Below are 68,851 nucleotides of genomic sequence, written 5' to 3'. Positions count from 1 at the left end.
CGGTGGGGTGGGTCTCTCAGTCTACCAAACTGACGTGGTCCCCACAGTCCCGTCCGTACTCACGCTGGGACCTGGGCACCTGATCCCTGCCCCCACGTCTAAGTCCATAGTGTCTCCTGACCCCTTTGATCCTGGGGCAGTCTCCTCCTCCGACCAGCCTGGATCTGCAGGTGGCCAGCTAGCTCCAGGATGGATGCCACCCAATCTGATGACAGCTCTTCAGGCCATGGTGCCATGCCAGGACGTGGGCCAGGAAGCCCAGAGCAGGGCATGCCAGGCCACGCTTGCCCCGAGAGGCTCGGAACTGACTTTGGCTCAGTCCTTCCTTTCCAGGTGCCCAGTTTCCTCCCACAGGGATCTGGAATGGCTGGTGCCCTGTGGGACCTGCACACAGACAGGCGCCCCCTGACAACGCCTGTGTGTCCTCCTGCAGGGACAAGAAGAGTGGGGGGTTTATGAGAATCCGTGTGTGGGTTGGGGTGTACCGGGCTCCCCAGTAGTGTAAAAAAGAACTGGGGGGGAGGCAGGGTGGACCCCTGCAGCCTCAGTGCAGTCAAATGGGGAGAGCGGGTGGCCCCTCCCAGGCAGGTGGAGAGGACTGGCCGGCTTTCTGGCAGAGCGTTGAGGTGACCCAGTGGGCGGTGCAGAGGTAAGGTCCAGGTGTCCTCAGATAAAGAGCAACAGGTAACACCAGATTGCTGACTTGGACTTTCTGGCTGGCCTCTGCATCTAGAAATAGCCCTCAGGTGGGGTGGCTGTGCCTTGTCACCAGAGAGGCAGAGGCAGCCAGCCTACTGTGTGCTGGCCCACAGCCTGCGAGCCAGGCAGGGATCGCTGAAGCTCGGGGACTTCCGAAGCCAGGCCAGGACCGGCCGCGTGTTCTCGAGACTTCAGAGCCCGGGATCGCTGCTCGAGAAGGAAGGACTCACTTCTTAAAGACGCGAGAGAAAGCCAGACACACAGGAGGAGAGGGTTCTCCTCGGGAGGCTGGACCCCCATAAAGCACTGAGAATGGGGGAAGACAGCTGGGAGGCACAGCACCCACAGACGTGGGCGAGGGAGGGGACATCAAGACGGGGAAGAGAAGCCGGGCCCAGTGGCCCACGCCTGTAAATCCCAGCGGCTGGGGAGGCTGGGGAGGCTGAGGCAGGAGAATGGTGAGTTCAAAGCCAGCCTCTGCAACTTAGCAAGGCCCTAAGCTACTGAGAGACCCGGTGTCTAAGTAAAATATGAAAAGGGCTGGGGGTGAGGTCGGTAGGTAAGCGCCCCGGGTTCAGTCCCTGCTACAAACAAATAAATAAATAAGACTGAGTGGAGAGAAGCGGGAGGACCGGTGGCCAGCTGGGCAAGGTGCAGGGGGAGGCACCAGGGCCTGTCTCAGGTGGCTGGCCTGGGAGGTGCAGGCTCTTGTGGCCTCACAGGTGAAAAGGCCCCCGACCCTGCCCACTTTTTTTTTTTTTTTCAAAAGAAACTAACTTTATTTTTAGAACCACACACGCCAAACAAAACAGCCTCTCAGGAAAAACCCTCAGAGCCTCAACTGCCACCACCGGCTTTCCACAAGCCTCTCTCTCCCACACAAGCTTCTTTTCACCTCCCACAATCCTCCTGCTCTTGAGGCCGATTGGCTGGGTCACGCAGGCGGAGCCAAAAAAGTCCCCCAATGAGCAGCTCCGTGGTCTTAAAGGGCAGGGAAACAGTCCAATGAGCATCACCGCAGAGGAGCCAATCAGCTAGATGTTGCTGGGGCCGAGGAGCCAATCAGCTAGATGTTGCTGGGGCCGCTGTGAGCCAATCATCAGCCGGCAGCTGGAAGTTTGCTGGGGCCCCTTCGACTGTGGCTCTCAACAGCCCACACTCCTCGCTGCTCCCTGCGTGGCCTGCTCTGCCTGCTCTCTGGGCCATCCGGCCACACTGGCTTGACCAGCACCCTGGTCAGTGTGAGTACTGGCATCTCCTGCCTGGGCACTGTGCCACTTGGCAGCCCAGGCTTCCAGGGAGGACTGTTGACAGAGAGGTCAGCAGGAACCCCAGGCCACCCTCATCCACAGTGCATACCCCAAGGGACAAAACTCCAAAGTGACCTTCTCTTCCTCCTGCCTCATGGGGTCGGCCGCCCAGCCCCTGAGCATGGACTTGCAGGGGTCTCAGCCCCCCTTGCCACCCCCATCTTCAGAGCCAGGAAGCTCTTCTTGTCCCTGCAGGAGGACACACAGGCGTTGTCAGGGGGCGCCTGTCTGTGTGCAGGTCCCACAGGGCACCAGCCGTTCCAGATCCCTGTGGGAGGAAACTGGGCACCTGGAAAGGAAGGACTGAGCCAAGGTCAGTTCCGAGTCTCTCGGGGCAAGCGTGGCCGGGCATGCCCTGCTCTGGGCTTCCTGGCCCACGTCCTGGCATGGCACCATGGCCTGAAGAGCTGTCATCAGATTGGGTGGCATCCATCCTGGAGCTAGCTGGCCACCTGCAGATCCAGGCTGGTTGGAGGAGGAGACTGCCCCAGGATCAAAGGGGTCAGGAGACACTATGGACTTAGACGTGGGGGCAGGGATCGGGTGCCCAGGTCCCAGCGTGAGTACGGACGGGACTGTGGGGACCACGCCAGTTTGGTAGACTGAGAGACCCACCCCACCGGTCACAGGGAGCTGACTGGGCCCTGGGACTCCAGCTGCCCTGCCTCCACCGACAGGGCGGAGCTCGGTGCTGGAGCACTTGCCGAGCACGCATTCGGCCCTGGTTCCACCCCAGCACCACACACACACACACACACACACACACACACACACCAGGCACACCTCCTGGCGTGCCCTCAGTAGCACCAGCCGTTGTAACTATTGCTAGTCAAACTAATCGTACTGGTGTCACACTGCTAATCCCAGCCACTCGGGTGGAGGCAGGAAGACTGCAAGTTCAAAGCCAGCTTCAGCCACTTAGCAAGACCCTCAGCAACTTAGCAAAACCCTGTTTCAAAATAAAAACTGAAAAGGACTGGAGATATAGCTCAGTTGGTAAAGTACCCCTGGGTTCAAAACATTTAAAAATTTTTTAAATAAAAAAATCAAACATTTTGAAAAAAAAAATGTTAACCTGTATTTCCGTTGGAGTTTCCATTTGGGATTATAAATTGATGTGTCTCAAGCACCAGCCTATGGCTTCTGGGAGGCAGGGATCACAAACCATTCGTCTCTGTATTCCCCGCTCACTGTGGCAAACAGCGTTACTGACAGCAGCAATGATAATCGGGATGCCACCAGTCACCACTGCTTGGAGATCTGCTCTGGGCCAGACACTGCCCCATGCCACCCCTGGAGACCTTCAGTTAGTTGTCATGGTGGCCTCCAGGGAGAGGCCTCATCTGCCTCGTTGGGCCCTGCCCAGTGTCAGTACCCGTGCCCCCCACTCTCCTGCAGGGACTCAGCAAGGCTCTGAGGGACAATGGCTGTGGGGCCCGTGTTTCAGGCCATAGGCAAACAGAGAGGAGTTCAGGACGGGAGGGGCCCGGTGGACAGAGCGGGGCTGCACCCTGTCCTGCGAGCTTGAGGGTCCATGGCAGGGCTTGGATGCTCGAGCCTCCCTCATTCTAACCCCTTAATTTTCAGGAAGCCATAGTTTGAGAGCGAACTTGCCTTTTATGAGGAAGACCCTCAAAACCAGGAGCACGGGGCTGGGGGTGCAGCTCAGAGGTAGAGAGCGTGCCCCACATGCCCAGGCCCTGAGTTCTGTCCCCGAGAGGACAGAGCACAGTGAAACTAAGTGTGCCCAGGTGGCCAGCTCAGGGCCAGGAGGGCCTCTCAGGCAGGCACTGGTCTCTCGGCCCTCTGTACGGGGATCAGCTGTGACGTCAGAGGTGGAGTCCTATTCCAGGGTCCGTCCTAGCTGTCGCTGGGACAACAGGACATGAGAGTCCATCTAGCTGCACAGCCTCCTGCCCATGGAGCCCGGGTGCGGGTGAGCGCTGGTGAGCACAGGTGGTACCAGGTGGCTCCTTCTGGGGACACCACTGTTGGTGCACACACCCTACACCCACTGGGCTCTCTCTGGGTCCCTAGCTTGGCCAGGGGACTGATGGGGGCTGGGGACGTGCCTGGGAGAAATCTGGGGCCCGGAGGACTCTGGTTACCACTTGACCACAGTCCTGGGCAGCAGGCTGAGCCGTCTGCATTCTCTCCACATGTTCAGGATGGGGGTTAGCAGACCTGCTGGGCGGGATCACCAGGCTCCATCTCCTCCTGATGGGGAGAGTATCAGGAAGGGAGGGGTGCCCTGTGGCTTTGTAAGCCCCTTCTCCTGCATTCTCTCCCCAGGGTGACACGGATATGCCGTGATACACCTATGTCCCCACCCAGCCCCTGACCTCAGCCCCTCCTTAGGAACAAGATGAAGAGGCTGCCAGTGGGACTCAGGTCCCTTGATCTGCTGGCACCTCTCACAAAGACAGAGTCTACCCCAGCCGTGGGCTGAGCTGCACCTAGAGACCTTCCAAGATCAGCCTATTTCAAAATAGTGCTGGCGTGAGCTTGGTAGGTGCCTCTAAGGAACCCCTTGAAAGACAGTGACCAGTGACCTCACCCAGACAGTCCCTTGTGCCCAGTGTGGACCCTCCACCCATGGCCATTCTATACCACCCCCCAATTCTCTGGCTGGAAAAGATGGGGTGCCCACTCTCACCAAAACCAGAATGCTCCCCAATACTGGACTGTGACCAGTGTGGCATCCTGTGGTGGTCCCCGGGCTCAGCCTCCCAAACTCAGCTTCGCTGCTCTGTTAAAAGAAGCTGAATCAGGTCCCCAGAACTTGCCACTCGTCCTGCAAACACTGGGGCACCCGCCTCAGGCCCGCCCCTGAGCAGCTGCTCTCGGCCTCTTGGAGGGGAATGGACCCTGAGTCGGGGACCCCTTGGCTCTGCTCCCTTTGGCCTCAAGAAAACCTCGAGTCAGGTTAGCTGGTCCTGCCAGGGGAGCAGCGGTGCCCCCCGAGCCCTCATCCGCTGCAGGGCTCCCTGCAGCCGCCTCCCTTGTTGAGAGCCACAGCCGAAGGGGCCCCAGCAAACTTCCAGCTGCCAGCAAACTTCCAGCTGCCGGCTGATGATTGGCTCACAGCGGCCCCAGCAACATCTAGCTGATTGGCTCCTCTGCAGTGATGCTCATTGGGCTGTTTCCCTGCCCTTTCAGACCACGGAGCTGCTCATTGGGGGACTTTTTTGGCTCCGCCCACGTGACCCAGCCAATCGGCCTCAAGAGCAGGAGGATTGTGGGAGGTGGAGAGAAGCTTGTGTGGGAGAGAGAGGCTTGTGGAAAGCCGGTGGTGGCAGTTGAGGCTCTGAGGGTTTTTCCTGAGAGGCTGTTTTGTTTGGCATGTGTGGTTCTAAAAATAAAGTTAGTTTCTTTTGACAAGTGGCTCCTGATTGTGCCCAGCAAGACTGCGGCACTCCCTCATGCTCATCAGCAGTGCCCTGCCCCAGCCTTGGCCTCCATCTCCCTGTGCCTAGGGATGCTTCCCCACCAGGAGGCTGGCTGACCCCTAGTGTGTGCCCCTCCTCCCTGCCCGCCCACTCCGTGACTCACCCACCACTCACCACCTGCACCTGTCCCTGCTGTTGCCAGCATGCTTGGGTGACCTCATCCCTGCTCCTTGCCCTCAGCTCTGCCCGCTTCTTGTCCTCATTCATGGAGACTTCAGCATCCAAATGCCGGCCTCTCCCCTGTGACCTCCTGAAGATGACCTTGTCCTTCACCACACCCCCACCCCGTGCCCCTTCATCTTCATCTGGCCACCACCAAGAACTGCTCCCAGGGTCCCAAATACAATCCTCCCATCCCAGAACCCCTACCTGTTTCTCTGCAAGTTAGAAAGAGCTTCCCCCTACCCTCTTAGGTTCAATGTTCAGGGGCCTGAAAATTAACTGCTCTCGGCAGGAGAAAAGATTCTACCCCAGGAGAAAAGACAAGGCCTATTTATATCTGCACAGGGGAGTTAGTCCATAATTAACACCCAGAGGGAAAGGTTTATATACCAACTTAACAAAAAAGAGTTGGGGCAATAGGAAAATAAAATGAAAGGGAGGCGGAGGGAGGAAGTTTTGGGCCTCAATGGGTAAGGCTGTATGAACTCTGGAAGTTCAGATAAAATTTCAAAGTTTTCACTTTAAAATAATCTCTATTCTAAAATTATAATCCCTCCACTGGAGAGGCCCCAGCCCCTCTGGCACCCCAAACCACTGATTCCACTGCGACTGGAATCAACCCCTCAGATCTTCTATGCTCAGGAGCCAGTATTGGGGCAGTGAGTGCTGGGAGGAAGGAACCAGGTGCCTTTGAGCTTGGCCCTGAAGAGGAGGGAGGGCTTAGGGAGGGGAGGATGCAGGGAGGCCTTGGTGTTGGTGCCTGCATAGCCTCTGGGGCATTCCCACCCCCGCCCCAAGGGTGCTGCAAGAGCCTCTGGTTCTGTGGGTCTGAGGAAAGCTTCAGCAGCTAACAGGGGGGGCGGTTCCCTTCAGCCAGAGGATTGGTGGACTGGCGGGGTGGGGGAGGAGTGCAGGACTATTTCAGGGGAGCCTGCTATAGTTCCCCTCTTTTCTTTGTTTATTCCTCTGTCTTGAGGGACTTGGAAGATGACCAGCTGAGCTCTGGGTTAGAGGAACGACACTGTTGAGCGCCACTTGGTTCCTGGCTTGGTGGCAAGCCAGCGGCCAGATGCTTAGACCTAAAAGTAGAAGAACTATGTACACAGAGGGCAGCTGTCTCTGCTGGGAGCTCTGCCTTCCGCGGGGAGGTAGCGGTGGAGGCTTCTGCCCCAGATGATCATGCATGAGAAGACGTCCCTCACAACCACCCGGCCTTATTTTCCTTTTGGTAGAGATGACGTAAATGAGTCCATTTTCATTCGGACAACCCCCCTTCTGTGTCTGCCTCCTTTTTTCTAAGGACATTGCTAATCAACCACACTGTGGTTTGGTTTCTGATTGTCCCTTGCTGCCGGGAAGGACCTGTCCCAGCTGTTGGTCTGATTGGGTCCCCTGTGGAAGGGGAAGTGACAGAAGACTAGGAGCCAGTGTCAAGCCCTTTTAGCCACACTGAGTGACATGGAAGTTAGGAGGAGTGGGCTTGGGCAGGGCTGACCTGGAGTCCACTGTGGGTTACCCTCTCTGACCTGTGAGTGACATCTAGCGTCTCACAAACACTGGGCCAGGTTAGTTTGTTAGAAGTTGTGCTTCTGCAGAATGTTACCAGACATGAGTTATAAAATCTTACAAGGAAAAAGAAAGCAAAACCCACAGGAGCAAAACAAATTTGCTTTGTGTAGCAAATGGAGAAATGCTATTTCAAATGGAGAAATACTATTTTCTTATAATAACACAATGTACCTTTGACATCTGTACAGCCTCTACCAACACCCATAATTTTTATCAACTTGATTATGCATAAAATCTTTTACATCTTCCATTTCCTTCCACCTCCCCTTTAAAATTTCTAAAATATATTTTGTATGACTTGCACAAAACCTTTCTTAATGATGAACCCAGCCTAATTCCATCTTAAGATTGGGAGCCATCTGGTCAAAAAGTTATAAAAAGTTCATTTCTGTTTTCTGTAAGATACTGGGGTTTTATTTGGCCTGGCCATATTTTGATGTTTTAAACTTGCTTGGGATTCCTGCCCGTGCCTTAGACTCACCCAGGCTGGCTCTCCCTGACCAGATAACGACCCTCTCTAAAACCTTAGTGGCGCCTCATAAATCCTGGCTCCCCCCCAGACCAGATAATGACTCTCTCTGAAACCTCAGCGGTGCCTCATAAATTCTGATGTTGGGATCTGAATTTATTCCCTACCTTGAAATGTTAAGCCATGTGGTTCATTAACCTGCTCTCTGCCTTTGTATTATGCTTGTCAGAACCCTGTTGGCTGTAAGTTCCCAGACACTCTAACTTTGTAACTTTCTGTGCTATAAAACCTTTTTCCTGGAGAGCCGGGCTGCTGATCTCTAGCCTGGGTTTGGGACAGATAGCCGCTGCCCAGCTCTCTTTGTGTACACAATGCAAGCTTGCTTTAATTTGATTTAAAATGGGTGTCGGTGGCCTTTTCTCTGCCTCGTGGTTCAACCCTTAGTTCTGTGCTGTATTCTTTCCTATTTGGAATCACAGTTGCCTTTAGGAAAAAATTTTCCTTTGTGGACAGATTTCGAATGGGCTTAATTTTTGTCCGCTTTGGGGAGCCACTTTGTTACTGGAGATGGCGTTGCGTTCTTAGCACTTGTGTTCTTGCAAGAGAAATTTTCAAGCAATACATGAGGCACAGTAAAGCAGAGCAAAGTTTATAAGAGGAGAAAGAAGCGGGGCAGCACCCTCGAGGGAGAGAGTGGGTCATATCAGAAAGGAGATCGACAAATCCCTTTTTTGTGTCCCAGATTTTACGGGGCTTAATGGGCAGTTTTTGGAGAATCCCGCCCAAGCACCACTCTTAGCTTTTGATTGACAGTTGGACTGTCAGGTTTTGAAATCTTTACTGTGTATGTTTCTACCCATAAGTATCTAAATGAGACCCAGGGGAGGGGGGCATATAATAACAATAAGATCAAAATAACAATAAGATCAAAAAAGCGAAATTCAGTCATCTTGGCCTGCGCCTGGCTGATTTGATTTGGAACTCGTCAACAGACCAGTCTGGGTAATCTATCTTCCTCTTCTTTAAGGAGGAGCCTCGGGCAAACATTCCTTGGCCCTGAGAATAATACTTGGTTTGTTCCAGTTTATTATCTTCAGTCCCAGTGGGGCCAGGAGGACTGGTGTGAGCTGTTTCTTTTAAAAACATGCTGAGAGTCAGCAGTCAGTAGAACTAACCCCTTGTTTTCCACCTTCCCAGGCTCATACCTACTGAAAGAATTCCCCACGCAAAGACACTTCGCCGGGAGAATTCCAATTTTATTGCAAAAAGCTGTGTGCTTATATAGAACTAAGGGGGAGATGGTAGGGCTTAGATAAATGGCAGGCAACCCGTTTATTGGCAAGTTCTTTCAGATATCAGCTCCGGAGCCCAGGAATTAGTTCTCATTGGGGCTAAGGTTCCCCGCCAGCAAGATTTGAAATTGGCGCCGGTGGGAGAGTTCACACGGGCGGGAACTTTTCGCGCCACTGCAGAAAAGAAGAAAGTAGGAAGAAGAGGTGCTTAGGTGCCATGTTGGGGTTTTTTCTCTGGGGTATGGCTGCCGTTTATACTTTTCCCAACACCTGCTATTACCTCTGAGCCCTAACAGGAGTAGGGTAAAAGGCGGCTTCTAGACAAACCCTAGCTACAGTCTCTGCATTTGAAACTGCTCCCCGCCTTCCTGAGCACGACTGTGGAGAGCAGGCTGTGCCCTGGTTTCTAGGCTGTGCCAAGCCCTGATTCACTCTGCTTTGCAAAGCCACCGTCTGCCATCAGTGACTCCAGTTTGAAAGGTGCTGAGGTTAAATGGCTCTCCCCTGTTTGTACAAGTCAACAGCCACCATCTGCCTGGTACAGTGTCAGGCACAAGCTGGTGACTTTACCAATGGCGTCATCAACCGTGGGCATCTGTGAAGCTACTGAATTACTCAGAAGCACAGGGATGCACTGGCATAGCAAACGCATGCCCAAAAAGCCAGGCCACCAAAGGAAGCAACCCCCTCTCTCGAGGCCCTTAAAAGGAGGAGCACCCCAGGGCTGGACACAGGAGCACACTGACTCTGTCACCTGGTCACTCATCACGAGCCTTGCCCAGGAAAATCACCACGGTGACAAACCTGAATCTCTGTCCTCTGGCTTCTCCTGCCGGTGACAACCACTCCAGCCTGACACTGAAACTGCCATCCATCGGACTCTGGCCTAGCATAAGTGCTGCTCTTGGACAGCTCCAAGCAAGTGTCCGGGACAACTTCTTTGCTTGCAGGGACTTTGGATTCCTGTGTGTTCTCTGCCTGTGCTCAGTTCAGCCTTCTGAGCTCCTGGGGCCATGACGTGGGACAGATGAGGCTGGATAGCCGAGGAATCTTCAGGAAGCAGTTTATTTAAACTGCAGTGGTCCAGAGGGTCTAATGCCTATAACTCTCTGGACTCGGGCCTGGAGATCGTTTGAGATTCATACCCAGTGTGTGTGTGTGTGTGGGGTGCCTAACAGTGGGTGGTTACAGGACAGGTACACTTTGTCCCATATTCTTAGGCTAGACTGAGGTTTCACAAGGTTTTAACAGGAAAGCAGGGACAGTAACTTTTGTACAGCAAACTCTTGAGACAGAGCCTTTTGTCGGCAAACCTGGCCTTTACAAGACAGAGGAAGCTTCAGACCACATTGAGCGTCTGCAGAACTCCTGGGAAGTCCTGCTGACATTATTTTTGAAGTCTTGCTAACACGAAGCTTAATTATGGTGGGGGTCCCTGGAGAAGCTTATATGTTACGATCATGGTGGGGGTCTCTTTGGTGACTGCAGGCTAATCCTTTCTTAGTTGTTCTGTAACACGCACACACACGAGCACACACACACACACACACACACACAAACTTGTGTGAAGTTCGACTTGACTGTTGCAGGTATCAGTAGGTAAGACTGGGATAAAGAACCTGTGATCACCCTGCTTGTGACTACTGAGTGGCCCCCAGGGGTTCACGAACTGCCACTGCTGAAAGGGTGTGGCCTTGAACTCATTGTATCCAGCATAGTCCAACGTGTGGAAGGGCACCAACGTGCAGGCGAAGGGTTTCCTGGCTCCGCTTGACAGTGACGACACATGGGAACACCAATCCAGCAGAAAGGCTGAGAGCTCTTGGCTTCCTTCCTTTGAAGAAAAAGAAACAAAATGCTTCCAGGTTTTTAAGTTCTCAATGTTTGGGTCAATCGGATTCTCCTCATTGCCTCTCCAAAAATACATTTAAATTCTCCTCTGAGAGCAAAGAATAACACAATCCTCTGTCTATAACATACAAAATATAAAATGACATAAATAAAGCTCTGTGTGTACACCTGCAATCCCAGCGACTCTGGAGGCTGAGGCAGGAGGATCAAAAGTTGGAGGACAACCTATTGGCTATTCAACTCCCCAACGATGGAGATAGAAAATTTGCACTCTGCACCCCAATTTGATGCAGCCAGTAGGTCACCCAAATACCTCCCACCACCAAAGGCCTGTTAGGCTGATGCCGTGAGTGGAGAAGAAGAGAGAACCCCTAACCAAGGTGGAGACTCACTGGTCGCTGCTCGGACTTCACTGCAGTCCTGGCTGGAGGTGGGTGCACTCTGAGCAGCTCCGTCACCACAGCACAGTGATCCGGGTTCTTCCCGGAGTTGGTCGTGGAGTGACCTGACCAGGACAATGACCCTGGCACAGAAGCAGAAGCACAGCCAGGTCATTAGCGGAAGGCAAAGGCAAGGTGAGATATTCCCCAGAGAGGGCGGCGCCTGGGACAGGGGCTGAAGGGCGCCAAAATGCCTCTGCGCTTTCCTTAGGATGGGCGGTGGGAATTTGGGGTGGCAAGTAGCCACGCCCCTTTGGGCCTGGGGCACCTGAGGCCGCTGTCCCTGGGGAGGGGAGCTCGGGCGCCGGCGCTGTGGTAAGGCTGAGGACATGAACCAGTACAGCATTGGGCCACCTTGTCCTCTGTGGCCTAGTGCCGCTGGTGGGAGGTCTTACAACGGCACCTGACCCTTGCAGTAGCTTGTGGGTGCAGGTGTGACTTTGGGAACAGGACCGGGACCATGTATCTATGGAGCAGAGACGAGCCCCTTTGGTGGGTGCCGGGGAGACTCGTGTTGCCCCCCGTGGCTCTGAGTCGCCGCCCACCCTCTGACGATGGATTTCTCCCGAAGCCCACTCACACCCGGGGAAGCGGGCTATATCCTTCTGGTGGGATGACGGGTATTAAGGCCTCTGAGCCGATTGCCGGCCGGGGGTCTTTCCCTGCTTCTCCCACCGCTGCGCATCTGTAGCTAACAGCGGGGACCCAGAGGGTCCCTGGGGCTCCTTTCTCCTGGAGGGGTTTGCTGGATTCCTCGACTCAGATGTCCGGGCTGCTGGCACCAGGAGGGCCAGTGCTGGGCGGTGTGTTGGAGGGACCATCAGGGTCGCTGAAGAAGGAGGAGGGCTCCTGGGAGGGGGAAGGCCGTGGGGCTGCAGGCACCCTGTCTCCCGGAGCCTCTGGGGCATTCCCACCTCCTAGTTGCTAAGGGGGTGTTGCAAAGCCCGCTGGGTTCTGCGGGTCTCAAGAAGCCTCAGGCGCTAACATCTGAGGGGCTTCCCTTAAGCCGAAGGATTTGGGGGGCTGGCAGGTGGGGGAGGGAGTGCAGGCCAATCTCTGGGGGCCCATGCAGGCCCCCGTCTCCCCTTCCTCTGACTCTCCAGTTAGTCCGTCCTTTCTGACAACAGGTGGAATTTGCGGGAGAAGATAACACCATCCCGGGGGCTCACCTTCGTGTGACCCTGATCTGATGGGACTGGCAGCGCTGGAGGATGGCACTGTGACCCTTGGAGGATGAAGTGCCCCTCCCTCCTTTCACCCTCTGTACCTTCCTTAATCCCCAGCACCTGCTTTACGGAGAAAACAGATGGGATCCCCTCCTGTCTATAGCCACCTGGTCACACCACGTCTCTGCCTGTCTCCATCACAGTGGGTGTCACTTCCTGGCCTCCTCGTGGCAGGTCGGATGAGCCCTGAGCAGCTTGCTCCTGCCGCCTTGTCCCCATCCCTGTCTACACTCTGGCTCTGGTGACACCCCTTCTCCTTTGTGCGGTCCATTTCTCCATCCTCCATGGTCAGTGTCCACCTGTCAGACCTCGCTCCTTTGGCCCTGCCTCTCCTCTTCATAACAGAGAGGGTGGATGGTAAATGGTTCCCTGTGGGATGGAAATAGAGGACAGAGGTGGTGACAAAGTCTGGCCTGGTGTGTGACAGACTCAGGTCTTCCTGCCCTCAACCTGAGTGTGCGTCTCTCCTCGCCACGGGAAGACTGCTGCAGGTCGTGCCCCTCCTGGCGGGTCAGGTCAGGGGGGCGAGGGGACCTTGAAGAGAACCTGTGCCTTCATGGACAGAGGTCAGAGGGGCCTGGACCCTGCAGCAGGTCGAAGCACCAGTTCTGGGGTATCATGTTCTGAGCCCCAAGAGACCCACCAAAAGCCCAAACGGAGTCGCTCCCGCTGAAGTCCACCTGCTGGAGCTAGGGGCTGCTTCCCTGAAGACTGTTCCTCTGACCTGGAAAGTCAGGAAAAGAGAGAGAGCCACCAAGTGTCCCCAACAGGCCAGTTCCAGTTGACAGGAGCAGGAACTTCCTCCTGCCTTAAGCTTTTCTCAAGAAAGTGGCCTGAAACCACCTGATATTAAGCTTCAGTTGTTTTTCTGTTGCTCTGCCCCCTCCACCCCTGAACAGGTAACTTGATCTGACGGATCCCCTCCCTTCTCTGTGGGTGGGGGGATGGAGCCCAGGCAAGGCTGAACCCCGAGCAACACCAGCCCGCTTTGGTTTTGTCAGCTCTCTTCCACCCTCTTTCTGTCTACAAACCCAACCTCTTCTGCTGGATTCGTAGCACACTGATTGCTCTGCTCTAGAACTGAAAATAAAGCCAATGAAAATTGCCAAACTGGGTAGCTGTAACGCGGTCCTTTGACGGTGGCAGAGAGACATCAGTGATTCCTGTTAGTGACGAAGCCATAGGCTCCGTTGGTGCTGCTGAAGGGTGCTCCCTATACTTTCATTTGGGTACTGGGATCGAACCCAGGGATTCCTCTGCAGCTTTTTATCTTGAGACAAGATCTGCCTAAGTTGCTGAGGCTGCCTTTGAACTTGCAATCCTCCTGCCTCGGCCTCCCGAGTCCCTGGGGTTGCAGGTGTGAGCCCCTGGGTCTGGCTTGTTCCCTACACTCGAGTTTGAAGGAGATGTTAAATTTCAATCAGAGGCAGTGAAAAATGAAGGTGTGATGCTTTCCCGCCCAAGGTTATGGGCTTGCTGAGTTCCACCCCTGGCTTTTGGATCCAGGTCTTCCTAAGTGTGAACAAGACGTGTTCCTCCCCTGCGGAAATCTCCCACCCCTCCCCTGCAACCAGGAAGAGATCTGGGCCCTTGCCCGTCTGTCCCAAGCCCCGGGTCCCTCTTCCAGTCCTTTCCTGCAGGCTCCCTCCATCTTACAGCCCCAGGAGCTTTGTCCATACTTATCCTGCCCCTGTGCTGACCCCCTAGCCTCTAGGGGCGGTCACCTAGACTGCTGCCCCTTTAAATGACTGTTAATACTCCTCAAAGGTGTTTTGCTTCCCAAAAGGATTGCCAGAGAAAATTGCAAGGAACCAGCCAAGGAATCTCTGAGTCACTCTGACTGATCTTTCTGACAACCTCAGTAAACCTGCTCATTACGGTACAAGATCCCCACAGAGGACAACCTGCCCACCGTTTTCCTGAACTTGTGATGCACGCCCTCAAACTGAGCATGCTCAGGAACATGCCGGCCCTGCAGGGATGAGGAACATGGACAGGTTCCCACTGGAAGCCCTGGCGGTCTCTGCTGGGAGACTCTGCTTTCAGAATGGTTTCCAGGGCTTGCTCACGTCCTGTAAGAAACCTCGTCACTCTTATCTCCTGCTTGTCCTCAGCAAAGGACAAACCCTACAGCCCTACTGTGTGGTCACTGGCTGTAAGCATCTACCTCCTATCTCCTCCCCTAGGCTGTGGGCATCTTGAGGGAGGGCCCTCTCTGGCGGCCACGCCCAGCACCCAGTGACCACCACTGGCAGACACCATGGGAGGCCCACCCCTATCCCCGCAGCCCTCTCTGTCCCCTGCCCAAGGAAGGTTCCCTGCACAGGTTCCTGCCACTCCCAGCTCAGCCCACTCCCAGCAGGTCCTGAGAGCAGGAGGGGTGCTTCTGGCCGGTGGGACTTGGTGGGCCATAGCAGGTTGCGTTGGCCAGAGGGCCGCAGTGAGCCAGAGTCCCATGTCCCCTGTCATAGCCTACACATACAACTTTCCTCTTTTCCACATCTCATTTTTCTTATTGCCTCCTGGGCTCATCTTGTACCACATCCATATTTCAGGGTCACCTTCTGAAGGTGCCCGGGCTCAGACCACGGTTGGAGACACTAAAGAACTATTGAAATGAAGTCTTAGGTCAAATATGGGTGCATGAGTTCAACCAAGGCTCTGGGAGACTGGGGATCTCTGAATCAGAAGAATCTCTGATGCAGGCCAGAAGGAGGACCAGGTCAGGGGACAAGCGCCCCCAAACTATGAGCAGCAAAGCTAGGTAGTGTGAGAAATCGAACGTCTGGTGGGCTGTTTCAGAATTCAGCACTTAGCCTTAAATGTAAAATCAGGATGTCAGAAGGGCGGAGGGAGGGGAGGACAAAATGAAAGTCAAAAGAAGTTAACACAGAGGGTGACGGAGTCACAGCCCTTGTCAAGCAAGAGGCGAGGGAGAAGGACCAATGGCAAGAAGGATCAATATGGGGAAGCCTTCAACCCAAGAGGCCTTTCCACCACCAGAGAGTAGAGGAGGCTCAACAACCCTGTAGGAAGGAGAAAGTGCAACCTAGGAAGACCCTGCCCCCATGGCGCTCAGCCCACGAGCAGCCAGGGAGGGACCTTGCGCTCTAGGGAGTAAAATGCCCATGCCCGTGGTGTTGGCTCTGGGTGAGCCTGCTCCCCGGACACCCACTCAGTGAAAGCCTTACTTTCTCTGTACCTTTGGTCTTTTAGTCCGTTCTTTGGATTTGGTCACAGGAGCATGTTTCTCGCAGTAGCATTTTTAAAATGCCACGTCAGGGGCTGAGATTGTGACTGAGGCTGGGGCTCAGTGGTCCCGTGCCTGCCTAGCATGTATGAGGCCCTGGGTTCCATCCTCAGCACCACATTAAAGAAAGAAAGAAAGAAAGACCTTGGCGGTTGGAACTCAGTTCGAGGGCCTTGGACTCTACATGGAGAGGAAGGAGGAATGGGGCCGGAAGAGAGCAGGCGTGCGGGAGTGGCGGGCGCTCCTTCAGTCCTGTTGCCCAAACCTCTGTCCTGGACACCAGCCCAGTAATGAGGACATGGTTTTTGAAAGAGAAGTTGTATTGCTTTGCTAGCAAACAGGTAACACAGGGACTTCTGTCTCAGAGGCCGTGATTCTGCCCGTCCAGGGGAACAGGGAGCTTTTAAAGAGGTGATTGATTCAAAGGTGGCCCAGACAGGGCTCATGATTCACATGCTAATCCTTAGATTTCTTGGATCTTCTGGTGCCGTCTCCTAAATCTGAATTACTTGGTTCCCGTGGTGGTACGTGCTCAAGACAGATAACTCTGCCTAGAGTGTGGAAGAAGTGTGATCCTGTTTTCCCTGAGATCAGGGAGGAAGAGGAGAAAAAACATGTCCCCTTTAAAAATAGGGCTATATTTGGTGCTGGGGTGGTGGCCCAGCGGCAGAGCGCTCACCTCACACGTGTGAAGCCCTGGGTTTGATCCTCAGCACCACATAAAAAAATAAATAAATAAAATGAAGGTATTGTGTCCAACTAAAAAGTAAATAGTTTTTAAAAATAGGGCTATATTCAAAGCCTATCTACCTCCTATCTCCTCCCCTAGGCTGTGGACATCTTGAGGGAGGGCCCTCTCTGGGGGCCACGCCCAGCACCCAGTGACCACCACTGGCAGGCGCCATGGGAGGCCCACCCATATCCCCGCAGCCCTCTCTGTCCCCTGCCCAAGGAAGGTTCCCTGCACAGGTTCCTGCCGCTGCATTTGAACTTACTGAATCGGGAGTCACCTGGGTGAAAGGTGCAGGGTTCTTGCACAGAGTCAGGGCACCTGGGCAGCAGGAAGCAGCGTTTCATTAGCGCTGGCCGAGAGCGCGCGGGTGATGTCTTCCTGTGCTCGCCCTTCCCTGCGAGCTTCTTGGTCTTCTGTCCGTGGATTTGGGTCAAGTGTCCTGTACTTCACAGTCGTAACAGGGTTGTGGAGTCGTGCAGGTTGACAGCAGAGTTGGGCCTGTGCCCTGAGTGTGCCACCCCACCTTTTCCTTGTGCTCCTGTAATTGACGGCGCGTGTCCCTTTCTCTGTTCCAGGAGAGCCCTTATCACGACATAGACACATGGGCTTGTTGGACTGCATCAGGGACACTAGGCACATGAACTTACCAAATTCACCAAACCAGCGAATGACTCGACCATCCCAGTCAGGATGTGTGAGAGGAGTTACCACTAAACTGCAGAATGGGACACTGACCTGTCACCTGGTCACAGGCCGCCTGGCATACTCGCTATAGCCTCTGCCCACGAGGTCGCCAGGCTCCCAGCTGCCCACTCTGCTGCTCATCTCAGTCCCTGACCACAGCACGTCAAGGCTGTCCTCAGGGCCTCTCACGTTGACACCCACACCAGGGTCCTCAGCTCTGCGCTGACCTGACCCCCACAGTGACCCTACATCTGAACTGACTCCTTGAATGACCTCCTTCAATCCTTGGCTTCTTCACCATTTGCTGTGTGACATGTGATCATTACGATTGGATGGGACAGAGGCCTGGCCATCACCGTGGTCAGGACTCTAGGTGAAACCAGGAGTCCTCAGTGAAGTCAGGCGGATGGGACACAGCTGTGAGGCCACCAGAGTCCACAGTGTGGAAAGACAAACTGCCAGTCCCTGTTACTGGCACAGCTGCTCGTGACACAGGGGAACGAGGGGGTGGTGTGACCACTCACGTGCAAAACAAAAGGACAATGGAGATGCCCGGCTTAGTGGACCCTGCTGACTGGACGACAATCCCCCTGCAGCCCAAGGGGCTCTTCCTCCCACAGAACTGAGTACCATAGCTGAGTACCACGTGCTTTTACAGCTGATAAAACAAGAAAAGCAAATCACTGTTCTTGACTGATTCCTATGTGATTTTTTGTGTGATTGAGTGACCCTACAATGACAGACTCCCTCCAACCCCCTTATTTGAGCTTTTTTCTCAGAAATTTTACCTTATAAAAATTAAAATATGAGGGCTGAGGTGGTGGTGGCTCAGTGGTAGAGCGTTTGCCTGGCATATGTGAGGCACTGGGTTCGAACCTCAGCACTGCATGTGAATAAATGAATAAAAGTCCACCAACAACTAAAAAAAATTAAATATGAAAGGAATTGATGTTTAACCCTGCCTTATTCTAGTAATGAGGGATGTTCGTATATGGAGAATATTTATGATGATAACTCAATCCAGAGGAAAAAATAGTTAAGCACATAGGGCCTTATGATCATGGAAAAAACTTAAATTTCCTATTTATTTCTGTGGCAAATAAAGATGGAATGGATAAAAGGCTTTGGAGAAGAATAAGATATATATTTACATGGGTATAAATTTTATAATAGAAGTGCTTATTTAACACACTGATTTCCTCTGTGATCCAGGCACATCACAGCCTTCCTGTACTTGGAAACCTTAGACAGCACTTCAGTACTATGCTTGGGGGCTACTTTGAACAGCAAATTCACCTCTCCCCCCCCCAAAAAAAAAAGCCCCATGTGAAAAACATAACACTACATTAAACATGAAAAGGACATGTGTTTGTAGTAGAGAGCCCAAAAGGCCCCACGTTCGGCAACATCCGGCCATTTGAATGTTTATGCTGCTCTGTGCGTGTCCACTAATGTCTACAAGTGAGCCAAGCCTGAGGCAAATTTGCAAATACAGAATCCACACATCATAAGGGCCAACAGAGTGCTTGCTTCCATCCCCCACAGGTCTCTTGTTCTGTGTTTTCTTGTTTCTGGGCCAGTGGCATGACCATCTCCTGCCCAATAGAGGGACAATAGCAAGGATTTACAGGGCACAGGGTCAGTCAGGTAGATCTTCCCCTGACATTTGCAGAGCTGAGAACAAGAGACTTAGGCTTAACCAACTGTCCCAGCTTGTCTAGGACTGAAAATTTTTCCTGATGCAGGACTTTCCAGGAAAGCCCCAGACAAATCAGGGTGAGTTGATCACCCTCCAAATAATGTGAAAAATACTGCAAAGTTTTATATATATATACATAACAAGCACACTAAATTCTATTCAAAGGTGGTGCCTACTTTAGGCTGGCTCTCCCTGTGATAAAGGCAAATGAGAAAGAGTCACAGGGATGTTAAGAACCCCAGTGGGCACCATCTGCGACTTTCTTCCGGACTCGAAAGAAAAGGAACTGGAAAGGTGGTCCCCTCTGCAGAGCGCTGGACGTGTTGGAGTTTTGGACCACTCCGGAGTTGGGCGCGCCCCGGCTCCGCCCCCGGCCGGGCTGGAGGGAGGGGCGGGCGTCCTGCCCGCCCATTGGGTCTGCCGCGGGCTCATTTGCATGGTCCGAGGGGGCAGGACTGGAGGATGACGTCACGCAGGGAATGCCTAGGGGGTTGCACCCGCTCCGGGCTGGGAGCGCCGGCAGGTGCAGAGTGGAGTGGCCGCGGCCTCCTCCCGACCCGCACCCAGATCCTGCCCCGCACTGTGCCCCGCCGCCGCCATGTACGACCCCGAGCGCGGCTGGAGCCTGTCCTTCGGGGGCAGCGGCTTCCTGGGCTTGTACTACGTTGGGGTGACCCGCTGCCTGAGCGAGCGCGCCCCGTATCTCCTCCACAACGCGCGCAAGATCTTCGGCTCCTCGGCCGGGGCGCTGCACGCCGCCACCTTCCTGTCCGGGATCCCGCTGGGTGCGTCCGGGGCGCCGCCCGCACTCCGCGCTGGGAGGGAGCGTCTGCTAGGCTCGGATGCCGGCATCCCCAGGGGCCCTCGGAGGAGCCGGGAAGGGTCACTGGACACTGCGAGTGCATCTTGTAGGTCCCCTACCCAGACCGATTGCCTCCTTCGCAGCGTCCTTTGGAGTATTGCAGTGTCGCTGGAGGTTGAGGGAGCTGTCACTGGACCCGGGAAGGGGGAGCACCCCAGAGAGGCTTTTCGGGCCAGCGCGGAGGTTCCAAGAGACGTCCGCACCTTCGCACATGAGGCCCTGTGTGGCGCCCGGGCTTGAAGGGAGCTCCCCGCCCTGGGACTGAGAGTGAAGTATTTCGGAGGAGAGGGAGGGACCTGGGGTGTGGGTGAGGCTGGTCCCTGAGGTCTGAGTGGCCTAGGGGCTGATTGGCCCTGGATGTGACCGAGTACAGATTTTGACTCCCAAGGTGGGCGTGGATTGGAGGGACTGGAGACATCCGGACCTCTGCCCAGCTCTCAGGGGCAACCTTTGGGTGGACTCCGAGGCAGACCAGCTGGTTTGGAGTCCTGATCACCCCAGGGGCAGAGGGTGGAATAGGAAAGTTGTGAACTCTCCCTCCTTCTCCAGTGTTTGGGACCCTTCCTGGAGGAGTTGGAATGGATTCTTGGATATTCCCCGTCCCATCCTCTTTCCAACCCCCCACCTCACCCCAGCTCACTGTCACTGTCAATGAAATCCCAGACATTTGGATTTTGGCCTGCTGAAACATTTATCCACGTGGTTGCTGTGGGAAGGGAGGAGCTGGGTTTGTTTCTCCCCAGCCCAAACTGCTGGGACTTGGCATCCTTCCCAGGACCCACATGCCATCGCTCAGGGGTTTTGAGCCAATAGGCAGGGTGTGGGGCAAGTGGAAGCATGGAACTGATGGTACCCAAAAGTGCCCAGGACAATAATGCCCCTTATCAGTTTATCTGGGCTCTTTAACAATTTACTCTTTGGGGAGTGACTTGGCTCATTGGGGGAAGCCCATGCTGGTAAGCAAAGCTGTGCCATTGGGCAGGATTAGTGAGCAGACCCTGTGCTGACCGGGATTTGGGGATTAGAGAGAGGCTGCCCTGGCTGTCCACCTGCTGGCTGTCTCCCTTGTGAGGGAGAGGGGAGCAAAGGGCAGACAGTTTGGCCTCTAGGAGGATTAGACTGGCCATGTGACCATCTGCACACCTTGGGCTTTAGCAGTGATAAGAGCCAGCTCTTGTATTCTGGGGTGATCTCTGTGCCTCTGCTTGGACAGATGTTTGATTGGGACAAGGTTTGTTTGATTAATTGTTCATTGGCACTGGGGATTGAACCCAGGGATACTCTACCACTGAGCTTCATCCCTAGCCCTATTTATTTATTTATTTATTTATTTTTATTTTGGGACAGGGTCTCCCTAAACTGTCCAGCCAGGCCTCCAACTTGTGATCATCCTGCCGTAACCTCCTGTGTAGCTAGAATTACATGCATGTGCCACCATACCCGGCTTTGGACGAAGTTTAAATGCACTGACCCAGGGGGCCTGAATGATACTAACTCCTTTACAGAGGGGGTTCCTAAGTAGGCAGAGGATAGCACAGCCTGGGGCTATGGCTGCCAGGGCACATGGAGGCGCAGGGGCCATCAAGTTCTGCAAAGTGGATCTCAGTTTTTGTCAGGAGCTACTCCCTGGGGACTCTGTTTCCTGTTCTAATCCCCTGTCCTACAGGAGGAAGCTGCTGAGAAGCTTTTCCCAGACCTGTCGCTTGGCACAGGTCCTCAGAGCGTCTGAGTGGAGGCTGGGTTTGGCAGGAGAGAGAGACAGACTGCCAGCAGTGTGCGAATTCACGGCGCTGGCCAGGTCAGGAGAGGGGGTGGGTTGTGAGTCTGTGAGTTGAGGTCAGGGTTGGATCAGAACAGGCTGCCTGTCCTTGGGCAGCCCTGAATTTATGGCTGGCCAGGTCTGAGGCTGGATGAGATGGTCCTTGTACAGAACTGGGGGGGCCAGACCAGATAGAGCATGACCGTGCTCTACATCCGCATACGGTTTCTGGCTTTAGAAACTTAAGGTTGAGACTAATTATTCATTAGTGGTCTCTTCTGAGTGGAACATCTTGCCGATCATATTTTACCTAATCTCTGTCTCTAAAAGTTGGATAGATTTTGTCCTACATGGGGAAGGTGGTGTGACATTTGGGCAGGTGGTAAAGCACCTTGCTGAGGTCACTCCACTAGCAAGACCTGGAAGCGGGATTCCAACTTGTGTGTAAGGCTACATTCTTTCTCCTGCTTCCTCCAAAGTGGAGATCATCTGCGCGGAGGCTGAGATGCTGCTGTGTTCTGGCTCGGGCTTTGTGGGCATTGCGTTGGGGTGCTGTCAGACCCACAGGCTGCTGCAAGGGGGAGGCTTTTCCTGTGGCTGAAGCAGTACTGTCCAGTAGAAATGCACCATAAACCCCGTGAACCGTTTCATGTTTCCTGGTGGCCATGTTGACCAAAGTCAAAGACTCAGAGAAATGTCACTGAGTCCACTAAGCTCAACATATTATCATTTTCACATCTAGTCAGTATAAATCAATAAATCAATTCCTACTAAGCCTTTGAAATCCAGAGTATATTTTACGGGTCTTGATTCGGACTAGCCACGTTCAAGGGCTGAGTGGCCACATGGGGCTACCGTATGTGTAGGGTTGCAGCTTCTTTGTGAATGGTTTCTGAGTGGCAGACAGTCCTCTGGTCTTGACAAAAAGTCCCTATCTCCAGGGTGGTAATCTTTTTCTATGCATTTGTCTCCTGTCCCCAGACCGGGTCCTGCAGATCGTCTTGGACTTCATCTGGAAGGCCAGGAGACGGAATCTTGGTGTCCTGCACCCGTCCTTCAACATAGGCAAGTGCCTCCGAGATGGCCTGCAGGAGCACCTCCCAGACAACGTCCACCAGCTCATCTCGGGCAAGATCAGCATATCGCTCACCAGGGTGTCTGATGGGAAGAACGTGCTGGTGTCTGACTTCCAGTCCAAAGCTGAAGTGGTGGACGTGAGTGCTTTGCTTATCTGGGTGTCCTCACGTGAGAAAGCAACACCCAGGGCTGTTGTGGGCCCTGCACAGGGCGACATACATTCTGTGCACACTGGGTGATTTGGTCTGCCCTGGCCGCATGGCCACACCGTCTAGGAACCTCTCCTGGCTCTGTTCCAGAGCTCCGCTGGCTCTCTGCAGATTTTATAATGAGGAGGGCTTCTCAGGCCAAGCCCCCCAAGGTGGGAGTGGCTTCTTTGTCTCCACTCTCAGGGTCTAGCATAGACTAGATAATTTGCAATGAGACATTTGCTGATGTCTTTCCTAAGAGTTCCTTGAGGGAATGGCAGGGCGGTACAAGGGCACCCCCTGGCACGTACAGTCAGCACCCTGGCAGGCAAGTTCCTTCCGTTTCACTTTGCTTCTGGAAGCTTTATCTAAACAACCAGCACCTGCCAGTTCCTTCACGTATCCATCCTTGTCCCCCACTCTCCCCTGACCAGTGTGGCCTCCATCTCACGCTGCAGCCCCAGGGTCTCCTGGAAGCTTGTCAGAACTACAGAATCTCGGGCCCTACCTGTGACCTGCTGCGGAATTACCTGGGGGCACAGAGCTGTGGTCCCACCAGCTTCCTGGGGACTCTCATGTGCATCAGCATTTGGGAAGCACTGTTCTAGCCACCCAGTCCACTACTGTGTCCCACCAGTGATGACCCAGTGTGGCTGTCCTGGAGGTCAAGCCCGGGAGGGTAAAGTGGGCAGCGTGGTTGAGAAGTGAGCCTTGGAGCATGTGATGGCCAATTGTTCATCCCCCGTGTAGTAAGGCACCTACTCTGTGCAGAGAGCATTCAAGCTTGGCGCCATGTTTGGAGAAGGCTGGAGAGGCCGGGCTCTCACTCTTGTCTCTGCAGGCCCTGCTCTGTTCCTCCTTCATCCCCTTCTACTGTGGCCTGATCCCTCCTGCCTTCCGAGGAGTGGTAAGTGTGTGTGGGCGGCAGAGAGGGCTGCAACCTGGAGACCTCCTTTGAAATGCTCACTGCTCCCGGTGCCCCCGGACCGCGTCACCATGCGGGTCCCCGTGCCTCTCAGTCTTGCAGACAGAATCCTTAGCAGCACCAGCTTCCAGGCTGCTGGGCAGCAAAACCTCCTCCATGTGTAATTAATGACCTTGCTGTGGGTAAGGTACACTGCAGGCTCACCTAACCCGCTCGTGAGCAGCGCAGGTAGGTTCCCACTGGCCTAGTTAAGGCGTCAGAGGCTTAAGAATCTACTACTCCTAGGGTAGAGCTTTGTTCTCCCGAGAAGGCAGAACTGTCGCGTTTTCTAGCAGCAGCAACAAAAATCTGTACGTCTGGTCTGACACCCGTCTCTGCTCTGTTGTGTTTGCTCTTTTGTGAAGCACAGGAGAAAGTTGGGGCTGTGGAATGCTCCCTTTTAGGGTCATTTTTAAACTCATGAGGAAGTAGCAGAATGATAAGACCCTGCCAGCCCCTCAGGCAGAGTGAGCTGGAGGTGGTGGTGGATCAACCCTCCTGAGGCGGGAGGTGCATGGCCACTGCGTCAGGGCTCTGCTGTCCCCCACCACAGGCTTGTCTCCATTCACTGCAAGGCAACTCTTGTCCCCACAGGTCAGTACCCAGGACAGGTGTCCACAGGGTCACTTGGGGACCTGGCCATTGAGTGACCAAAGCACATTTTGGATTCTGATGTTGGCCCCTTGTCCTGTTAGTGGCTTCAATATGTATCTCATCTTCTCAGAACTAAGCAGGGGGCCCCTGGGGCGCTGTGGTGGTGACCCCAGATTCCCCAGTGCCCATTTCTGGCTTTTCCCCCTGGCAGGAAAAGCAGCCCAGAGCCCCCTTGGTGCATGCTTCCAGGTGGTGCCCCAGAGCCCTGCTCATCCCCCCACCTCAGGAGTTCCGTGCCAGACACATGTCCATCCTGATCTGCAGATGAAATAACTGAAGCCCCGGCTACAGTGTGGTCACTCCAGGCTCTGTGTGGCAGACACCTGGAATCAAGTTCTCACTCTCCCTCAGCATAGCTGTGACACTTTGGACGTATTTCCGAACCGCTCTGAGACTGACATTGCAAAACGGGGTTCTTCACGCGGCATCAGGGTAGATGGAGAAGAGCTTGAGGTCAATAGTGCAGGTCCAGCTTAGACCAGAGCCTGCCAGGGGTGTGGCCAAGGTGGGCTATTTTATCATCATTGTCATCGTTCTCCTGCCCCGGGCCAGAGGCCGCACCTAGAGATTGTCCTGTCACTAGATCAGCTGGACACAGTGACCACCCAGTCAGCATGCTCAGGGGAGTCCTGCCAGAAACAGGGACAGACCTTCCTGAGAGTCAGCCAGAGCATTGCCCTGGCAGAGCGCTAAGCACCTGGAGAGGTTCCACATAGCAGAGGAATGTCCTTGAAGGAAAGATGGTCGCCCCTCGCAGCCTTCACCAAAGGTTCACATGCTAGGTCCATGCCCCTTCATGCCCACGAGGCTCCCGATGCCCGGTTCCATCTGCCACTAAAGCTGTGCAGCTGCACTGGGTGTGGGGCTGCTCAGTAGTACTGTACTCAAGGATGGAAGGAAGGAGGGACAGAGGGAAGGAAAGAGGGAAGGAAGGAAGGAGGGAAGGAAGGGGGAGGGAAGAAGGAGGGAAGGAAGGAAGGAGGGAAGGAAAGAGGGAGGGAAGGAGGGAAGGAAGGAAGGAGGGATGGAGGGAAGGAGGGAGGAAGGAGGGAGGGAAGGAGGGAGGAAGGAGGGAGGGAAAGAAGGCCGGGCAAACATATCTACAGTTGTGAACAAGTTGCAGGCTCACATCGGGTCAGTTTTGGACTCGAGGTGACAGTGTCCTGCTGGCCAAGGTGTGACCAGCACTTCGATGCTTCGCTGGACCTGTTTTGGGCTGAGCTCTGCTCCCAGGGCTGGCTGGGAAGTCTTCTCTCTGTGGGCCCCGGTGGCTCTGCTGTGGTGGCTGTGACTGGGGATCATCCCAGACACTGATGCAGCTGTTCAAATGGTTGGAAAACCTCCCTATCTGTCTTAGCTATGGGCAATAAGGGTTTATGTCACACTGTGTCCCCAGTGCACAGAGCATCTCTAGTTTATGTGGCCCCTTTGTGTGTGTTCTTTGGAAACACCTGTGGGGATCCCTCCAGCCTTGGCCAGCACAACAGGGTCTGGACCCCACCCTCCGCCCGCCTCGTTGCCAGGTGCCATCAAGCAGTACACACACCCTGTACGACAGTATATAGCCACCCCGAGAACCAGTGTAGAGCCTGGCCTTCCTACAAGGACCACAGAGGCGCCCAGTGAGCATGGTCAAGAGTGGCTCTCGAAGCCCGTCTCCTGCTCTGTCCACCTGCAGTGGCTCCCAGAACCCCCCTCCCCCAGTATCCTGAAGACACAGTAAAGGTAGCCGGAGCTGCAGACGGCTTCAGTCCCTTTCTCCTTCCTTAAAAGCGTTACATAGATGGCGGATTCAGTGACAACCTACCCCTTGCGGATGTCAAGACCACCATCACTGTGTGCCCCTTCTACGGGGAATTTGACATCTGCCCTAAAATCAAGTCCACAAACTTCCTTCACGTGAACATCACCAACTTCAGCTTCCACCTCAGCATGAGGAACTTCTACCTCCTGTCCAGATCGCTTTTCCCCCCAGACTTCAAGGTGAGTGGTGCTCGGGTGCTGGTCTTCTCTACGATGGGGCGGCCGGCACCCTGGCAGAGCGAGAAGTGTGAAATAGACAGTAAGAAATAAGACAAAGCCAAGACTGGATTTGAAAGTGGGCTCCTGACGGGTCTTTCAGCCCTGATGGGAACCGGAACTGAGCAATTTTGAAAGGCCCAATTCTTTATTTAGGGGAAGTACATCAAAGTCAGGGGTAAGGTTTCAGTGTGGGAGGGGTCCTGCTCAGGTGCCTGTTTCTCAGTGTGGCAGGGGCTCTTTGGCCCTCCGGTTGGGAGCTAAGACGGCACCAGCGGGATCTGGGCTTTCTTGAACGGGGGAGCTTCACCAGGCGTTCCCAGAGAAGCAGCTTCTCTGTCTTAATGGCTTGAACAAACCCATAATTCCTGTGGCCTACGACATCTTTCCCCTTCTTTTTAAATTCAAATGATGGTCAGTTACTTGGGGTTCTTGGATCTTGGACCTGAGGATACGGCAACCTATTAGCACGACACAAAAAAGAATTAGTAGCACACATATCATCCCAACGATGAACCAGGTAGAGTGTTTCACATGTTTCCAGGGTTAAAGCCGTTTAATTTATGAAGTATTGTTCAGCTGGACACGCAGGGTCTGTGAGCCCGATCTTGTTTTTCTGCATACCATGGTGTGACCATGTGTCTCCACAGGTTCAAGCTATTATCATGGCTATGCCAAATGCCCCTCAGATGATTTTTAACCTTTCCCCCATCCCATTGGGAAGTGTGATATTTGGCTGTAGAAACACAGACACACTTAGAGTCAGCCTGGCATTTAAGCTTTTGTTCAAATTTGAGGGTAGAAAGCTGCTTACTGATATTTATGACAGTAGCTTTCAAAACACTGAATTTAGTCTCAATCTTTTCATCAATATTCACCTCATTGTATGGGCTTTGGAATTGTTTGGAGCCAAATTATTAAGAAAACGAGCTTTAGTTGGATTACATTTCTTAAAGTTACATGACATTTATCACCTTTTCTCCCTATTCTTACATTTCAGTAATTAAAGCATAAGGAGATTGAGCACAGGCGTGCTGGCCTGAGCAGGGACCCTCCCTGTGCTTCCTGTCCATAAGGTTAGGGGAGCTGCTCCTCTGCTTTAGTGGCTCAAACAAACCCATAGTTTATACACGGCCTCCAACACTTCTCTGCCTCCCTGATGGGATCATCCATCTCTCAAGCAAACAAGAACAGCTCCAGGAAAAGCTGCTTGTCTCAGGAGTCTGGTGATGGCCACCCTGACCATGGGCATCCCCAGGTCACATGGACATCCACATGGACAGAGCCGAGTGCTCCAAGTAGTGGGGGCTGTGGCTCAGGCATTAGGATTTCTTTTCCTTCTTTTTGCTCCGCTGGGTGGAACCCAGGGCCTTGCACGCACTGGGCGGTGGCCCTCTGCCAACACGCAGCCCGGGATTTTTAAAATATTTTTTTTTACCACCTGCAGTGGCTTAGCCTGTGCCCAGATACCACCCTGGTTCTGACCTAGTCCCCCCAGGTGAGCAAGTGTGCCCTCTCCTGGTGGAGGTCTTGGAATCCTTGCACATTCACACAGTAAGGAAGGGTGTAGGGTGTGTGCACCAACAGTGGTGTCCCCAGAAGGAGCCACCTGGTACCACCTGTGCTCACCAGCGCTCACCCGCACCCGGGCTCCATGGGCAGGAGGCTGTGCAGCTAGATGGACTCTCATGTCCTGTTGTCCCAGCGACAGCTAGGACGGACCCTGAAATTTGTTGGTGGAGGCTTGTCCTACAGCCAGCAGAGCCCAGAGACACAGCACCTGACAGCAAGGTCTCTGTGGAGAGGTGACATTCAAGCCAAGCCAGCAGGAAGTGGTCTCTTGGGAGCACCAAGCCCTGTATCTGGGCACAGGCTAAGCAGCTCAGCCTGGAGGGTTCTGGGGGGATGTCGGTTTGGCTTTGAGATGATGTTTGAATAAGCGGTGCTCAGTACCCCCCACACTTGCTGGCTTCCTTGCAGGTGATGAGAGAGATATGCCTTCGGGGGTATTTGGACGCCTACAGGTTCTTGGAAGAGAATGGTACGTGTGGGCAGGGCTGAGGTGTGTCCTGTATACTGCTTCCTGGGAGCAGCCCGGGTCCTCAAGGTGCTTGACGCCGGCCTTTCTTGCTCAACCCACTCATCGGCCCTGAGAGACAGGCGGTCCTTGCCCCATCTCTCAGATGGGGACACTGAGGCTCAGAGAGGGGTGGCATGAGCACACAGCCCTCAAAGGCAGGTGGAGCTGGGCTTTGCCTGGAGGTCCTGACCCAGGTTTCTCCTTCTCCAGGTCCAGGAGGCCCTGACCCCAAGGCACTCCTACCCAGGTCCAGGAGATCTGACCCCAGGGCGCTCCCCTCCAGGTCCAGGAGATCTGACCCCAGGGCTCTCCCCTCCAGGTCCAGGAGGTCCTGCTCCAGGCGCTCCCCCCCCCTGGGGTCCTGTGCTGTCAGGGTGCCTCACTCCTCTTGGCTTGGTGCTCGTGACCCCCAGCTGACCAGTGGCTGAGGTGAAACAGGGTTTCTGGGACAGGCCCCAGATGAAGCATTCAGAACTGGCCCCAAGCCAGGTGTGGGTCACGTCCACTGCACTAGTGGGCTCTCCTTCCCAGGCAAGTGCCCTCTTCTAAGTTGTCCCAGTTCACCTGGGCAGAGGGTGACAGTCCCCACTGCCGTGTTGTAGTCTGCCACTGCAGAAATGGTGGTCCTGTAAGGTAGATTGCCTGGTGGCTTTGTGGCCATCTCAGCCTGTGGGTAGCAGGATGTTCACATGGTGATGCCCAGAATGTGTCCTTGTTGTTAAGCCACACGTGTCTGTATTAGGGTGGAACCCATATTACACGGTTCAGAACCCTTTGTCTTTAATGCTAAGAGTCAGTTGAGGGTTGGGGGTTTGGATTATCCTTCAGCTGAGGCCAAGGGGACAATATGAGGACCTCGGTGTATTTATCTACGCAGAAGGTCAGTGCTGGGCTATGTGCTTGGGACAGTGCTGTGAGCAAATGTGGCCTCTGCTGGGCTCAGGGAGAAGTGAGCAGATGGCCATGTGCTGTTGGGAGCCCTGGCTCCAGGGTCACGCAGGAGGGATCTGCAAGTAGGGCTGCCAGAGGCTGTGGCCCCCCGAGACCTCCTCTGAACAGGAGAGCTGGGTCTCAGAGGCTGCAGTGGGCCTGAGGCCTGCAGGCTGGGCTGCCAGGGGCAGGCGAGGGAGAAGGACCTGGAAATGACCGACGAGAGAGTCGGGAAGAGGATGAAGTCCTGGCTCAGCTTCCACTCTGGGGCAGGGGAGATGGGGTCTGCTTGCTGCTCGGGGCCCTTAGGAGGGCCCGGTTTGGCTGGAAGCCGGGAGCGTGTTCTAGGGCCCCAATTCCTTGGTGCAGACTTCAGAGTGGGGCATGCGCGTGATAGAGGTGTCCCTGTGCGCACACCTTGACAAGTGGCACCTTGGGCCTTCTGACCTGACCGGGAGCCCAAGGACACTGCCACTGCCTGTGACCTGCCCAGCCCAGCACATGAGTCCTCTAAGAGCAGAGGCCACTCATTGGGGTCAGTGGCCAAGTCCAGGCCCAGGGAAGGGCATGCACAGGGGCATGATACTACCTTGCCTGCTGCTATCTTTCAGAGCCGACCCTGGCTCTGCCATGCATTAGCTGTGTGACTTTGGACAAATCCCTTGACCTCTCTGCTTCTGATTCCTTGGCAGGAAGATGGAGTCAGGAAAGCGGTGGGCTGCCCTGGAGCCTGACGGGCAGGGTCCAGCTCAAAGCCTGACCGTGCAGGCTCCACCCACGGGATTGTGATTAGAAATGAGCTATAATCCTTGTCTTTCAACCTTGAGAATCCAGGTGTAAAGAGGGGGTTGGCAAGCCACCAAGGCAGGAGCCAGTCACATCTGTCCACTCGAAAGCTTCTTCCTCCCTGGCACCTAGCTGATCCTGGGCCGGCGGTCCACGCTGGCCCCCTGGTAGCGCTGTGCTGGGTGGTCCCTGCTGCCCACCTCCTCTCGGGCCTTCTCTGCCCTCCTAGGCATCTGTGACTGGCCCCAGCTGTGCCCGAGTTTGTCCTCAGAAGAGGAAGAGCCAGAGGCCATCTTGCCCTGCTGGGAGGACCAGAGGCAGCAGCTGTCCCTGACCCTGGGGCTGGCCGAGGGGGAGGAGCTGCTGGAGCGCCTCAGCACCCTGCCCTGGGACGAGCACATCCTGGACACCTTGTCACCCAGGCTGGCCGCAGGTGCGGGTTCGTTTGGGGCGGTCGGAAGGTGAACACGAGAGAGCAAAAGAGCTTCTCTCCCGTGTTGTGGGGGCTACAGGGCAGAGTGACGGGGACAGGCCGGTGAGTGACACCAGCGCCCAGCTGCATGCAGAGCCTCCTTTCCTCCCACGGGGTCACGACCAGGAGGAAGATGGACCCCAGCTGAGCCCGGTCCTGGTTGCCGGGCCCTCGGCTCAGCTTCCCGAGTGTCCCCCGGCCCAGCTGGGCTGGTGTTTGTGGAGCCGGGGCCAGGTCCCTGGGACTGGGCACAGTCCTTCAGAATGCAGTTCAGGTCCCTGCTCCCTGCCTGTCCCCCGTCCCTGGTCCCTTTCTCCAGATCCCCTCCTGGTTTCCCTCAAGTTAGACCTCTGTGTCATGGGTGCTGAATGGACAGTGCTGGGGTCTGAGGGGTTTTGTCCCTCGAATCACAGGTTGAAGTCCTCTCCCCTCCCCAGGTTGTGGCATGAGGGGTGGGGGCTTGGGGGTGAACAGGTCAGTGGGCAGGGTCCTCGCAAGCGGATGAGTGCTCCTATGAAGGAGGTCTGAGTGGGCCTCCACCCCTCCCCACGGGAGGACACGGAGGTGCCCCCTGGGCAGGAGGGCCCTGGCCACACACCCAGACACCAGGACTCTGCAGGAGCCCTGGACGTGGGCCTCCCGGCCTCTGAACTGTGAGGACTAAAGGTGGACGTATGAGCCGTCTGTCCCACAGCAGTTGTGGCGGCAGCCTGAGCGGGCCGGTCAGGTGGAGGAGGCCACAGGCCAGCTTCTGAGGCTGCATTTGGGGCCACCCAGAGCAGATGCAGTTCCTGGGCTTCACGTCACTGGTGTCCTTGGAGCCGGAGACCCAGCTGCCTTGGCGACTCCAGACCCCCCTGTTGATTCAATCTTTTGTCACCTGCCACGGGGATGCCTGCCCCCTACCACCTCCACAAGGGCTGCTCTCCCCATTGATCTTCCGTGGCTCCCGCTCTGAAGGAGCCACCTGGCAGAGCTCGCCCCACGGCCAGCCTGACGCTCCTGGGCTCCAGGCTGAGGGTACTGCCGACCCGAGCTCCGCCTGGGTGAGTGGCCGCCTCTTCTCTTGGTGAAGACAGATCTCTCCTTGTCTCCCCCAGGGCTGGCGGAAGCCATGAGGGACAGGCGTGGCTACCTGAGCAGGCTGTCCAGCCTCCTGCCTGTGCGGGTCATGTCCTACGTCATGCTGCCCTGCACGCTGCCCGTGGAGTCGGCCATCGCCCTCCTGCACAGGTGAGCTTCCCGGCTGCCTTGCGTCTCCTGCGAGGGCTCCGTGGGAGGGTTAAATGAGGTGACAGGTGAAGGCCCCGGCCCAGCCTGGCTCACAGTCTGCATGCGGTGCCCAGAGTTGCCCAGCTGGCCCGGGGGCCGGGGCAAGTCACCGCCAACTCTGCAGCTGGCTGCGGCCTCTCGTGGCATCAGGCTCAGCAGCTTGTGACCTCATGGGGAAACTGAGGCCTGGAGACGCTGGGTCACAGCTGAGGTCTCAGAGCTGGCTGGTGGACCTGGCGGGGCCTAGCGTTGTATCTTGCCCTTAGGCCTATTCATTTATTTAGTGGTGCTCAAGAAATGAACCCTCACACATGCTAGGCAAGTGCTGGATCACTGAGCTGTACCCCTGCACCCCTGTCCCTTTAAATCACGTGAAGATACTAGAAAGCAGGGAATCTCATCTTCTGTTTGTTAAAGTGGTTCAGAGTCAGCAATTAGATCAGAGCGAGATGTTCCTGGAACTTATTGATTGGTGCCCTCTGAAACGGGTTAGAGCTGGCAGCAGCTTGGCTGTGTAATCACACTGAGTTCAAATCCCAGCTGACCCTCTTACCACAGCTGTGTGACCCTGGAAAACTGAATTTGCCTCTCTGTGCTTCCCATCTAGAAAATGGGGATGGTAAGAGATCACCTTGTCCAGAAGGTGGTCAGAAGACTCAATGAGGGACTAAGTGTGAGGTGCTGATCACACAGGAGCATCCAGTTAGTGATGCTCTTGATTCTATTTTTAGATCCAGGTTGAGTATCTCTTACTCAAAATGCTTGGGACTAAATGAATATTTCAGATTTGGGAATTTTTTTATTTTGGAATATTTGCATAGACTTTCCCAGTTGAGCATCCCTAATTCAAAAATCAAAAATCCAAATTGCTATTCAGCTGAGCTCAGTGGTATACACCTATATACCCAGCTCCCAACTTAGGGAGACTCAGTGGGTTCAGGTTGGGTGTGTTTCACCTGTGATAATAACGAGAGCAACCATTAGATGGGGCGGAGGATGTAGCTCAATGGTAGAGAGCTTACCTAGCATGCATGAGGCCCTGTAAGGAAATAAAATCAGACAAAAGACATCCCAGCCCTTTTATTTCTTCATTTTAAATTTTGAGACAGGGTCTTGCTAAGTTGCCTAGGTTGGCCTTGAACTTGTGACCTCCGGCCTCCACCTTCTGAGTGGCTAGTATTACAGAGGTGGGCTGCCTTGCTGGGCTTGGATTGTCCTCCTACCCCTCCTGGTCTGCAATGTCCCGAAGCCATGTCTGGGACACTCACTGTCCCATGCTCAGTCAAAGCCGCCTGTCTCTCCCTCCAGCTCTGGGAAGTGACCTCTTGCTCCCCAGCAAGCCTTTCTCCTCCATTCCTTTTCCCCTCTTCATTTGGCTTCCTGTCTACTGACTCCTTCTCTTTCCCATGTTTTTCATCTTTGTCTGTTAGTCTCTGACCTGGAATTTCCTCAGATCTTCTCTTCCAGTCCTGTTCTGTAGTTTTGAGCTCAACAAGCATATTTAGTGTCTAAGTGCTCACGTGTCTGTTTTCCTGAATGTTCTGTTCCTGATTTTTAAAATGATCTTAAACCTTTACTTAGTTTTACGTATTATATCCTTTGTTCATTTTGAGATCACGATAATCTTTACAACAAAATTCTTTCTTTTGAACACGACTCTAAATGAGCTGAGTCTAGACTATTTTGGAGCCACTCCAACAGGGAGTAAGGTGGGAGGCAGGGCCTTATCTCAGGCAGATAACACGATAGGACATTACATATGACACATGGATCAAAGGCTAAGAGAGCTGTTAACTTTTTGGTAGAAAAGGTTTCAGAATGCTTCCGTGTTTTACGTCACCTTTAAACAGATCAGGCTCTCCTTTTTACCTTCCAAAAAAACATTTGAATTCCAATTTCAGTGTGAAGAGTAACACAAAATTGCATATAACTTATTGACAGCAGGTTACTTTATCCAGCTACAAAACATCAAAGGAGGGCTGGGGTTGTGGCTCAGCAGTAGAGCGCTGGCCTAGCACGTGCGGGGTGCTGGTTTGATCCTCAGCACCACCTAAATAGAAAATAAAGGTATTGTGTCCAACTACAACTAAAAAAAAAAAAAAAAAAAAAGGACATGAATAAACACCAACCAAATTTGTTATTTCCATACAAATCCAAGACTACTGCCTCAGAAGACTTGCGTTTGGAGAACACCCTGTTCTTGTTTTATGGGTGTAATATTCTCTTGGAATATTTGCTGTCCTCTGAATTGTCCCTCTCTCTCTCTTCCTGGACCAGTTCTTCTGTTTGTCTCCTCTTTCTCTCTCATACCTTTGTCCTGGGCATTGTCTGGGAATCCGCTGCTCCAGTGTAGACACCACGTCTGCGCGGCTGGGTTCAGGCACTGTGCTGAGACTGTGTGGCTCCCCTCGGGGTCTCCTCCTGGGAGGGGTGTGCTTGTCGCCCGGCAGAGCTCCTGGGCAGTGACTGACGCCAGGGCTCCCTGTCTTCCTACTGCATCCTGTTTTCTTGGGCCGAGGCTCGGCTCAGTGCTCACCTTCTTCCTGGCCAGCTAGCCCGCAGGTCCTCCAGCCATCTTCTGAAGTCCAGTCCCTCCCTCCCTGCCACTGCCCTCCAGAATCGACCACCCCGACCCTCACGGCCCTTGTCCTGGGTTGTGGTCTGTGTTTGGGTGTCTATCACAGCCCTGGGGGGTCCTCTTTGTGTCTGTGGGGCCCCCCATGGGCACCCCTGGTGCTGCCTCCCGTGGAGCCCCGGGGACCCTGGACAGCCGAGGCTTTTCCTTTTCATCTCCACAAAGTCCCCCGACTCTCCAGGACCCAAAGTGGCCTGGCTTTGCTTTAGATTTTAGGTAGGCCTGTCTTTGCCACCTAATCCCGAATCCACCTCTGGGACGCGTCAGCAGCCTGCCTGGCCCGAGGGGGCCATTGAGGAGAAACTGCTTTGGGTTGCTTTCATTCTGGCTTCACACCTTAAGGCTGAGCAGTTCTGTGTGTCACGCGTGTGCACACCTGTGTGTGTGTGTGTGTGTGTGGTCTTGGCTTCGTTCCTACAGGCTGCTGATCTGGCTTCCCAATATCCCAGATGACATCCAGTGGCTGCAGTGGGCCACCTCCCAGGTGTGTGCCCGCATGATGACGTGCCTGCTCCCCTCTTCCAGGTAAGTGGCTTGGCTGGGGCTTGGGGGCCAGATGGCCTTCCAGAAATGCCGATTAGATGCCAGATTGGTAGCAAGGAGCTCACCCTGGGTGTGGGGCCGTGTCCCGTGGGATGCCCTGAGTCCAGCAGCAGTCCCCGTGCCCAGGCCCGCCTGCTCTGCCTTCTCACCGGGTGAGTCCATTGGAGCCCAGTGTTGATGGTGAGCAGAGAGCCCGATAAAGCAGAGGAGGGCACCTGGGTGGAGGGGACAGGGAGAAGGTCGGGGCAGCGGGCGGCACTGGGTGGTGTAGGGAAGGCGCTCTGGGGGCCTCAGGGCAGAGAGGGGTGCAGCAGGGAGAGGAGGACTGAGAGCTGAGGAGGGGCAGGGCAGCAGGGCCTCTTGAGGGCAGAGCCTACTGAGGCAGAGACCCTGTCCTCCCACTTCCCCAGCCAGTCTCGGGGGGTGGAGCCCAGAAGACTGGGGAGGTCTCGCTTCCAGGATCCTGCAAACTGACCCGGAGCCAAAGGACCTTGTGCCAGGGGCCGGGCCTCATCCCGAGATCAGGGGCCTTGGATCCCCCCGCTCAGGGGGCGCTTCCTGGGCCCTCTCTGCTCTCCATGAGACTGAGCACTTGGCATAGGGCTTGGCCGCAGGGGACACTCTGCAGCCATCATGGTTGTCAGCAGCAGACATGGCAGAACTGAGAAGCAGGACCCTCAGTTCTTGGAAGGTGACCCTGGGCTGTGAGGATAGCCCATGGGCCGGGCTGGCAGCAGACTTCCCAAAGAGAGGGCTGTGGCCACGGCCAGGGGAGGCCTGGGGAGGCCCGGGCACAACAGTCGGTGTGAGTGGCAGGATTCCCACTGCTCCTGGGGACAAGGGAGTGTCATTTTGGGCAGGGCCCTGCTCTGTGGTGCTAGGTGGTGGCGGTAGAGCACCCTGGCAGGTGAGCAGGTGTGTAGGAACCAGTGGCCCATCTGGGACTGGGGAGGGAGGGTGGCGGGTGCCAGCGGGAGGTGTCCAGGTAGCTCAGGGACCATGGACTTGGAGGAGCTGGCTGGTGACCGCAGCCCTGCACTGAGGCAGGAGGAAGTTGTCTGTGGGCCGGGCTACCGCGGTGTGCAGGTGTGTGGGCAGCGTCGAGCATGCTGCTGGAGCCCGGGAAGGATGGCCAAGTCAGCCCTCCTCACTCTTTTCAGATTCCAAAGACCAGCGAGTGGCCAGCCTGTGCCCTCACACCCTGCAGGATGCAGCTCTGCTGACCTGTAGGCGACCCAGCCGCCCACCTCGTGGACAGGCCAGGAGGGGCCGCCTGCAGCGCCTGGTGCTCGATCCTCACCGCCAGCCTGGCCTCCGGCCTGACATCATGGCGTGGGCGGGTGGGGGTCGCTCTGCCTTCCTTACTTTCCTGGGAAAGGAGTTTCTGAGACTCCTGAGGGGGCATCTAGGAACCTTCCCCAGGTGCCAGGACTTCTCTCCTTTGGACAGTCGCCCCGAGCTGCTGATTAGTGACCTGTGCCTGTGACCTCAGCATCCTGGCCTCTGCTCAGTGGTAGTTCATGGGATCAGAGGCAGTGGCTTTGGTGTGATGGAAGCCAGCAAGCTACTTGGGTACAGGGGCCATCCAGCCCCTGAGGAGACCTACCTTAAGTGTCAAGTGGCTCCATTGATTGGGGGATGGTCCCAGGAAGTCCAGCGCAGGAGCCATGGCAGGATGGCTCACATCTGCTGGTGGCTGGACAGTGCCCAGAGTGGCCAAGGTTCCTAAGGTGGCCAGAGTTTAGACAGGGGCTGGGCTGGGCCATCTTGTGCGATCTTGGAAGGAAGAGAGCCACAGAATCCCACAGACACATGCAGGAAGCAGTCAGTGCCGCCTGGGCTGGGCAACTGTCCCCCGAGGCCCCGCAGGGGCGCCTGCCTTCCATGTCTCCCTACAGAAGGACTGGCCAGGTCCTCAGCAGACACAGCCAAGCCCCAGCAGTGCCCGACAGTGGCCAACACACTTGCACATGATGGGTGTCTACACTGGGTCTGTGATCCTTATGAGGAGCTGTGTCAAGGCTGAGGGGATCACGTGGGACTTGTTTCCTTTCTGCTTTTGAAAAGTTCCCAATTTCCTTTCAGTTATATCAATTATCTTACTTAAATTTCAAGAAAATACGGCTAAATATTAAGATTGGTGCCGTCCAGGTGGTGGCTGGTGGGTGTTAGCTGTAGTTTGCTGAATGTTTTACATACTTGAAATTCTGTCTTTTCTACTTGGCAAAAAGTTTTTTCCAACTTCCTTACAATGAGCACATATTGTATCATTTTAAAAAAGTGTATTAGGCCGAGGAAGCGACGAGGTCAATCAAACTTGAGAGACGGCGAGGCTTCCCCTCCCCGTGCCTTTCGTGCTGCCTGTCCTGCCCGGAAGTTCCTCAGCAGCTCAGGGGCAGGTCCCTCGTTCTTCCCACCCTCTCAGGTCCACCCTGGGGAACAATCACAGTAGCACACTTAATGTCAGGGAGCGAGTCTTGATTTGGTAAAGAGATGGCAAAACTGGGTGCAGAGTATGAGCCCAATTTTGCTCAAAAAGAGATGCGTGTGGGCGTGGACGTGTGCTTCGTGAGGACGGCGGGCAGACACGGTGTCTCCGCCCCGTCGTGCTGTTACTCAGGAGGGCATTTGACTCGTTGGCTATTATGCGTTTTCCACATTTCCACGGTGAACATGTATTTCCTTCAGCGTCACAAAATGATTCCTATTAAATGTGATTTTTAAATGTGCTCCCTGTCCCTGTCTATCTGCAGGCCTCCTTTCCCCTCCCACGGCCAGGTCCCTTTACAGCCACTGTCCCCGCAGGCTCACACGCTGACACCCCAGGCTGCCCTGCCCTGCCTGGCCGGCTGGCCTCCACACTGCCCTGTGCCCTTCCCCCAGCCCTGTGGCCAGCCCTGCCAGGCTGCTCGCCCCCCTGGAGCCCCCAGGGGGTCCTAGCACTGGGCCCCTCCTGAGCAGAGAAGCTTTGCTGGGTGTGATGGCCACTCCTCTAAGGCCCCGCTTACCCCCAGGAACCCCCGTCTCTGGCTCTGATGGGGGTCAGGCCCACCCAAGTCCCCTGAGCCAGGAACTGGGGACCATGGCAGGGCCCCCTTGCCCCACTCCAGCTGGTCCCACCCTCAGAGCCCTGCTGCCCCGGTCAGGCTGGGCCCTTTCCACCTGGCCTGCCGTAGCAGCTTCCCCCTGGGGTCCTGTGGCACTGTGAGCCTCGACCCATCTGCCCTGCATGTTGCTGTCCATAGGCCTGGACCTGCGGCCAGCACCCTGCAGCTGCCTTCCTGTGCAGCCTCCAGCCTCTTGCCTCCTCGTGCAGTCCTGCCAGCAGCTCAGAGCCTCTCTGCCTCCTACTTCCTACTGCGGGCCTCTGCCTTGAGGGCTGCTCTCCCCATGCTCTTCCGTCTTCCTGACTCACTTTCAGTCCTCAGGTGTCATGTGGGAAGGGGACAACAAGGGCGCAGGGCCCTGGGGAGCCCTCACCAGGCCGTGTCCTAATAGGCAGGTGACTCCAGTAGCAAGAGCCAGCCTGCCTCCAGTCCCCAGGTCAGTGAGACCTGGGGTCGGATTTCATGAGGAGAACCACCTGGTCACTAAGCTGCATCTCTACAGTGGACAGGCCAGCATTTGGTTAATAAATCATCCGGAAGGGGGTCCCCTGGCTTGTAGCTGCCACTGGAGAGTCAGTCAGGATGGGCTGGTTATACTGCATTAACAAAAAGCCCCAGAGGTCTCCTTACAAGACATGGCTTCCTGACTTGGCTGTGTTTCAAGTTGTCCTCACTCCCAGACCTGCCTGAGCCTACCCACCATCTGAGGACCGCTGATTGACACGCGGGGTGAAAGGCAGTGGTCTCGAAGGTTTCCGCCGGGGGGAGGTTTCCCTATTCCCTCTGTTCCCCATGTATTGACCAGATGAGTCAAGTGGATGGGGACGGGGAAATGCCATTCTATCCTTGCACAAGGTAACCTCAACAACCTCAACTACGACAACAAAACAACAAACCCGAACAGTCTTCAGACCCAGGAAACACAGGCGACAGCGGGCACTGGCACTGCAGGCCTTCCACAGCCTGGATGTTGCTACATGTTCTGACCGCGAGGTCCCAGCAGCTTGGGGTAAGGCAGGGACTTCGGGCTCCTCACCTGCCCTCTGCTATCCTGCCACCGCCCTTCTCACAGTCTCTCCGATATCTGGCTCATGGCTCCTGTTGTACTGCAGAGTAACCTTGTGGGTGGCCCCAAGAATAGCTATGAGAGGCACATGCAAGAAAAGGCAGGAGAAAGAGAATCCCACTCCTCCAGTGCCTGCAGGGGCCCGCCCAGCTTGCGCTCTCCAAACCCTCCACCTTGCACCTTAGAATCCACTTTCATCCCACTTGAAAGATGAGAAACGGGCAGAATGAACTTCAAATGCGTGTCCAGCTCCTGTGGCTTGTGCGTAAGATGCGTCCCGTCTCCCAGATTGTCTTCACTCCCAACATGGGCTTTTGAGTGGACTGGGATCGGCAGGACACCAAAGCCTCCCTCTGATGGCAGGAGCAGGTCTCCCGTGCCCTGGAACCTGGCCCACTGGCACTGAGCCCACAGCACTGGGTGGCCTCCAGAGCTGGGGCTTATGAACCTGGTTATGACCCGACCTGGAGCCCTGCGGATGTGGCCTAGCGGAGGAGGGCTTGCCAGGCACGCCTGAGGTGTTGGGTTCAATCCCCAGCAGAAAGGAGAGAGGGAGAGGCAAAAAGAGGGCGGGAGGGAGGAACAGGGAAGGAGGCAGCCCTGCGGGGAGAGGTGCGCCAGGGGCCCAGAGAGCGCGGGTGGAGATCCGGTGTTCACACAGATGCCTGGGGGGTGCAGCCTGTCATGTGTACTGCTCCCCACTCTACTCCTATAAAAATCGTCTGAAGAGGGTTATCCAGGGAGGGGGGTCATCTGTGCCATCATCTACTTTAGCCCTCTGCCCAGTCCCTGCAGCATGTGGGCATCACTCAAAGGTGGTTAACAGCTTGGGGGCTGTTTTAGGGTCAGATGGGTCATATCAGACTTGCAAGCCGTGGGACTGAAGGCAAGTTATGTGCTGTCCTGAGCTTCAGTTGCATCCTTTCCTAAAACTGCCCACCTTACTGTGATGGTTAAGTGACGCCATTCTTGCTGAGCCTGGTGGTTACAGGGATGGCTCATTTTCCCCTCAAAGCAATCCTACGAAGTAAATGTTGTGACCAGCCTCATTGTACAAAAGAGGAGATTCACCCAGAGAGGTACAGATCTTGCCCAAGGACACACAGCTTGGCAATGGTAGAATTATAACCTGATGGCAGTGGGACTGTCCATGAAGCCTGCTCTCAGAACTGCTAAACAGGAGCTGTGTGGTGTCCATTGAGACCCTGGCACGTGGAGATCCAACATGTTTTTCTTCTTTTTTTTTCTTGGTACCGGGAATTGAACTCAGGGGCATTTAACCACTGAGCCACATCCCCAGCCCTATTTTGTATTTTATTTAGAGACAGGGTCTCACTGAGTTGCCTAGCACCTCTCCTTTGCTGAGGCTGGCTCTGAACTCCTGATCCTCCTGTCTCAGCCTCCCAAGCCACTGGGATTACAAGCCAATATAGGTTTAAAAGCCTGCAAATGCCCAGGATCTATGATTTTCTAAATCTAAATTTAAATCAGTTTAGAATTAATCTGAAATCTAAACAGGTTTTTTAGATATTTTGTAGAACTGGCAGAGACCTTAGCAATCTCACTGCCTTTGGCAACTACTGGTGGACAGAGAGGGAACCGATTTTTTTTTTTTTTTTTAATGAGAGGTTTTCCAACCTAGAGGGCCAAAGAACAAACTGGCCCACTTCTTCAAAATCCACACATCCAGTTTCTACTTTCTGGAGATTCTGTGTCAGTAAGTCCTGAGGCCCAGGAATGTCATGTTTCTTTTCTTTTGTTCCTTCCTTCCTTCCTTCCTTCCACCCCCAGCCCTGGTCTGCCATGGTCTCCAGGACACAATGAGAGAAACCTTGCTGGGGACACTGGTGATGGAGGAGGGCTGGGGCAGGGTGTGACTCTGGGGCAGTGTGCGTGGGTGTGGACCAGGCTTGGAAGGCGGTGGGCACTCCTGGCTGTATGGCTAAGGGGCATCTGGGGCAGAAGGAACAGTGTGAGCAAAAGCACGGGCTTGGACAGGGGTGCAGAGGGATGTGCCCCCTCCACTTCCCTCCAATATAATGAGGATGGTGCAGATTGTTTACTGAGCCAAGCTCTGCTTTCAGCACCAAGACTGAAAAGGGGGACTGGTATGCGGGTGATGGGATCACAAGACACTCCTGTCCTCCCTCCTGGGTCCCCTCTCAGCTTTGGAGAGGGGTAACTTATGCTTGGAGCTGAGGCTGAGCGCTGCCTCTGTCTGCCCTGCTCTGGGGTAGAAGGGCAGTAACCCAGTCAATATCTACGAGTCTCTGCATGGTACGTGGCCCTGTGCTAGGAGCCGGGTTCAGTGAAAATCAGACAGAACTTCATGGAGCTGATGGTGTAGCTGGGAGGATAAATAAATGGACAGGTGAACCTGCAAGGGGTGCAGTGAGGGAAGGGCTGGGGTCTGGCTGGCACTGGGATGTGTCTCCTTCCAGGCAAGAAGGGAAATGTGGGTGCGAACATCCAGGCATGCCGAGGCCTGCAGAGCTGCTATTTAAATGGAAAGGGTGTCAGGGTCTTTGGAAAGGAGAAAGGAAAAGAAGAAAAGGAAGGGATTCTGCTGTTACCGAGGGAGTGTGGCCCGTCCTTACCGACGATTCCTCTTTTCTCGTTCTCTACCTGTCTTGGTCCTTTCATTGCTTTTATCAGAACGTATGGTTTTTGTCAAACACACATACTTTTTTTTTTTTTTTTTCAAGCGGGGTCTGTTTCCATAACAGAAGTCCCAGTCTTCTTGTCACCGCTGTGACGGTCTCTGTCCAAACACCTGGGCGGTCCGGCTCGATCCCTCTTACCGACTGCGGGGCGGAGCTGAAGGACGAGGGCCAGTTACGCTGGGCTCCCCAGGAGCCACGCCTTGGCCCAGGAGTGCATATTTCCTCCCTCATCCCAAGCCCTTCGGATCCAACCCTGCGAAGCAGATAGTGGCCACCTGCGCGCTGACCAGGGCGACACTGGCCCTGGGATTCCAGGGGCTGGAAGAGTGCCTCTTAACCAGGAGCGGACCTGGGCCCTGGGTGGTCCAGCTCCAGATGTCGGTGAGGCCTCGGGCCTTCCCTGGTGCGAGCCCCCGGGGGAGACCCAGCCAGCGCTCGGAGAACCCCTAGGCGGGCTCCATCTCCCGCGGACGCCCACGCCCCACGCCCCACGCCCGGCTCCCGCGGAGCCACGCGCAGCCCCGCCCCCCACACCCCTGCAGCTTCGACCGCTGGGCCTCCCGGCGTCCGTGTGGGCATCCGGGTCACGGCTCACATGGACCAATGAGCGAAGGCATATGAGCCGGGGGCGGGGCGTAGCCGGGGTATCATGGCCGCCCCCAGCGCGCCGCTTCCGGGGGCTTGAGGGAACTGCGCTGACGGGCAGCTCGGCCACCGCGGACGCGTCCCGTGCACTCACCAGCCGAGCGTTGGTCTGGCCCGGGCAGGTCCGCAAGGCGGCGGCTGGAGAGGGAGCCATGGGGACGGTGCACGCCCGGGTAAGTGGCCCGCGCCCGAGGGGACCGGGCGGGCGGGCGGGCACCGCGAGGGGACGCTGCCGGGGCTGCCCGGGGTCCCCGGAGAGCGCGCGCCGAGGGCGGGGGCCGGGCGCTGGCAGGTCACCTCGGACAGCGGGTCCCGCGGACGTCGCAGCGGGAGGCCGACGCTGGGGGAGGGTCGTGATTTGCTCAAGGTCACTCAGCGGGACTCTGGCACTTGCCCCGGTGACCTCAGCGCCCCGCGCTCCGGGCCGTCGTGGCCACGGGGACAGCGCGTGAAGTCCGCGGGAAGGCGGCCCGCCCGCTCCGTCGCTGCGGTCAGCGGTTCTTGGTCCGCCGAGCAGAGGAGGTTGGCCTCAGAGACGGAAGGGCGGAGGGGGCGCAAATGGACGGAGGAGAGAAAGTGGCCGGCGACTCCGAGTGACTCTGCTCACGAAGGCCGAAGCAGGGGAGGCTTCCCTCCCGAGCCAGTCACGGCCTTCCGTCCGTCCGGGGACCCCGTGGTGGTGTCCTCTGTTCGGCTGGTGCAGGAGCTCAGCCCAAGCCACTGGCCTCCCCGGTTTTAGTGGACAGCTACTTATCGGGTGCTTGGAGCATGAGAACTGCTGGCCAAACTACTCTCCTTTTAAAATCTTAACCGAGGACCGAGGGCCCGATAATGAGTAATTTGTCCAAGGTCACACGGAGCTGCAAAATGTCCCAAAACTCGAGACTTCTGGAGTCTGGGCCCGACACTAGTTTTCTGCTACAATATGGATTGTTTCATGCACCTAACTCAGAAGTTTTCAATGGTTCCCAGTTAACATCCAAAAGAATTTAGTATGGACGCTCAGCCTGGCTTCCAGAATTGGAGTTAACTCCCTTCACATGTTTTTCTCTCAAACCAAATAGCATTGCCTCTGTCATGTTCTTTGGACTGTGGTCCTCCATTTATTCCCCCTTCTGCCAATCACTTCCGAACCCAGCTTTACCTAGCAAACTATCTCCATCTTTAGACCTCAGTTCAAGCTGACTCTTTTCTCCCCCTCATTTGGCTGTACTCCACCTCCTTGCCTTTCCTCCTAGAGGGCCATTTGCTTTTGCCTTAGTTTAGCCCCATTTGCCTTTTGTCTTATTAGATTCTAGGAATAGGAACGGCAGCATATTTGGCTTGGGTCATAGCATCTTGAGCCGTGTAAGCCTTCATTCATTTATTCAACTAGTATTTACCAATGGCCTATTATGTCCTTGGCCAAAAACAAACTCGGCTTTTAAGGAGCTGTTTTGATGTGAAAATTGCTGCTCGGTTGATTAATTTATTGACAAAAAGTGTCTTCAGTTCTTTTAATTCAGTATTTTTCTCATATTTGAACAGGACTCAGAAAACATTTGGCATAGTATTTGCATGCTTATTGAAGCAAAAGCTTTGCAAAACAACAATTATCACTAATATCTGCTATGGTACAGGCTTTTCCATTTGATACTAGTCTGTGCCACTTTCAAGATGCTTCCTAAGTCATTGCATTTATTTTATATCCTTTCACCACTGCCTTGCCCAGTGTCTGGCATTTGGGGCTCATGAAAAAATGGGTTGGCTGATAGCTCGCTTGACTTAAAGGCTGGAGACTAGAGCCCAACGTTTATTTAAATTCATTTCAGCAAACATTTATACTCCATGCCTTTTCTTCCAGACCCTGCAATGGAAATACTGTAAGGGTGAGGGTCTTAGAAGTGCCTGTCACATAGCAGGATCGTGAGAATCCTATTGATGAATGTATGGATCTCCATTAGTGAAACTGGTCATTGATTATTTGTGGTTCCTTCCCACCTTCAGAGTTTAGAGCCTCTTCCGTCAAATGGGCCTGATTTTGGAGCATTAGGTGAAGAAGCCGAATTTGTTGAAGTTGAACCTGAAGCTAAACAGGAAATATTGGAAAACAAAGACGTGAGTTTATAGTTAGATCTCAATGTGATTATTACTAGAGTGTTCACTTCCGTACACTGCTGGGGGGAGGTGGGCAGAGTTAACCTGCAACCTACTACAACAAGAAAGACTGCTGACTCCAGGAAAATAGTTGCCAGTTGTAGAGGAGTCGTTTACTTTTGCTGTTGTTTATGTGGGCGGTCTAGGCAAACATGTTTTTGTGTTCTATTAAAGAAACCAAAAGTATTTAGAAGCTTGAGCCTGCCTTTCTGGCTTTTCCCAGAGAGGATGGGAAGGGCCTTCTGGTCATGCCGTGTGAGGTCTGAACATGACCCACACAGTTTTTAAGTTGGGGTCCCAGTGCTCAGGAGTGTGCTGGGGAGGGCTGGGGCCTCGGGCCTGCCTGTGCCTACCTGTGCATAGGCTGAGGGGGTCCTGGGTCCTTGGGCTGAAGACACCAGATCTCTGCAGGAAGTCCAGACCTGGCAGAGGTTAAGCCTGAGTGGGAGGATCTTTGACAAGGTGTCAGAAATAAGATTAAAATCCAATAGTAAGAAATGTGGGTTGTTGAACTTGAGGAACACCTTGAATTGGTTTCTGATGCTTGTCTTTAGCCTTGATGAGTAGTCACTTGTCTTCTGTCCTTGTCATGTTTAGGTGGTAGTTCAGCATGTTCACTTTGATGGCCTTGGAAGGACTAGGGATGACATCATCATGTGTGAAATTGGAGATGTTTTTAAGGCTAGAAACCTCATTGAGGTGAGTGGCATCTTTCCTTGGCATTCTTTTGGGTCCTGTCTGAGGAACTTGTGATTCCCTGGCACCTCACAGCTTGGAGCACCCCCACCGCAGCCCCCTGCTGAAAGCTGCCACCCACCCAGAGGGGCCCAGGTTCGGGTGCCCCCCACAGCTCCCCATGTCTGCGCATGTCCTACCTCCTCTCATTCTGGAGAAGGTGTCTGTCTGTCTGTGGCCATCTGTCTGTGTTTCATGACTTTCCCACCTGAGGAGCCTGTGGAATTGGAGCCACCCCTCCCAGCTCTGGGCTGAGTGCTCTGGTGCCAGCTGCGCATCCTGGCCAGCCATTCCCTGGGTCCTGGGGAGTTCTCTGTGGAGCCGTCTCTCTCCTGCACTGCATCCTCTTTCTGCTCACCTGTGGCTTCCTCCTGTGAGTCTGTGCGTGGGACTGCACTGAACAGGCCTGAGCAGAGGTCACCTGTCCTCGTGGTCTGATCCAGCTGGCTCCTTCCTGTCCCCTTCTTATCAACTTTTGAGTGGCATTTGACACTGTGGACCATTTCCAGTCCCAAAAATCGAAGTTTACATTTTTAACAGACTAAGGTAACCCCAGTTAAATTTAAAAGGTGTGAAGAATGGACAGCGCAGAGGCACTGGAGTGAACATGCCCTTCCCTGCCGCTCCCAGCTGGTTCTCAAAGGTGATGTGGCTGAGGCTCCCGTGTCCTCCCAGCCTGTGTGTGGATAAACACACACAACCTTCTTAGACTCACTCCGTTCTCTAGTTTCCTGCACTGTCCTTGTCATCAGCAACTGTGACCAGCTTGTGCCTGGCTGTGGGTGCTGTGGTGCCTCATTGAAGGGACTTGTGTCCCCACTGATGGCCGTTTAGATGAGTGGTTCTGCTCTCGCGGCACCTGTGTTGAGCATCTCGTTCCTGTCTTGCAAGCGAGGATGCATCTGCAGGTTAGAGTTCTCAAAACCCAGTGCTGCCAGGTCCAAGGGCGCGTGCGCTGCCACTCAGCACCGCCACGAACGCCTGGCCATCCGCACTCCCGCAGCACAGGAGGGTCGGCGTCCGCCACTGAGTGTTGTCTCACCTAAGTTCTCGCCAGTCTGTTAGGTGAAAAACGCCTTGTCATCGTTCTGATTTGCTTTTTTTTAATGAGGCGTGAGGTCACTTTGCCCTGCTGTTGGCCTGGTTTCTGCTGGGAGCTGCCTGCAGGTCTTCCTTCTCCGCGGGCTCCGGGGCTGTATTGGTTTAGGAGGGCCTTCCTGTATTACATGTCCCTGTCGCTTTGTGGCATGCACTTCCTGCTTCCCTCCTGAACACGTCTCCACCTTATCTCCGCTCTCTTCCCTGGGCGTCCCTTCCTGGGTGCCTGCCATCTTGTCATGGTCACTGTGAGGTCTCTGTCAGCCTCTTTCCCTGCCACTACCCTTCAGCCTCGTGTCACCTCTGAGCGCATCCACAGCCCTGGTTCCAGCCTGGAGTCGCCTCTGAGTGCATCCACGGCCCTGGTTCCAACAACATCCACAGCCCTGCACCGAGGTGGTCAGCTGAGCTCAGCCTGGCTGTGCACCAGCCTCCTGGACCCTGCCTGTCGCTGGCCACAGACATCCCGCTGCAGGGCACATCTGGAGTCATAGTCTTGCCAGCCCCACCCTGCTGTTCCTCGTCTCTGTGACTTCTCCAAGGGCGCTGATCTCTAGCCAGGTGCTAAGCCTGAGCTGGAAATCTCAGTTTCCTCCATTCAGTCGGTGCCCGTGGCCTCAGCCTCACCTGTGAGATGACTGCCCCCTGCCGACCTGCCCGCTGCCTGGGCTGGGTCAGTCCCGCCCAGCTCCTGGTCTGCTGCAGGGGCCTCCTGCTGCCCCGTTGCCGCCGTCCCCCTGCTCGCAGGACTCCAGGCGCCCCGGCCCAGCTCCTCTTGCAGGACCCTGATCCCCCTGCAGGGGAGAGCCACATCTGCCTGTCACACAATCCTGTCCTGGCTGCCCCTTGCTTGTCCTCCAGTCAGCATGGCTCCTGACATGGGGGGGACTGCTGTTGACAGCGAGGAGAAGAGGCATTGGGCGGTGGCTAGAGACGGTTTCCACCTGAAACCCCCAGACAGGCCTGCACACACATGGGCAACAGATGTTCCTGTCACCAGGCGTCCCCACAGTGCACACTCGCATGCCGTCCCCTCTGGGAAGACTCGTGAGGCCTGTGCTGCCTGTGGGCCTCCGTTCTCCCACCCGAGGCTTTCTCCTGTGTGAGCCATGCCCCCGTCGTGGCCTGCGCTTTTTAACTTATTTTTCATTTATTTTCGGCACAGTTAGGGATTGCACTTAGGGCCTGTGTGTGTGTGTCCCCTGGAGCCATGTCCCCCACTTGGCTGGCACTGTGAACAGGGTTTGTCCCCACAGCGCTGCTTCCCTTCTTCGTGTCTGGCCTTGGTGATTCTCTGCTCTCGCTGCCCAGGGGTAGTGCAGCCTGCTCTGGGGCCACGTGTGTTCCTGTACCTGCTGTTTTCCCTCTCACAGGTGATGAGGAAGTCTCACGAAGCCCGCGAGAAGTTGCTTCGTCTGGGGATCTTTAGACAAGTGGACGTCTTGATCGACACCTGTCAAGGTGCGCACTGTGGGTGTGTCTTTGTGAGTCCCTTCCATCCATCCTCCAGGGTCAAGGGGCAGCTGTGTGGCTGTGTACAGGGCGGTCTGAAGGCTTCTGAGCTAGGTCTTGGGCATCTGCAGCCTAGGGAAGAAGCTATTTTTTGTGTCTAGGCTGGGAGGAGTAGTGAGCTCAGAGGACATTGTTGTCTCAGCCCTGGCTGCTCAGGCTCTGGGGAGGGTGCTGGAGGCGGGAGCCAGGCCCCTCTCGACACGGGCAGCTCAGAGCTGCTGAAGGAGCTCTCGGTGGAGCCCCGCTGAGAGGGTGCTCTGAACAGGGGGAGTCTGGTCTGTGCTTTGGCTTCGCTCATCTCTGGCGCGCTCTGAGGCCGTGGACAGATCTCAGCTGAGTCAGTATTTACTCTTGTACCAGGAGCTCTGCTGTGAACCAGGCCCGTGAAGGTGTGGGGGTGGCGGGCTGGGGTTCCTTACGCCTGTAATTCCAGCAGCCTGAGGCAGGAGGATCCCTAGTTCAAGCCCAGCCTGGGCAACCTCGAGGGAACCTGTCTCAGAGTGAAAATAGAGGGATAGAGCACTTAGCATAAGTGAGGCCTTGGGCCTGATCCCTGGTACCACAACACACACACACACACACACACACACACACACACAGCGTGCACGTGTAGATGCATACCCATCCCAGGTGCTGGGCTCTGCACTCTCCTCACATGTCACTGGCCAGGGCTGAGTCCCACATGCCCATATGTGAGGGGGCAGGGAGGTGAAAGGTGAGGCTTCGCTGTGATTGCAACAGTGGCTCTCTGCGTGGCCCAGACCAGCAGTGGCACTGTCACCTGGGAGCTCCGTGGAAATGCAGGTGGATGGCGGCAGAAGCTGCGCGGGGGCCGGGGGCTGCTTTCTGTGACGTGTTGCACTGAGGCCTGGTAAAGTTGGGGAGCCCTGGACCAGTCAGGGCAAAGAGAGCTCCACGCACCTGGGTGTTGTCAGAGGGTGGTGCCCGGAAGACCCTGCGGCAGGTGTTCTCCTGCTCCATCCAGTTCAGGGGTCAAGAGCCTGTGAGGTGTCGCGCTGCTGCTGTTGTAAGCACTTGAGCTGGTGAAGCCAGGGCTCTGAGCAGCTCAGGTGGCTTGCCCAGGTCCACCAGGCAAGTCATGGAACTCCGGCACCCAAGGCCTGGGCCCACCTGGAGGTGCTCTTCTCGGTGGCAGGGACTTTGGCCTTTGGTTGTGGCTCTCACCCCTCCCTGGTCTGGGCCTGGCCTTGCGCCTGGCTGTGGCCCTCCTGTTGTCGGTTCTGGCCCTGGCTGCATACTGGGGTCACTTGGGAATTGAGAGTGGCTTAGGGCAGCAGAACCACTATGTGTGATACTGTGCAGACATGTCCTTGTCCCTTTGTCCAGACCCATGGTGTCCAACACCAGGGGTGACCCTAGACTGGCTTGATAATGACAATGACTGGTTGTCGGTGGTGGCAGATGCACCATGTGAACGTGAGGGAGAAGTGTGAGGGGCAGGGCAGGGCGCGTGGGAAGCTGTGCTTTCTAACACCCAACAGTGCTCTAAAAATAAAGTCTGTTAACAAAAACCAAAATGACCACAAGGCTCCACCCTGGACCTGCTGACCTCTGGGCATCTGGATGTCTCCATGGCAGCCAGGTGTCCAGGAGAGTGAACACGTGCTCTGTGCAGAGCAGGAGAGGACACGCCCCCCCTCTGCACATGCCACCGGTTCTTGGTGGGCCAGGAGGTGTTTGCCCAGAGGTTACGGGCAGCTCATACCCTGTTGGATGGAGGACAGAACTACCCCTGTCGTTTAATAATCTGATAAACAATATCTTGTTTCTTTTTGTGTATACTAAAAGTCCTATTGTTACGTGAATTGTTGTTGTCACATGTTTTAATGTCATTTGAATTGGGACTCCAAATTTGATTTTCAAGGACCTCCCTGATAGGGGAACATATTTTGTTACAAATATGGTTGGTTGAGCAGGTAGGACTACTTACAGTGATGCCTCCTGGCAGCAGACGTTGCTATTTGGGGTGCCCTGCCACGGACGGCTTTTTGGCGTGGGGTGTCCTGGCTCTGTGTGGGCTTACTGCAGGTGGACGGCATGTTTTCCGGAGGAGATTATTTATAAATGAGCCACGGATCCCGGTTTGTTCAGCAGTAAGACCCAAAATGAAAGCACAGCTTCCAACTGTCTCTTGCTTAATGTCTTGGCTTCCTTAGGTGATGATGCGCTGCCCAATGGGTTAGACGTCACCTTTGAAGTGACTGAGCTGAGGAGGTTGACGGGCAGCTACAACACCATGGTGGGGAACAACGAGGGCAGCATGGTACGTGGGCCACGCGCGCCTTTCCCTTCTCGCCCTGGGATTTTGAGGTAGGAGCTTTTTACCTGTGGCCGCCTCTGGCAGCTGATGGCAGCTTCCCACCCGCTGCTCATGTCTTGTACCTCAGTCTGTTTATCCCCAGCTTGGCTTCAACCTCCTGGTCCATGAGATGGTGTTCTGAGTGGCTGGGTGACAGTGTTACCGCCAGTGATTAGGAATGCTGTGGAGAGGGTTCAGATTCCGAGTTCCTAGTTCAGCATCAAGGCTCTAGATCTGTAGCGTTTGTGTCCTTGAGTTGCGCAGTGGGCGGGTCCGCTTGTGCCTCACAAGGCGTGCCCAGCAGGGCCGTGTCGTGAAGCGTGCGGTGACCACCAGTGCAGGCCCCGTGCGGCAGACTCTGGTTGTGTTCTCGGGACCGTCCTGCAGCCGTCTTGGTCTTTGGGAACAGTGACATTCTTGCTGCTTTTTTTTCTTTTCCTTCTAGGTGCTCGGCCTCAAACTCCCTAATCTCCTAGGACGAGCAGAAAAAGTGACTTTTCAGTTTTCTTATGGAACAAAGGAAACTTCCTATGGCCTGTCCTTCTTCAAACCACAGCCTGGAAACTTTGAGAGAAAGTAGGAAGCCAACCTGTTCCCTGACTGCGGTGGCCTGGTGTGAGATTAGAGTAGAGGGCCGTGTGTGCAGAGCAGCTGACAAGTTCAGCTCCTGCTTCTGCAGTGGAGTTGCTGGGGACAGCCGCAGGGTAGCCAAGCCTGTTGAGTGAGATGTGCACCGCAGGCCGCTGGCTCGGCAGCTAAAGCTCTATCCCATTGCCTCCTAGTTTCTCTGTAAACTTATATAAAGTTACCGGGCAGTTCCCGTGGAGCTCACTTCGGGAGACAGACAGAGGAGTGTCCACAGAGTACAGTGTAAGTACCCCCAGGTGTCACGTGTATGTGTGCATTTGAAATGCTGTGCCAGCTATTTCCACTGATTGCCAAGGATAGCCAGAGCTGGGCAGGAGGGCATAGACTCCTCCCACCCAGCTGCTTCTTGGCTGGGCGCCTCTGCCCCAGCTGGTGCAGGCGGCCAGGGAACACAGGGTGGCCCTTGTCCACCTGATCAATTGCCTTCTGTGCGCCCTGCTGCCTGTGGCCCTGGTTGTCCTTTCCTGTGCTTGTTGGGAGCAGCGGTGTCTGATAGCAGAGTCACTGTGCTTCACTGCAAGGTTCTGTTACTGTTTCACACTTACAATGTGTCTAAAACGATGCGACTAGGCAACAGATGGAACTGGCGTCACGGCCCGTGTGTTGGCTTTAAGAGGAACTGCTCTTTCCCCTGCATCCTCCACTTCTCCTTGCACGTCTCCTCTTTTCCAGGCCCTAGTTAGGGAGAAAAGCCTTGAGCACAAGCAGTTTTCCTAGAGTAGGTCTCTGCTCTGCACCCTCGTCCTCACCTGGGGGCTCCTTGGAAACGCACACTCCCAGGCCCCCGGGAACTGCCCTACCGGAATCTCTGGGAATGGGCCAGGAAGTTTTTGGCTTGGACTCTCCAAAACTGCTGAAACTGGGGAGGCAGACATCATGGGCTTGACTTCCTCTGTCCCTGATGGTGGTTTGTCCTTGAACAGAGTTTCTGTCTATGACGAGTATCAGGGTAGTGCAGTCCCTCAGTGCTGCTGTGAGGGTCACAGGGCCAGCAGGTGCAGCTCCTAATAGCGTGACAGTAGCGGGCCCTGAGGTGCTGGGCGCCGCGCCTCTAAGTGTAGCAGGCGGAGGTCGTGCAAGCCCAGAGTCGCAGCTTGCAGCAGGTGCGCACAGGTGCAGGGTGTAGACGGCGCCCAAGAGCATCGTGCTGCTGCTCCCTCTTCTGGTGTGGAAGGGAGCAGCGCTCAGGATCCTGCTCTGATGCAGTCCCGGCGTGCCCTAATGTGGGCTCTCATGGGGACGCCCTGGGGCATATGCTCTTCTCTGCAACCCTGATCCCCCATCAGGTCACCTGAGGGAGCCAGCAGCGGTTAGGCACCTGGAGCTTCCTCATCTTCTCCTGGCCTCCCTCCTTCAACTCTTTCCTGAGCCTGGTTGGAGAACCGATGCTGGGAAAGCCAGGGCGCTGTTCTGAGTAGGAGGAGGCCTGAGGCTGGAGCTGGTGGCTCTGAAGTTGGAGTAGCTGAGCTCCTGGAGGGAAGGACTGGGTCATGCCCACTGTGGTGTCCTTGGGCCACATGGAGTGGGGCTTGCTGCTGGCCCCGTGAGCTCTGACAGTGCATGAGGGGCATCAAGTGGGTCTCTGAGTGACAGTGCCTTTCTTCTCAAGAGCTCTCTTACGAGGAACAAGGGGGCGATTTAGGTAGCTCCCACAGGCATCTGGGAAGGCACCCGTCCCAGGGCCCCAGGGGCTGCTCCTTCCGTCAGCCCCTGACTCCCTAGTCTGCACGGTGCCTCGTGGGTGCAGAGGTGGGTGCCCCACCCCTGCAAGCTGGAGGGGTGTTCTGGGCTTGCGCTGTTGTGCCCCACCCTGGGTGCCCTTGGGTTCTCCTGCAGGGAAGGGCTTCAGGGAATGCCCTCTGGGAAGCTTGGGTTACGTGGCTTCCTTGCAAGAGTTATGTCACCATCAAACTTCCCAAAGCCACCGGGCAACATTGGTCACTGTTCAGAGAGCTGGGCATTTCTGACACAGAAATCTGGGATGGCATTCTTCCATGGCTTTGGGGACGGTGTCAGGCTGAGAGGCAGGTGTCCTTTGCCTGGAGCCCAGGGTTCACGGGCTTCAGGCCTCTGGCTGCAGGAAGGATGCTCTCAGCTCCTTCTGACTTGGTCTCCTGTTCCTCTGTGGGTTGATACTGGATGCGTGGTCACCAGGGTTGGGTGGGTCAAGTGGGGTACATGTCACATACCTGTGTTGTTCCCTCTGCAAAGAGTTGGGGAAACTGCTGCACCTGCCGATTCAAAGACTAGACCGCGGCCCTGTCCCGCACCTGGTGCTTCCGTTCAGATCCCAGCTCTGCGCCCGCTTCCTCTTTTCCCTTTCTCCCTCCTTCCCTTTGAAGTTGATTTTTAGTGACTTGTAGATGCCCCATTGCAGAAGTTGGTTTGCACCACTTTCCTGTGTGCGAGCCGCGTAGAAGGACGAGTCCTCTCCCCTGTGTTGCAGTTTCCCATATGGAAGACCAGCCACACTGTCAAGTGGGAGGGCGTGTGGCGGGAGCTCGGCTGCCTCTCCAGGACGGCGTCTTTCGCGGTGCGGAAAGAAAGTGGGCATTCTCTGAAGTCGTCCCTTTCAGTAAGGACTTTTCTCTTGGAGTGTGTGATGTGTTGACAGCTGTACCTTGAGAATCAGTGTTGGGGCCCACAGAGAAGTGCTGCGGAGGTCTGGAGGCTGAGAGGTGGGTCTTGGCTTCCTGTGAGCTGGAGATCCCCTCCTCCTGTTGTTTCTCTATAAGTAACCGTGGAGAAGGTGTGACTAAGAGCTAGGTGTGGCCACATGCAGTGGCCACGCCTGTAACCCTAGCAACTTGAGGGGCTGAGGCAGGAGGATGGGAGTTCAAAGCCAGCCTGGGATACTTAGCAAGGCCCTGAACAACTTGGTGAGACCCTATCTCAGATTAAAAATACAAAGGACTGGGGATGTGGCTCATTACTAAAGCACCCCTAGGTTCAAACACCAATACAAAAAAATTAAAATAAGCTGGTTCCAGTGGTGCATGCCTGCAATCCCAGCGACTTAGGAGGTTGAGGCAGGAGGACCACAAGTTCAAAGCCAGCCTCAGCAACTTAGTGAGGTCCTAAGCAACTTAGTGTGACCCTGTCTCAAAATTTTTTTTAAAAGGTGAGGAGGCTCTGGGGATGTGGCTCAGTAATTGTAATACTGGTACCCAATCCCTGGTACCAATAATTAAATAAATAAAAACAGCTTACTATGGATTATTTATTTATTTATTTATTTTGGTACTGGGGATTGATTCCAGGGTGCTCTACCACTTAGCTACCAGCCCTTTTTAGTTTTTTTTTTTTTTTTTTTAATTAGTTGTTAATGGACCTTTACTTTATTTATTTGTATGTGTATGTGGTGCTGAGAATCGAACCCAGTGCTTCACTCATGCTAGGCAAGCTCTCTACCACTGAGCCACAACCCCAGCCCCAGCCCTTTTTAGTTTTTATGTTGAGAAAGCCTCTTACTGAGGTGGTAAGGTTGATCTTGAACTTGCGGTCCTCCTGTCTCAGTTTCCCGCTTCACTGGGATTACAGGTGTGTGCCACACGCCTGGCTGGAATGTTAGCTTTTAGAAAGAATGAGACAGCTGGCTGAGTTCACTTGGCCAGGGCTCTGGACTCCTTGAGAGGGTGGGGCGACCACGTGGGTTGGAGACTCCACAGGAAGCAGAGGAGCTTCCGTGTTACTGTGACTCAGTTGAGCTCAGTGTGCTGCTGGGCTCCCTGGTGTGGAGGCCGGTGGCCCTGCTGCCCCGTCCTGGGGCCCTGGGAGGGTGGGCGGGTCAGCAGTGCAGGGCTCGGCTCCGCCAGTGCAGGTCAGCGCTCAGGGCTCCTTGCTCCTGGAGAACAGATCGAGGCGAAAGTGCCCTGGTGCAAATTTCTTCCAGCACGCCATGGTCATCGACTCTCGGAATTCCTCCATCTTGCCCAGAAGAGGCGCCCTGCTGAAGGTGAACCAGGTAGTGTCCTTTCGTTGTGGCCTCTCAGGGCTGGCACCCGTGGGAAGTGGGTCACATGGTCTTTCTGATATCCAGCTTCTGCTTTTATGGTGCACTTGAGGCTAACGGCTGAAGTGTGGGGCTGCGGTGGGGCTCGGTGCCACCAGCAGAAACAAAATGGCCTGCAGGGTGACAGCCCTGCCCACAGGGCCCTGGCCCCGGTGCTGCTCTCTCCACAGTCCATTCCTCTGTCTTCACAGCAGCCAGGGTGGGGACAGGGCCACGGGGACTTTGGTGTGCTACATGATAGGCCAGAGGGGAAGAAAAGCCGGGGCAGGGCTCCGTCCTGCGTTAGAGGCCTCCAGGCTGGGCCGGCAGCGGCTGCAGGCCTGGGGGTTGTGCCGGGCGGGAGGCTGGAGGACGCGGAGGACAGCTGCAGACAGAGTCTCAGGTACAGTGGTCCCACTGCAAAGGTGCAGGCGTTCCCCAGTGCGTTCCCTGGCGCTGGGCCGCCTCAGGCCCTGTTCTCTGCCAGCTCTGCAGCGTGTGCTGGACAGTGCGTCTGCCTCCCACGTGTTCAGTGTCGTGTCACCCTCTGCAGCCATGAGGACACGGCTTCCAGGAGACAGTCTTCTTTTGCCTTCTAAAAAGTACAAACAGCAGTTAGGTTCTCGCAGAGTCCTGTCCTGGGGGCCTCTGCGTGAGCCTGCGGGTTCTCCCCACAGGAACTGGCTGGCTATACTGGCGGGGACGTGAGCTTCCTCAAAGAAGACTTCGAGCTTCAGTTGAATAAGCAGCTCGTGTTGGATTCGGTGAGGGTCCAGCTAGGACGCGGCCACCTGGGTGGTTCCTGCGGTTTGGAATCCTGGCAGATCTCAGTCCCTGCGTCACTAAAGCACGTGGGAGGAGACCTGGAGCCTGGTCTTTTGCACTTAGCCAGAATCACAGGCACCTGAGGAGCAATGACAGCCACTTCCTTAGAAAACAGTCTACTCGTTTTAATCTAGAGGACTTTGAGAGAGCCTGTCCTTGTCACCTCAGGCCGCAGAGGCAGTGGGACCTGACATGGAAGTGTCTCCTTTCCCTTACAAGGTCACTTCCATGAAAATGCTCTACTGTGTTTTCCGGGTCACAGGGTTCTGGGTGCTTCCAGAATCTTTTTTTCTTTTCTCTTTATTCCAGTTTGGTAGTTTACCCTGATTGCTCAGGAAGTGAGGAGTCTGAATTTTTTTTTTTTTTTTTTGGGGGGGGGGTGCTGGGATTGAACCCAGGGCCTTGGGCATGCGGGGCAGGCACTACCCACTGAGCTACATCCCCAGCCCGAGGAGCCTGTATTCTGATGCAGCCAGTGGAGCCCCAGGTCTGCAGCGCGGGCTGATCTGTGGCGTCCACCCCCTGCCCTAAGCCTCTCCTGCCCTAAGCCTCCCTGCCCTAAGCCTCCATGGCCAGGGTGAGCTCACGAAATGGCCAAGCCGCTGCCTCCAGGTGGTCTGTGACCTCCTGCTACTGCTGCTGTTCAGGTCCAGTGCGTTTCCCCTGCTGTGGCCATCCTGGCTAAGTGCCACAGAGGCCGCTGCTCGTCTCTGTGGCCCAGTTCACCGAGCTCTTTGCTACTGTCCTTGACTTCATTACTGTGGTTTTTTTTTTCTACCCTTCATCTTCTTTTGGGTGGCTCTGCCTCAGGGGTGTGCTGTCCCCTGGGTTCCATGGCTCTTCCCCCTCTGCCCAGTCTCCCAGGGCCTCCTGGGCTACCTCACGTGTGCCCAGAACACTTAACACTAGCTGCCACCGGGCAGAGTCATGGAACACAAAGCCTGATTTGCACTGAGGTGTGGCGTAGGTCAGGTGATTTGCTGATAGCAGGTGGAAGGGGTTGTACACACACCCCCGCCTTCGCACCACTGCATTCCCTGCGGCCTGCTCTGCCCACACTGCCCAGTCCTCATCTCTAGGTCTTTCCACTGAAGCTTCTGAAAAAGAAATACCTGTGCAACTTTGAAGGACTTAAGAATTGGCAGGGCAGAGAGGACAGGAGATGAGCGGGTGTGTGGGGCCCGAGGGTGTGGCATGGAGGAGCAGAGCCCAGTGGGTCTGATGGGGGATTGTGTGCTGTGAGGACTGGGTCTCTGAGCGAAGGCAGGTGACTGCCTCCTGACCTGTGAGCTCTGGGGCTCTGTCCTTGAGGGCGGCTTGGAGGGGTGCATCTCTCTGCCTTGTGACTATGGGAATATCATAGCCTGGACTTGCTGCTACGTTCTGGGTGCTCACAGGGTTCTGGGTGATCCTCCTGCATTTCCAGGCCAGGGCAAAGGCCTGCCAGGTGCCAGGTTGCTTGTCCAGGGTGCTGGTCTCCCTCACCTGTGAGGCCAGGGCTTGTCCTGCCAGGCCTTGCTTCTCATCCTAGAGTAGGGGGTGGTCAGTGGAAGGAGCCGCTGGGCTTCAGTGTGGCTTTATTTGCCATTCGAGGTTGTCTTAAATGAGTTCTGCAACCCCGCAGCTTGGCAGTCTCCCTCTGCCACCCTGGAACCTGAGGGCAGAGCCCTTGTGCCACAATTGGGGTGGGGCCCGCCTTCCGTCTGCTGATGCCTGCGGGATGAAGGAGACACTGGGGACGTAACTGTCTGTGTTGCCACAGGTGTTCTCAGCCTCTCTCTGGGGTGGAATGTTGGTGCCTGTTGGTGAGAAGCCATCGAGCATTGCCGACAGGTAAGTATCGGGGAGGGGAGTTTGCGGGAGTTTCCCTTGGGTCTTTTGCTTGGTTTCTTGGGGGTTTTTATTTGCTTGCTTGTTTTGTTGAGATGGGGTCTATCTAAGGTGGGAGGCAACTCCTGATCCTCCTGCTGAGCCTCCCAAGTTGCTGGAGTTATAGTCTGTGCCATGGTGCCCAACTGGTTGATTTGTGACAAGATATTTTAGAAGAGTTTTATCATTAGAAGAGCAAAATTCCAAATTCTACTTTGCTTTTCTTACTTAAGCTAATTTTGAAATACACACTATACCTGGTCCTTTTTTTTTTTTTTTTTTGCTTTGTGTTATTCATTGTATCAAAATTTTTGCAATGTTCCTTTTGATTGTGAAAGAATATGGTTCAGGCTTGTTGCAGAAATATAACATTCAAGGGAGTAAGAATCTCAGGCCTACTCAGAGGGAGTGGAATCGACCTTGGGGACTGATTCCTTTTGTCTGCTTTGTTGACTGTGTGCGTGCATGACGTATATCAAGTTGTTAATATACTGTATTTTACATAAATTTTGTGTCAGTGCTTTTCAAAAAATTTTGAGGAAATTATAGGGTCGTTCTTCACTAGGTCACAAAGAGTGTCTTTTAGCTGCATTTTAATGGCAAACAGTGTTTTATTCAGATATACTGTAACATTGTAGTCTGCGTTATATCATTGGCTATTTTAGTTGTTTCTAATTTTGTGATTTTTCTGGAAAACACTGTGACAAGTAACTTTGTAAACAAGTTGTTCATCTTACTTTCTGAGAAGAGCTTCCTGGAGGTGGGCCTGAAGGCGGACCTGCAGGCGTGTTAAGAATATTGCCAGGTTCTGCCGTTTAGAGAGCAGTGGGCAGTTTCCACCTCTGCCGGCAGGGCCTGAGATTGTTCTTAATGCTTAGAAATTGTCATTGGGGGCATGGAACGGTCTTCCACCTGTATTAGTTAATATGTGCTTTAATGTACGCTGGCTCAGCCTTTTTGGATGGTAATTTGGGAGCATAGAAATCCTAAATTTATAAACTCTGGGACCTAACAGTCTCCACATCATGGATCTAGTTTTAAAAAACATAAGAAGGGCTGGGGACGTGGCTCAGTGGCAGGACACCGAGCCCTGAGGCCCTGGGTCTCATCCCCACCACTGCCAAAAACCAAAAAAACTTTGGTAAGTGTGCAGAGGTTTATGTGCAAAGATGGCCACCCCAGCATTGCTGTGGCCAGACGGTCACAGCCGCCTCAGGGAGGCCGCCTAAGGGAAGGCGGCTGGTTACTAAAATCGAGAGGTAGACGTCCCCGATTTTAAATTGGGGTATGTTGAGCTGGTCCCCTTCTGAGTAGGGTGGAACTCCAGGGTGCACAGGTGGTGACGGGTGTAGTGCCCAGGGCCTGGGAGTCGGCGCCAACCTGGACAGTGGCCACCTGGAGATGGGGATGCCATGGGCAGGGGCACGGGGCCTTTCACGTGTGCTCTGTGCTCCCTGGATCGCCTGAGTGCTTTCAGAAGAGGGGGTGTGGGGCGCCCGTGGGCCGGCCGCTTGTTTCTGGGATTGATGTTTGTGGGTCTCAGAGGAGATTTGCTTGGGGCAGTAGCTGCAGTGGCCCTGTCAGGAGGAATACCTGCCGCTGCTCTTATCTGGAGTCGCTTTTAGTTGTTACCATGATCTAAAGTAAGGTTTTGAAAGGTTTGGTCTTAGAGAATGGATAGGATTTCTGAGAAACTTTTTATTTTCAGTTGTAGTTGGACACAATACCTTTATTTTATTTATTTATTTATATGTGGTGCTGAGAATCGAACCCAGTGTCCCCTGCCTTGGAACTTCCTGGGCTCCCACATGCTAGGCAAGTGCTTTGCCACTGAGCCACAACCCCAGCCCCTGGGTAATTTTTAATTCATCATTTACTTTTATTCAGATTTTATAAGAAAGAAGATTATCCAGTCAATTTGAAACAGACGGAATTAACTTAAAAATTATAAGCCCTTTTTTCTAATTAAAAGTCATTGTAGAAAATGTGAAAAGCACAGTCTGTTTCCTTTCAGTGCTGTTTCTGAGATACGGGGCTGGACTGTCCTGCTTTTTACCTTCCTGCTCCACTGCGAGGGCATCACGTGGGTGGAGAGTACCTGGGGCCAGCGCCCTGCGGCTCTCCCCCAAGGCCCTGCGCATCTCCAGCAGCTGTTGAGGCTTCAGCCTGGGGCGGGAGGTTAGAGTTTTTGGAGTTCCTGGGTCTTGTGAGTGTCTTCTCCAGCTCTGGGTGTGGTGCTGGCTTGGAGCATCCCCAACCAGACGCGTGCTCCGCGCTTTCAGCCCATCTTGGTTTCGCCCATGAATGGCCGGCCTCTGACACGTGCTGTCTCGCTCGCCCTAGGTTCTACCTCGGAGGACCCACCAGCGTCCGTGGATTCAGCATGCACAGCATCGGGCCCCAGAGCGAAGGTCTGTCTTTCCCCAGAGCAGTGCACCGTTGAGGAAGCAGTCACCGCTTGTCCTTGAAGGCACCCGGTGTGCGTGTGCGTGTGCTCACGTGTGAGAGACAGTGATGGGTGTCCTGCTCCTCAACGGTACAGTTAGTGCCTGACCCAGAGTTCGCCAGGCAGCAGGCGTGGAGAGTGGAGTGGATTACAGACAGATGGGAAAATGTGTAGAGCAAAAAGCATCAGGAAGTGGCCCGCGTTTCACACCTGGCGAGAACCTGAGCGCTTGTTGGTGTATCTTTTTAGGTTCAGATCTGTGTGTCTTTGTGCTTTTTGTTTTGTTCATGCACTGATTTTTAACTTGTCTTGCTCACACCCCACATAATAAATAACACAACAGTATTTTTTATGGGAATAAATACAGTTTTTTAAAATTTTGAGACAGGCCTCGCTAAGTTGTTGAGGCTGGCCTTGAACTTGTGAACCTTCTGCCTCAAACTTCACAGTAGCTGGGTTTACAGGTGTGGCCACTGCGCTGAGTTACTTTATCATTTTTAGTGAATGTCTATTTCAACTTTTTTTAATATTTATTTTTTATTTTTAGATGGGCACAATATCTTTATATTTTTATGTGGTGCTGAGAATCAAACCCAGTGCTTCATGCATGCTAGGCAAGCGCTCTGCGGCTCAGCCCCAGCCCCGATTTCATTTTATTAACGTACTATAATTGTTTTTAACTAGGAGAATTTATTCTTTGTTTCCTGGGCTGTTGGGTTTGGAACCCAGGCTTTATTTTTTAGTCTTAAGACAGAAAAATGGAGCTGAAAGAGCAGAGGGCCCCTCCGTGACAGCACTTTGTATCTGGTCATTTGTTACAGTCCAGGAACAGTGTTGGCGTGACCAGCACAGTACCTGGTCAGGGTCACTGTTGGCAAGGCACATTCTTTGGTTTTGATAAATGCAAACTGTCCAGTGCCCAGCTCTCTGGTGTCAGAGTGTCCCTGCCCTGGAACTCCCTGGGCTCCCTGCACCCCGTCTCCCCACGAGCCCAGGCCTCTGCAGCGCTGGGCTGCAGTCGGGCATCACCATGAGTCGTTAGGACTTGGCATCCCCCCAATGAACTTTCTGCCCCATTGTGAAATGTTCTGCCGACCTTAGTTTTACAACGCCTGCTCCACCTTCACCCATCACAAGCACTGACTGCGCAAGAGAGATTTTTTTAAAGGGTAGAGTGTCTCTTTTTGCTTGTTTTTAGAGGGCTTTATTAGAGTGTCATTTTTAGAACAGTTGGAAGATTCATTTTATTCTTTTTCTAAGCAAGTGTGACCTGCTGATTCTGGGGAAGTTTAGTGGGCTCCACTTGGCATTGAAAGTAACGCACAAGCTCTTCCACTGCCGCCTGAGGGATCGCAGGATTCTGGGGCGAGGGTGTCAGCACCTTGGTGTTTCTCTAAAGCACTTTGATGTATCATGAGCCTTAAAGTTTTTATTTTTGGAGACTATCAGTGATATCCCCAAACTGGAAACTAGATAGCCAGATGCCCATCAGCACTGGGACAGGCAGTCGGTGATGCCTTCACAGCAAGATGTGGGGAACGGATTGCAGCCACCAGCCAAGGGATGGTGTGTGGACCCCAGGAACCTGCAGAAAGCAGGCAGACTGCACCTATGGGTGCTCCACGTAGGCCAAGCCTGCTGGTAGAGGAGCTGCGTTGGCGTGGGTGGTGGGTGCCATCAGAAGGGAGAAGGTCTTTAATGAAAGCCCGAAATGTCCACTGTGAAGGAATTAGAACCCCATCTGACGCTAGGAGAGAAATGAAAGTTTTGGTCCATTTTTGTTGTAGTTCAGGCATAAAAGCCTTATCTTCAAAGAACATCAAGCATTAGGAGAAAGAACATTAAACTGGGGAACAAACTACACTAAGAACTCTGTGTGTGTGTGTGTGTTTGTATGGGTTATGTAAAGCCACATTTAATCATACGATATTATTTACTGGAGAAAAGAACAATAGGCTACTAGCTGGTTGTATGTATGGGATGAGAAGATCTCCATTTTTCCTACTCTTCTATGGTCATGAGATTTTCTACAGAGTGTATTTCTTTTCTCTTTTCCTGTGATGCTGCGGGAGCCGGGCCTGTGCACAAGGCCAATGCTCTGCTGCAGCTGCACCCAGCCCCGGGGTTGCTTCTCATCAGGAAAAGCTTCCTGAGAACAGCGGGAGGCAGCTCGTGGGAGGGAGGGGTGGCTGCTGCTGCCTGAGTCTTGTTTCCCTTCTGGTTTCAGTGCTGAAAGGGCCAGAGTGATGCAGGGCTCTTCAGCGAATAAGCAGTGCCGTCCTTGGGTTGACCTTTTCATGGTCCCTCATTTGAGAGACTAAGATACTTTAAGTGGTGTTTTGTAACAAGTATACAGGGGCTGGGGTTGTGGCTCAGCGGTAAAGTGCTCACCTAGCACGTGTGAGGCCCTGGGTTCGATCCTTAGCACCACATGAAAAGAAATAAAATAAAAGGTATTGTGTCCAACTACAACTAAAAAATAATTTTTTAAAAAAAGAGTATAGACAACAAGGTTGGAGGGATTTTGATGGCTTTAATGTTAAATGTAATGGGTAGGAGCATTTTTTAGAAATAAGGAAAAAGTTGAGTAGTCAGGTTTAGGGAAAAATAACCTTTGTCCAAAAAAAAAATAAAAGTGCAGGCGATCTGAACCGCTGACAGCCTGTCCTCTGGGGCGGGCTCCGTGCCTTTGGACAGACTCTGCAGCTGTTTCCAGAAACGGCAGGAAGTTTGGCGAGCAGTGTTTGGATTGCCGGGAGGAGGTGTGTGTGCAGTGAGGTCCCCAGGCCCTCTCTGGTCCCTTACATTCACAGATGGTGAACATGACTCAGTGCTTTCCTTCTTGAACTCTACTGCTCCCCCTCCCCCCAGTTAAATCAAATTGTAAACCAGGAGAAAAGAGGCCTCAGCAGGAGTGGGGGCCAGTGGCCAGGAACCCGAGTGTGAACGGCACCGGCCCGTGACGTGGCAGGGCAGTGTTGGTTTGTCAGCTGCTCCTGTTCTGCCCTTCGCAGGGGACTACCTGGGAGGAGAGGCCTACTGGGCTGGTGGCCTGCACCTGTACACCCCGTTGCCCTTCCGGCCAGGCCAGGGCGGCTTCGGAGAACTTTTCAGAACCCACTTCTTCCTGAACGCGGGAAACCTCTGCAACCTCAACTATGGTAAGGGACCGCGGTTTCGGTGTTCAAGACCCCAGCACACAAATAGGTGGCTGTCTTTTTAGATTATATGGTATTTAAGTTTAGGAACCCAGCTTTTCTTAGTAAAAATCCAACTACACCTAATACAGTGCCCAGAAAAAAGTTGTTGATCAAATGAACAAATCATTCGAGAAATACAGTCATCCTGTCTAACAAAGGAATAAGCTCCGTTCTCGATTATTCAACACACACGTCCGGAGCATGGGTGAGCACAGACGTCAGGGCCCCAGAGCTGCACAGGGACCGTCCTGTTCCTGGGGAGTACAGTCCAGGACAGGCTCACAGCAGACACATATGTCCAGGGGACCTGCCTGGAAAGCCCTGTGGAGACGTGGCTCTCAGCCGGGGCCTGGAGTAGGGCTTCCTGGGTGGCCAGGGGCTGGGGCTGGGCAGCTGAGTGAGAAGCCTGGCTTCTGGGCCTGAGGGCGGCTGTGGCCCAGGCTCTCACGGCTGGCTTTGAAATGACCACAGGGCAGAGGAGGAGGATAGCGAGCAGCAAGACTTGTCTGTGGACAGTTCTGACATGACCCCTTACAGGCTGTTGTCACACACCCTCTCTCTTTCAGGGGACGGTCCCAGAGCCCACATTCGCAAGCTGGCTGAGTGCATCCGCTGGTCGTACGGAGCGGGCCTCGTCCTCAGGCTCGGCAACATCGCTCGCCTGGAGCTCAACTACTGCATCCCCATGGGAGTGCAGCGGGGTGACAGGTGCGTGCAGGGCGCCCACGGCCCTGTGCCTCTCTGGGGTCCGTATTTTTGGGTGTGGTTAATCATCTCAGTATCTTTTAAGAGCAAAGATTTTTGGAGAAATCAAATACTTAGCCAAAGAATAAAAGAAGTCGTAGATTTTCCTCCCGTTGGTCTCCTCCAGTCTGGAGGTGCTCAGCCCCACTTAGGTGCTCAGTGCCTGTTGGCCCAGGGCCGTGGGAGCCCCTCCTCTGGCCGGGCATTGCTGGTTGTGCTGCTGAACACAAGGTGGCCTTGCTGGTCTGGCTTCGCAGGCGGGGCTTGAGGCCTCTGGAGGAGGACAGTCCTGGGGCCTTCTTCTGGTCCAGGGACCTGCCATCTGGCCTTTCTCTGGTGCTTCTTTTCTGTAGGAAAGATTGCCAAGTAGTTATCCCTTGGTTTCTGCCGTAAATTGGTTCCAGGGCCCCGTGGAGACAAACCCCACATGTGCCAGGCCTGTGTGCACTGTGCGGTGTTTGGGCAGCGTGTGCGCATGCCCTCGGGGCCCCAGCCCTCCCGGGTGATGTAGCACCCAGTCCAGTGCTCGTAGGGAGTTCAGCATAGGACTCGGCCGTGGGAAATTCATGTTCTGCTTTCTAGGAACTTTTTTTCATGTCATTTGGCTGCGGATGGCAGGGTCTGTGGATGCAGCGTCCACTGACGTAGAGGCGGTTACGTGGACGGATGTGCTCGAAGGTCACGCGCAGTTGTGGAGGTCAGGTCCACGTCTGGCATTACTGGAGTTTCAGGAAATGCAGAAGTATTGGCACAGTGGTGTGCACTGGGCGGCTCAGGCTGCCGCTGCCACACCGTAGGCAGGGTGGCTTCGACAGCAGACATGTCACGGCTGCAGAGCCGAGGTCCAAGATCGGGTGCTGGCAGAGTGGGTTCCTGGCGAGGGCTCTCTTCTTGGCTTGCAGAGGGCCGCCTTCCCATCACGTCCTCATCAGGAGGGAGCGAGCCAGAGCGCTGGTGTCATGAATGGGCTTGAGGCCCACCAGGGGACCCTCCTCCAATCACGGTCACACTGTGGGCCAGGACCTCAGTATAGGACTTGGGGACACGTGCTCTGTCAGCGTCTGGGCGTGTTCCTGTTATTTTGGGTGTGGCCGTGCAGTGCTATGGCTTCATTTTTTTTCTTCTCTCCATTTTGGTCTTGCTTATGCTGCCCTTGAGCGGCGGTGTCATCTCAGTGCCACCGCCTGACGCAGGGACATGCGGCACTGTTTACTCCTGTGCTGTTCCTGCAGGGTCGTGGGGATGGTGCTGTGGGGACCGCCCACTAGCAGCTCTTCCCCAGCCTTGATGCTCGGGCGCAGTTGAGCACCTGCCACCCACATTCCTGATAGTTCCTACTGCGTGGGAGAGGGCGAGCGCCTCCCCTCGCTGGAGGGCTGGCTCGGCCTCTGTGCTGTGTCCGGGGTGCTGCCAGCACCTGCAGACTGCCTCGGCTGCTCCATGGACCCCCAGTCTCTCTGCTCCCCACCTCCCTGTTCCAGCACAAGCTAAAGCTGCAAAGGGTTTAATCGCATAGGCTGTGCCCATGTGTGCTCTGCAACTGGGCCGGGCTCCTTGGTGTGGCTGTGTGACCTGAGGTGAGTGACTTAACCTCTCTGTCTCTCCTGGAGAGTGGACAGTAACGATTGTGGACCCTTGTAGAGTGCGTGCGTGCAGAGGACCCTGGACTGAGGCTGTGGCTGGAGAAGGTGGTGGTTCTTCCTGTGGCTGCTGCTGCTGCTGCTGCTGGTGTGCTCACCACGCCAGGTCTTCCCTGTGTCCTTAAGGAGGTGCTTCCCCTTCCTCCCATGTCACCCCGGGTTCCGCTGCCTGCTGTTTGTGACGTGCCACTCGGTGCAGAGTGAGGGAAGGGCTGGAGCCTGGCGGAGCCCCGGCAGCGGTGAGCAGGTTCCCCACGCCTGTCCATGCTGCTTTCCAGACTGTTCCCACTGCAGATGGGGACCTCAGCCCCCCTGCACTAGCAGCCCCTGTGTGTGACGCTCTGCAGGTGGTGCTGGAAGTGCTGTGACAGGGCACTGGAGCCAAGAGGCTGGAGTGTGGCCAGCACACACGGCCCGGTTCCTTCCCTGGTGCTGCAAAGGCCATCAGAATAGGGTTATGGGGGAGCGCATTTCAGGTGATGTGCCCTGGCACCGCCTGGAGGTCCCCCAGGAGCCTGAGGACAGCAGGGTCTGGGAGCTCCTGCAGCCACCACCCTGCAGTACCGACGGAGGCCACTGGGTGTCAGCGTGCCCCAGCCGCCGCGGCTCTGGGAGCACACCATCGGCCCTGCTGGGCTTGGCCTCCAAGCCTCGGGCCCTGCAGCCCTCAGTCCCTTTGCCCTGGAGTGACCTGAGAAAGACGTTTCAGAGACTGATTCCAAATGTGGGCTCCCAGGAGACGGCAGCGCCGGTATCCGTAGGCCAGTGCAGGGGAGCCTTGACCCGGGTGGGTGGTGGCTGTTGCCACACGGTGGTGGCGGCTGTGTCTGTCATGGGCTGCGAGTGCCGTCCAGCATTCTTGAATGTGCAGTCACCTTCCCCACTGTCCCCTCTGTGGCTCAGGGTGAAGTTGTCCATCCGAATTGGAATGCTGTGAGGTTGGGTGGGTGCTGCCCGCGGGAGGTCATTCTAAACCTGGGCAGCTGGCAGATGGGAACAGTGTGCGTGGTGGCCTGCGGGTACCCGTAGTTTCCAGAGCTGCCTGGGGCACTGCAGTCTCTGGGTGACTTCGGAGCACAGTCTCTGGAGCTGGGTGACACACAGGTGCCCACTTGGGAGAGCGATCATGGCTAGCCGTGGGGAGACCATCTCAGGGTGTGTGGAGGGGCAGGCAGTAAGAGGCCCTGTGCAGTGGGAGCTGATCCGGACCTTCCTGAGGGACAATGGGCCAGGGAGGGCTCTGGCTGGAGAGCAGGGCCAAGATGTGCCAGTGTGTGGCGTGGCTGGACATGGGCACTTGTGCAGTAAGGGCCGGGGCCACACCAAGGAGCCTGAGCTTGATGTCCCTCTGCCTCCTAGCCACGTGGCGTGTCCCTGGGGGTTCACAAGGTCTCCGAGTCTGGACCTCAACTTCATTTCCATTGCTGAATTTCTGGAGCCTAGAGCAGCGCCTGGGGTTTGAGTGGCAGCCATTGAAGATGCCCTGGCACATGGCGGGACTTGGACACAAGCCACCAGTGGTTGGAGCAGGCGGGCACCTTCAGTGTGACTTTGCCGAGGCTGGGGTGCTGGTGCTGTGTGCGGGGTGGAGGCAGGAGAGGCCGTGGGGGCTGCACAGGACAGTGGTGGTGGCAGTGGGGAGAGGTAGAGGCGGCCACACCTGGCCCTGGAGCAGGAGGAGCAGGCTCAGGAGGCCATCCTGAGGGTGCCGCAGCTGGGCATGGCCTGGTGTGACCTTCAGGTGTTTTTTTGGTGACTGGGTGGTCTGTGCGCTGCCCCTGCGCAGTGGTCTGTGGCTGGAGTGAGCCCGGGCTGGACGCCGCTCTCTCCCGGGTTAGGAGGCCAGGCTTGGCTCGTGCCCGCTAGTTGTGTGCGACTCTCTTTGCAGTGGCCTTGGCGAGGGCTGCGTCTACACTGGTGGCGTGGAGCCCGGTGCAGCTCTGGGGCCCGCACGCGGCCAGGCGGTTCAGGGCCGCTCAGGTTTCGGCTGTGCTCTTTGCCTTTCCAGCCCGTGGGTGGGGTTGGCTGTTGCTCACGCAGGGACTTCTGGGTAGTGGCTGCTGCTGGTGGTGGGCAGCACCCTCGCCCTGTCAGGAGGGTGGCGCTCCTAATGCCAGCAGCGCAAGCATCACCTGCAGAGTGCCAGCTTGTGGCCGGCGTGACAGACATGGCACATGATGTGACCCTTTGCATCCGTCCCATCCTGGGTTGGAGCAGGTCCAGGAGGAGGCCCAGCTCCACCTGTGAGGCTGTGACCCTAGGACCTGGTCTTGGGGTCTGGGCCTGTCCTGGGTCCTGTGCCCTGTCTCCCTTCCCACCCCACCTCACCCTGTTCTTACCCCTGGGGAAGGTCGGAAGGCAAGGAGGGAGCGGTGGAGGGTTCCTGTCCTCTTCCCCTTCGTCCTCCAGAGGCTGATTCTGGATCTGGCCAGGGAGGAAGCAGGGCCTGGCGGGGTTGGGGGAGGGGGGCCTGGCTGGCGGGCAGGGAGGAGGCCTGTGGAAAGCAGGGTGCCCGGGTGCTGCTGAGAGCCACGCCTGGGGTCAGGCCTAGCAGGGCTGCTGCGATGACCGCTTCCTCTTTTGCAGGATATGTGACGGTGTGCAGTTTGGAGCTGGGATACGGTTCCTGTAGCTGGCGCACCCTCCAGAGTACCTTGGGGACACAGGCCACTGGAGTCACCCGTGCCACACGCCTTCTCAGGGGGACAGTCAAGGGTCTTGGGCCACGGCTCTGCTGGAAAACCATGCCAATAAATTTTAAAGACAAACAGCTGCATGGTGACTCTGGTTTGTTTTCACCACCTCGTGACCTGCGCCGCCCCTTCCTAAGGATGCCCTGTGTCCTTCCACCTGGGTCCCCTAGACCTGGGCTCCCCCACCTCTGTCCTCCTCCGCCAAGGGCCACTATTGGACCCTGCGTCTAGATGCATCAGCAGAGCTAGAGAGCGGGGAGGACCCTTGGCCCCAGGGGACGTCCAGCACTCCATGAGAGAGAGCGTGCAGCTAGGTGAGGCCAGAGGCGGCCACGTTAGTGGGTATGTGGTGCACAGTGCTGGCGGGTGACACGGGAGACAGTCCTGCTGCCTGACGTTGGGGCCGTGAGGTGGAGGGAGGATGTGCTGTCTGTAGGCA

General features: G+C 55.0%; 2 protein-coding genes across 2 annotated transcripts; both read left to right on the top strand.

The window, feature by feature from the left end:
- The first annotated feature begins 19,361 nt into the window (after positions 1-19,361).
- Pnpla3 (patatin like domain 3, 1-acylglycerol-3-phosphate O-acyltransferase) lies at positions 19,362-35,060 on the top strand. Its single transcript, XM_027954551.2, has 8 exons — positions 19,362-19,618; positions 22,436-22,668; positions 23,561-23,626; positions 26,111-26,320; positions 28,337-28,397; positions 30,382-30,585; positions 31,725-31,857; positions 34,952-35,060. The coding sequence occupies exons 1-8, from the start codon at positions 19,432-19,434 to the stop codon at positions 35,058-35,060; spliced, it is 1,203 nt and encodes a 400-aa protein (XP_027810352.1). The 5' UTR covers positions 19,362-19,431.
- Positions 35,061-42,559: 7,499 nt separating this feature from the next.
- On the top strand, positions 42,560-68,489 carry Samm50 (SAMM50 sorting and assembly machinery component). Its single transcript, XM_027954557.2, has 15 exons — positions 42,560-42,728; positions 44,542-44,652; positions 45,289-45,390; positions 47,898-47,985; positions 50,214-50,320; positions 50,802-50,932; positions 51,139-51,226; positions 53,451-53,579; positions 54,897-54,968; positions 55,673-55,759; positions 57,583-57,653; positions 60,033-60,100; positions 63,150-63,296; positions 63,902-64,043; positions 68,306-68,489. Exons 1-15 carry the CDS (start codon positions 42,708-42,710, stop codon positions 68,349-68,351), a joined length of 1,410 nt encoding a protein of 469 aa, XP_027810358.1. The 5' UTR covers positions 42,560-42,707; the 3' UTR covers positions 68,352-68,489.
- The last annotated feature ends 362 nt before the right edge of the window (positions 68,490-68,851 follow it).

This window comes from Marmota flaviventris, chromosome 3, assembly GCF_047511675.1.
Source record: "Marmota flaviventris isolate mMarFla1 chromosome 3, mMarFla1.hap1, whole genome shotgun sequence".
Lineage (NCBI taxonomy): Eukaryota > Metazoa > Chordata > Mammalia > Rodentia > Sciuridae > Marmota > Marmota flaviventris.
The sequence above is the reverse complement of the archived record's forward strand: the minus strand, read 5'-3'. Positions and strand labels throughout refer to the sequence as shown.

What these genes read in the sequence shown, in the direction of transcription:
- Pnpla3 (XM_027954551.2), top strand. Translation starts at nt 19,432, where the DNA reads ATGTACGACCCCGAGCGCGGCTGGAGCCTGTCCTTCGGGGGCAGCGGC. An exon ending in CCAAAGCTGAAGTGGTGGAC is followed by an intron (nt 22,669 to 23,560) that starts GTGAGTGCTTTG and finishes TTGTCTCTGCAG; the next exon opens with GCCCTGCTCTGTTCCTCCTT. An exon ending in GTCACCCAGGCTGGCCGCAG is followed by an intron (nt 30,586 to 31,724) that starts GTGCGGGTTCGT and finishes TGTCTCCCCCAG; the next exon opens with GGCTGGCGGAAGCCATGAGG.
- Samm50 (XM_027954557.2), top strand. Translation starts at nt 42,708, where the DNA reads ATGGGGACGGTGCACGCCCGG. An exon ending in AAATATTGGAAAACAAAGAC is followed by an intron (nt 44,653 to 45,288) that starts GTGAGTTTATAG and finishes TGTCATGTTTAG; the next exon opens with GTGGTAGTTCAGCATGTTCA. An exon ending in CCATCGAGCATTGCCGACAG is followed by an intron (nt 57,654 to 60,032) that starts GTAAGTATCGGG and finishes CGCTCGCCCTAG; the next exon opens with GTTCTACCTCGGAGGACCCA.